Source organism: Melanerpes formicivorus, unplaced genomic scaffold (assembly GCF_026170545.1).
Source record: "Melanerpes formicivorus ecotype bairdi unplaced genomic scaffold, bMelFor1.0.p_v2 SCAF_4, whole genome shotgun sequence".
Lineage (NCBI taxonomy): Eukaryota > Metazoa > Chordata > Aves > Piciformes > Picidae > Melanerpes > Melanerpes formicivorus.
Window position 1 is genome coordinate 25,749,107 of NW_027142356.1, and position 72,089 is coordinate 25,821,195.

Below are 72,089 nucleotides of genomic sequence, written 5' to 3' on the forward strand. Positions count from 1 at the left end.
AAACAGTCCCTCCTCAGCCTTCCTGTAGGTCCCCTTCAGATACTGAAATGCAGCTCTAAGGTCTCCCTGGAGCACTCTCTTCTCCAGGCTGAACAGTCCAAACTCATTCAGCCTCTCTCTGCAGCAGAGGTGCTCCAGCCCTCTGATCATCATGGCCTCCTGTGAACTTGCTCCAACAGTTCCATGACCTTCTAGTGTTGGTGCCCCCAGAGCTGGACACAGCACTCCAGGTAAGATTTCACCAGAGCAGAGTGGCAGAATCACCTCTCTTGATCTGCTGGCTACAGTTAGAATCATAGAATGCTAGGGGTTGAGGGATCCTCCAGAGTTCATTAAGTTCAACCCCATTATTTTATGCAGCCAAGGATGCCCTTGGCCTTCTGACCTACAAGTGCTCCTTTCTAGGTCATGTACAGCTCTCATGCACCACTACCCCAAGTCCTTCTCTGCTGGGCTGCTCTCAATCTCATCATCCCCAGCCTTGATTGATATTGAGGGTTATCCTGACCTAGGTCCAGGACATTGCAATTTGACTCATAAGATTCAACTCAGGAATAGTCCTGAACTGCTACACCTACACATTTCTTAAACACCTCAAAGGATGATGACTCCACCACCTCCCTGGGCAGCCTGTTCCAGCCCCTGACCATTTTTGCAGAAAAGAAAGTTATCCTAATATCTAAACTAAACTTCCCCTGGCACAATTTCAGGCCATGTCCTCTTGTCCTGTCCTTAGTTACTTGGGAGAAGAGACCAACCCCTACCTCACTGCAACCTCCTTTCAGGGAATTGTAGATAGCAATGAGGTTTCCCCTCAGTCTCCTCCAGACTAAACACCCCCAGTTCCCTCAGCTGCTCCTCACCAGACCTGTTCTCCAGACCCTTCACCAGCTTTGTTGCCTTTCTCTGGACATACTCCAGTCCTTCAATGTACTTCTTGTAGTGAGGTGCCCAAAAGGTGTGGTCTCACCAGCAGCCAGTACTGGGGGACAATCTACTGCTGCTGGCCACACGCCTGCTGATCCAGGCCAGGATGCTGGTGGTCTTCCTGGCCAACTAAGCACACAGCTGGCTCTTTTTTATCAACCAACACCCCCAGCTCCTTTGTTGGGATAACAAATGCAAGCACACTTAGAAGATGGCAGCTGCCAGAAGGGGTTAATTAGCAAGCTCCTGAAAAAAGATGCCCATTTTAACTACAACTGATAAAAGCAAAATTCACAATTAAGGACAAGCAGGAGGTGCTTCTTTTCACAGCCAAGTAAAACTGTTGAGATCACTGTGCTGAACAGGGTGGATGAAACACTTCCTCAGACCTCCCTTAGGAAATGTCTTGAATAGAGACACCCCCTCAAACACTTCTATTTCTGGCCAATGTAGTCCAGGAACTTGGACAACCAGGAGAAATGATGAAGAGAGCAGCTCGTTAGTTTCTGAACCAAGAGCTAATATCAGTTCTCCAGGGGGCTGAACTTTCCTAGAAAGATCCCAAACAATTCAGAGCTTAATCGTTTGATGATCATTTCTCTAGACAGAACATGACTGCATTGGGAGATATTTGAAAGCTTTTGCTTTCATAACGTAGGAAAGCAACAAAATGAGAACAGCCTCATCATGTCAGGGTGCTCCTGTAAACAAAGGCTGATTTTTTTTCTGATTGCAGTTGCTGCCAAAAATCCTAAGAGGATATCTATTAGGAATAATAAATATTTTAAAAACAAACAATCAACAAACTTGAATGTCACAGGAGGAATTCTCAATTTGATACCAGGATCTGAAGATAATACAACTTGAATTATTTTCCTATCTGTGAAAGATTTTGCATGCACAGATAAAGATGCAGTGAAGGGGAAAAAAAATTAAAGTCTTATATCCAATATAGTGGAAATAGTCACAGAATCACAGAACTGATTCAGCTAGAATCCAGGATCATTGAGTCCAACCATCAGCCCAACACCACCGTGGCCACTAAACCATGTCCCCAGGTGCCATGTACATACTTTTCTTGAACACCTCCAGGGATGGTGACTCCACCACCTCCCTGGGGGAGAAGACTCACTAATCTCTAATGAGTGGCTAGAGAGCAGCAAGGCAGAAAGGGACCTGGGGGTACTGGTCAAAAGTAGGCTGAACATGAGCCAGCAGTGTGCCCAGGTGGCCAAGAAGGCCAATGGCATCCTGGTCTGGATCAGGAACAGTGTGGCCAGCAGGAGCAGAGAGATCATTCTGCCCCTGTACTCAACACTGGTTAGGCCACACCTTGAGTCCTGTGTCCAGTTCTGGGCTCCTCAGTTTAGGAAGGATGTTGACTTGCTGGAACGAGTCCAGAGAAGGGCAACAAAGTTGGTGAGGGGTTTGGAGCACAAGCCCTATGAGGAGAGGTTGAGGGAGCTGGGGTTGCTTAGCCTGGAGAAGAGGAGGCTCAGAAGAGGCCTTATTGCTGTCTACAACTACCTGAAGGGAGGTTGTAGCCAGGTGGGGGTTGGTCTCTTCTCCCAGGTAACCAGCACCAGAACAAGAAGAGAACACAGTCTCAAGCTGCACCAGGGGAGGTTTAGGCTGGATGTTAGGAAGAAGTTCTTCACAGAAAGAGTGATTGCCTATTGGAATGTGTTTGCCCAGGAAGGTGGTGGAGTCACCATCATTGAAGGTGTTTCGGAGGAGACTGGATGGGGTGCTTGTTGCCATGGTTTAGTTGATTAGATAGTGTTGGATGGTAAGTTAGATTCGATGATCTTGAAGGTCTCTTCCCATCTGGTTAATTTTATTCTATTATAACACCATTTGCCCAGTGAATCCAATCATCACTAAAGGGAGACTAGAAAATGATTGGAAGCAAGTCCTTAGTCCTGGCAGTAGAGAAAAGCACTGACCTCATCACCAAGTGCTACACAAAGGCCTCGTTCAAGTGCTACAAGCTTTTGCAAGTCCTCTTTTTGTCCTGTGCCACAAAGAACGGTTGGTAAATCCTGCCTTGTCAGCTTAACACATGGAGGAAAAAAACAATCCATCTAATGCTTGAGTAACCTGGGGTTTATAATGTTTGCAAGATTATGAGAGGATTTGTTGCTTGAGGGCGATTTGCATTACAAACATCTCTCCTCATATTACAAAAGCAGAATTGAAATCCTGAGCCAAGCAGCTGCCTTCCAGCATCTCAAGAGGTACAAGACATTTTTCCCCTCAGGTTTAGTCTTTCTGGTTCCATGTGTAAGACTTTCAGTAAGTTAAATACACATCATGCTGAAACCTTATCTTTTTTAATTACTGTTTGCAGATGTCTTTGAGAAGTTCCTGTTCCTGCATGCCCTTTGGTGACCATCAAATTACAACTCAGTTTGAATCACAGAATTGGTTCAATTGGGAAAGACCTTCAAGATCATTCATTCCAGCCATTACCTAACTCCACCAAGTCATAGTTTTCATTTGTTTTCTTTCTATCACAGAATATATCTGGTTGGAAGAGACCTCAAAGATCATCCAGTCCAGCCCTCAACCCAGCACTGCAGGGTGAACACTAAACTATGTCCCTAAGAGCCAAGTCCACATCCTGCTTAAACACCTCTAGGGATGGTGGCTCCACCATTGCCCTGGGCAGACCGGTCCGATGTTTGAGAAGACTTTCAATGAAGAAATATTTCCTAACATCCAGCCTGAACCTCCCCTGACACAGCTTATAAACATCAGCATGAGGAAGGGAACTATCCTTGATGGATTTTAATCCACGTTTGTCACTGTTTCATTGAGTGTCTGCTTCCTAGTGCTGGCAGTCTTTACCATAAGGGGTAAAATAATGTTCTTCAGCAAAATCCTTTTACCTTTTTATCCTGTAAGTGTTTACTCAGATGTTCACCCATCATGACAATACATGTGTATTCCTACTTCAGGATGTGGTTTAACTATTCAGGACATGGTGGTACTGAGTTGATGGTTGGCCTCAATGGTCTTAGAGATCTTTTCCAAGTGAAAAAATTCTGTGATTCAAGGGAAGGAATATCTGGGTGTGGTGGTTTAAGCCTTAACTTGGAGTTAAGAGCTCAGATGGGGGCAAGGCTGAAAGTCTTTGCCCTGCTCCCCCCTCCCAACAGGGAGGGAAAAAAAAAATGAAAGGAGCAAATCCACCAAACAATAATTTGGAGTTGGCTTGGAAGTAGAGAGGTAAAGAGCTTTCTTTAAACAAAATATATACATATATAACAATAACAGATAAGGTTCACCAGGGCAAGGAACAAGGATGGATGGGAGTGGGACAAAGAAGAATACAAAACCAGTCTCTCTCTGAAGAGGCATGGAGGCAGCAGGGAGAAGGATCAGGCCTAACCACGTGACAGAGGAGCAGGAAAGCAGCCACAGTAGCTCTCATCCAGGAAAGGCAAGAGCCAAAAGGAGGCCTAATGGCTGCAAAGTCTTGCTTTTTATACTCTAGCTGGGCAAAGAGGGGGGAGTGGAACAGACTCAGTTTCCCAGGGGAGAAAACACCCTGCAAAGAGGGCAAAGCACCGCAAGCCCTCCCCCCTGCTTGATTTCTTTTCAGAATGGGCATTAACCCAGCACACTGGGCAAACTCATTCCCAGTCACGGGATTTTGAGAAAGATCTCAAACAACTCCTTACTAATTCTCTCTGAAATAAATGAATGGTGGAGTTTGTGGGAACCCTGTCACCTGTCCCCAGTCTTTCCAGCTACTACTGAACTACAATTAAGGTATGCATGCTTCACATGTGCTGAAATCTCTTCACATCATCATGGTGATAAGTGAACTGGAGTGATCCCTGAAAGCTGTCAAGAGAAATTGAAATATTTCATAAGCCTGAAGGTAATGTTTAAACAAAGAATAAACTGAAGGGACCAAATAGAAGCCTGGATATTTGTGCAGCATTACCTGCAACAGAGCAAAAATAATTACCTCTAGAAAGAGTTTTGATGTGACATTAAACATGACCTTTGCAGCAACTGAAATTGAAATGAAATTATTTTTAAAAAGAAACAGACATCTAGAAAATGTTGAGTTAAATACTGCATCCATCAATGTTAGTCTTGCTAAGATTAAAAAACTCTCAGTGTCCCACAGCATATTGAGTTTAAGAAAAATAAATATATTCACTAAGGTACAAGTAAGACTCATAGAATTGATTAGCTTGGAAAAGCCCTCTAAGATCACCCAATCCTACCATCAAACCAACACCACCAGCACCATTAAACCATCCCAAACACCTCCAGGGATGGTGATTCCACCTCCTCCCTGGGCAGCCTGTGCCAATCCCTCACCACTCCTGCAGCAAAGAAATTGTTCCTAATCTCCATCCTAAACCTCGTCTGGCACAATTTCAGTCAGAAGTTAATTCCCTCCCATCAGTATTGCACCAGCTACTTGGTAACAAGTAATTCAAATAACTCATTTTTAAAGGCATGGCAATGCCAAATCTGCTAATAGAGTGAATATTTCAGATGGAGGTGGAAGTACACGAAATCACGATCAGACGGGGAGCTCTTAGGGAGAAAGCAGCAGCAGCTGCAGAAATGTCAGATCTCCTGTTTCCCCAGCTATCACCTGCCATTCCCACAACACAAATCCTTATGTTTCTCCAGCACCATCCTCTCACACCAGCATTCAGTACATCTCTGCTGAGCACTCAGATATGTAGGTGGAAGTTATTCCAAGTCCATGGAGTGGAACTTATTCGTAAAGAGAAATTGTTTGATTTCCAGAGGAGGGAGAAAAAATAATATAGATAGATAGATATTTTGTGGCTGTTCTTATTTCTGTCACATCAAACATGATGAAAGCAGAAACTGGGATTTCTTATGGGATGCTCCTAACAGCAAAGCACTGCTTTCTGTATTTCTACAACTACCTGAAGAGTGGTTGTAGCCAGGAGGGAGTTGGTCTCTTTTCTCAAGCAACCAGCACTGGAACAAGAGGACACAGTCTCAAGCTGCACCAGGGGAAGCTTAGGCTCAAAGTGAGGAGAAAGTTCTTCATAGAGTGTTAGCCATTGGAATGTGCTGCCCAGGGAGGTGGTGGAGTCACCATCCCTGGAGGTGGTCAAGAGGGGATTGGACGTGGCACTTGGTGCCATGGTTTAGTCATATGGTCTGTGGTGACAGGTTGGACTTGATGATCTTTGAGGTCTCTTCCAACCTTGGTGAGTCTGTGATTCTGTGATTTAATGCAGTTTTTGACCCAAGTCATAAAATTATCCCAATGAGCTCTATTTCATAGGTAAGGAAAAAGTGAGAAAAAGTTTGGGAGGATGTGTTCCAAATACCTGGAAATTAATTCAGATTGCACTGTTTCATTCTCTGAGCTGGTCATTGTGCAAAGGGCAAGTTATTTGGCAGAACCATAGCATGAATAAGAAGAACAGGGAAAAAAAAATCACTTATAGCTTCTTACCCTGAATTTTTAGCTTCTTTTAATTCAGAGGAATCAACTCTTACCCATTCCTGGAAGTTTCATAAAAATTTATTTGAATATCATGTAAATTATTAATTTCCTAAAGTCATATAACTTTGTTCCAACTACATAAAAGAGAACTGACACTCTATGACCAGGTGATGAATTTGCTCAGTTGTAAAGCCAGGAACAGAGGACAAGAACACTTGAAGGCTACGAAGAAGCGGGGGGGGAGGGGGGGAAGAAATGCTTAGAATAAGATTTGAAAGGGAAGAAACATTCAGTGAGTGGTTTATGACCTCAACTCTTACTTGAGCAAGGTAAGGGGGACTCCAAGAAAGCTGGACTTTTAGCAAGAGTTGTAGTGACAGGATGAGGGGCAATGGCTTTGAGCTGGAAGAGGGGAGATTGAGACTGGAGATTAGGAAGAAATTCTTTCCACTGAGGGTGGTTGCCCAGGGAGGTTGTGGATGCCCCCACCCTGGAGGTGTTCAAGGCCAGGTTGGATGAGGCCTTGAGCAACCTGGTCTAATGGAAGGCATCCCTGCCCATGGCAAAAGGGCTAGAACTTGATGACAGACTAGATTTTCCCTTCCAACCCAAACTATTCTATGATTATGTCATATATTGAGTTGTAGGATGCTCTAAAAATAGCCTTTTGTGGTGACATAGAGGGACTTCACATGTAGAAACTGCTTCTAATTTATCTGATGTTCCAGAAGAAAAGCATTTAGAAACATTTCTTATTTTGTTACAGAGACAGAAGAGCTATGACATGAGAAAGAACAATGATGAGATGTTTTTTCATTGTCCTCAAATCAGGATGTGAGATGCCAGAGGAAGAAATGTTTTCCAAGGGCATTTGGGACTGCTGTCTAAAAAGGTGATAGCCTATTGACTGACTAATCTAGATCTTTATTGAAAACAAGTCAAATTCTGATCTATACAGCCACTTCTTGACCTTTGCAAAACAAAAATCTAACTGCAGTGAAAGGCTCCAAAGCATATTTGCACTTTAAAGATAGCACTCAGCAGTTAGTGCTGCAGTTCCAGAGCAGTGCTTCAGCAACTCCATGCAATGAAATCAACTCCAGCAGATCTATAGACTGTCAAAAGAGTTGGAGCAATGCATCACAGCATGGAAATAACCTTCTGTAGATGCTTACAGGCATGGAACCAACCAGGTAATGTGTTTCTCCACGTAGGTATGATGGATATTTTGGGTACTTTAAAATCCAGTATGACCCCATGAGGAAGAGATCTCAAACCAAACTAGTTTCACAGAATCACACAGAATGCACTGGGTTGGAAGGGACCCTCAAAGGCCATCTCGTCCAAGCCCCCTGCAGTCAGCAAGTTTGACCTGGAATGTCTCCAGTGACAGGGCCTCAACCACATCCCTGGACAGCCTGTTGCAGTATTTCACCACCCTCATTGTAAAGAACTGCCTTCTAACATAGAGCTTGACAGGGTGCCGTGTCCAACGCAGGGCAATCCCCTGCTTCCCCTGGGAGATGATTCCAATGTCTGACTGTTCTGATGGAGAAACATTTTCTTTTGGAGTCCAATGGGAATCTCCCCAGCAGTAATTTGTCCCCATCACCCCTTGCCCTTTCCATGGGTCTCCTTGCAAAACAAGAAGTCTCCATCCTCCTGGCAGCCACCCTTTATGCACTGGTAGATGGTAATAAGGTCTTTGCTTTGCTGCAAATAGATCCAGAATAAAAGTCACATCTTCTGATTAATTTCTCCCTCAAATGATATCATTTGGTAGTAAAGGCATCTTTATTCAAGAACCTTTTAGTTTTCTTCTTCTATTGAACCTACTTGAATAAATCCCCTTTATCTAGATATGATTTCAAAAAGTGCAAATAAAACCTCTGTGAGCACAAACATAAAATACCATATCACAAAGAACTACTTCCCAAGGGACAGCTGCAAGCATAAAGAAATGCTGACATGTACTTCAATAGCTTCAGCTTTTTGGTGTTATTTGCTCCCCAGGGGAATCAGCTGGTTGCTGGGATTTCACATATCCTTCAGCAAAACCAGAGCTCCAAAGACAAGCTCAACAGGTCAGGAAGGTTAGGTAGTCCTGTCTCACTAGAGGCTAAATGTCACAAAGTAATGCAGAGACTGAAGTGAAACACACAGAGCAAGACTTTGAGGTGCAAGGAAGACTATTTGCTAATCATTATTTCATGCTTTATGTCACTAATTTTCTTCAGATTCTTCAGACTCTGGTATTTCCTGAGAAGAGAAGCTCTACTCAACATTACTATGCAGATAATTTCATAGGACAATTGATTATAAAAGGCAAAGATGTTAAGGAGAACTAAATGAAGGATTTATTCTGTTAAACTATGACCTTAGAGCTGCAATTCAGTATCTGAAGGGGACCTACAGAAAGGCTGGGGAGGGGCTGTTTAGAAGGGCCTGTGGTGATAGGACAAGGGGCAGTGGTTTGAAAATGGAGCAGGGTAGGTTTAGGCTCGATAGCAGGAAGAAGTTCTGCGCAACAGGGTTGGTGAAACACTGGGATGTTGCCCAGGGATATGGTTAAGGCTCCATCCCTGGAGGCATTCAGGATCAGACTTCCTATGTCCCCGGGCAGCCTGCTCTAGTTGGAGGCATCCCTGCTGCCTGCAGTGGGGCTGGACAAGATGCCCTTTGAGGGTCCCTTCCAACCCAAAGCAATCAGGGAGTCTGTGAGCATTAGAGAGTATCACGAAACAGAGAAGAGTCTTCACACCCAGAAGCACACCACTGCTTCATGACAGCACAACTGACTGTCAGGTGAGCCATTTCTAGATCTATGGACAAATGGATTTTACCAGACAGCTCTTTACTTTGGGCTTCCCTACAATCAAAGATCAGGAGTAGCAATGAGAAGACAATCCTCATAAGACATTGGATTGCTATCTAGTCTTGTTATCCAGCAAGTGTTCCAAGGAACAACAATGTGCCCATGTGGCCAAGAGGACAAATGGTATCCTGGGGTGCATCAAGAAAATTTTGTCCAACAAGTCTAGGGAGGCTCATCTCCCCCTTCACTCTGGCTTGCTGAAACCACACTTGCAATATTGTGTCAAATTTTGGGCTCCTCATTCAAGAGGGACAGGGATCTACTGGAGAGAGTGCAATGGAGAGCTATGAGGATGTCTGGGGGACTTGGACATCTCTGCCTTGAAGATAGACTAAGAGACCTGGGGCTGTTTAGATGGAAGAGGAGAAGGCTATAAATATCTGAAGGCTGGCTGTCAGGATGAAGGTACCAGGCTCTTCTTGGTGGTGCCCAGTGACAGAAGAAGGAAGAACAGGGACAAACTGGAGCACAGGAGGTTTCACCTCAACATGAGGAGACACTTTTTTATCGTGAGGGTCCTGGAGCCATGGAGCAGGCTGCCCAGAGAGGGTGTGGGATCGCTTTCTCTGGTGACTTTCAAGACTCATCTGGATGCATTTCTGTGTGATCTGCCCTAGGTGATCCTGCTCTGGCATGGGGGTTGGACTCAATGGTCTCCAGAGGTCCCTCCTAAACCCTAACATTTGGTGATTTTGTGATTTGAAACAAGGAGATTCATTCTCTGATGCTGAATGGAACTCTGAGTTTCAGTAAGGTTTTCTACTCCTCTGAGACTCAGCTTTCCAAGTAGCCACCAATTCTGGGTCTCTTGGTATGGTTGGAAATGACAAGGGTAATGGTAAAACTGCTCTACCATTTTACCTTTCCAGAGATGGCTTAGTTGTGTCAACCTTAGTCCCAACTCTGTGTGCAATCTCCAACATTGTCTCTCCTCTTACAATTAACCAAACCTTAACCCTGACTCAGAAAAGATGTATTTTTGTGTGGAAAATTTAGAGCTAAGACTCATCTGTCCTTTAGTAAATCTCGCTTCCATACCATTTAAATTATTCACACCTTACTTATTAATTTATTTTGTACAGTGGTCAAAACAAATTAAGAATTTAAACTGCAGAAACTCACAGACCAACTGTCATGAGCCAATGAAATATCCAAACTGTGCTGAGGTCATTGATTAACATGTTCCCCTCAGCAAACAGTAAATAAATGACAGCATGAACTCCCATTTGGCTCAGGAACTGAAGCCAGCATTGCTCATTTCGGTAGCTGCCAAAGAGCCATTGATTATGAGAGATCAAACTCTTTGCTAGCTCACTAATATCAAAGCAGGGAGATTAATCATGGACTGAAATCCAGATAAAGCTGTCACAGGACCCATCACTGCTTCTGATCCATGAAGGCCTGATTTACCTCTGGCAGCTCCCAGTGATGAGGCTGGCAGAACAGCTTGGACTGAGACAAATGTGTCCACTGTAGTTCTGTTAAAACCCCTCTCAGAATCTTACTGATTCCATAATACTTTTTAAAGCCTTTTTGGGAATCCAAAGTGCTTTTTAATTTTTATTTATCTGAATTCAGCAGTTATGAAAAGCAGCCAATTCAATGCAATACGATCAGATCAGGCCTGTAATTACATAGATATGGGGCTGCCGGGGTGACTTGACAAAAGTTCACAGATTGCATTAGGTTGGAAGGGACCCTCAGAGGTCATCTTGTCAGCTGCCCCTCAGTCAGTACTGACATGTCCAATTAGAGCAGGCTGCACAGGAGCCCATTGAGTCTGATCTTGATTGTCTCCAGGGGTAGGGCTCAACCACATCCCTGGGAAACCTGTTCCAGTATTCCAGTACTCTCATTGTGCAGAACATCCTCTTGATATCCAACCTAAATCTCTCCTGCTCTAGTTTCAAACCATTGCTCCTCATCCTATCACCACAGGCCCTTCTAAACAATCCTTCCCCAGACTTCCTCTAGGACCCCTTCAGATATTGAAATGCAGTTCTAAGGTCTCCCTGGAGCCTTTTCTTCTCCAGACTAAACAGCCCCAACTCTCCCAGCTGGTCCACATAGCAGAAGGGCTCCTCCGGACACACTGCAGCAGGTCCATGTCTCATGTTCGGGGTCCCATAGCTGGACAGAGCACAGCAAGTGAGGTCTCACCAGAGCAGAGTAGAGGAGCAGAATCACCTCTCTCCATCTGCTGGCCATGATGTGAATAAGCTGTTCTTACTCATTTTGTTTCCCGTGCTGAAACCCTTCAACATCTTAAAACTTTCCCAAGAGAGAACAAAAAAAGAGTGAAACAAAATGCTTTGCACCTTCAGAAATCATCTCCAGAAACTTCTGGCATACTAATTCAGCTGTATTCTCAGGAAGGATGAAGCTACTCGCTTCATTAAAGGCATTTTGCTTTGGGTACCAAAGGACCCCAAGAAGTCAAACAGATGTTACTGTTTTTAAAAGTATCATAACATTAATTTTAGGCTTATTTCCATTTCCCCCTTCTGTATGTCTCAGGAGAGATGTCAGAGTAAGCCAGAACACCTTGTGAAGAAAACATTAGAGGGATTCTTTTGGAAAAGAATTTCCTGTAGGTAATGATGCAATCAACTGGGTGAAAGTAGGGCAAGAGATTCTGTATTTCCTAAGTCCAAGAAGGGAACAAAACCTGAAGCAGACGATCAGAGAATCACAGAATTGTTTCACTTGGAAAAGACCTCCAAGATCATCAAGCCCAACCATCAACCCACTACTACCACGGTCATTGAACAGTGTCCCGAAGTGCCACATCCACACATTTCTTGAACACCTCCAGGGATGGTGACTCCTCCACTTCCCTGGGCAGCCTGTTCCAATCCCTGATCACTCTTGCAGAAAAGAATTTTTTCTTAATTTCCAACCTAAACATCCCCTGGCACAATTTCAGGCCATTTCCTCTCATCCTATCACCTGATACTTGGAAGAAGAGACCAACACCCACTTCACTCCATCCTCCTTTCAGGAAGTTGTAGAGCGCAAAGAGGTCTCCCCTCAGCCTCCTCTTATCCAGAATAAAGACCCCAGTTCCCTCAGCTGTTCCTCATCAGCCCTGTTCTCCAGACCCTTCACCAGCTTTGTTGCCCTTCTCTGGGCATACTCCAGTCCCTCAACGACCTTTTTGTAGTGAGGGGCCCAAAAGTGAACCCAAGATTTAAGGTATGTCCTCATCAGCACCCAGTACAGGGGAACAATCACTTCCCTACTCCTGCTAGCCACGCTATTCCTGATCCAGGCTAGGATGCTGTTGGATTTCTTGGGCCAACATCAAACATTGGTATGAAACTTCTGTTTTCGATTGAATGGTGTATTTTTGTAACATTCATTTCTATTAGATATCGTCATATAAACATTGAGCATTCAACACTATCACACTTTATTTTTTCCCTTTTCTTTTTAAGATCAGCTCAACCAATCACTGCAATGACACCAAAAAAATGAAGCTTTACCAAGGTCATCCTTTTATGCCCTTGATGACTTCTCAGAACTCCATCCAAATTCCCTTGTGCCTTTCACCGACAAGCCTTCAGAGCGCTCCAGGGAAATTATTCCTGTTGGTGTTTCTGTACAAAGCAGAGAACACAGCTCCTTGACAGCAGATTGACTCAGAATGCACATCTCATATGAGACAATCCTAACTCTCAGCAGGATTTGCAGAGAGAGACTATTGACTTGCTGTCCCTGTGTCTCAAACCAACAACCTGTAAATCATATGACAAAGCATATGAGGAGTTTATTTCTGAGGCCAGGAAAGGGAGATAAAGAATAAAGATGCCCCTAAAAAAGATTGAAACTCAAACCATTGATTTCCTGAGGTGAAATTAATAGAGGTTTTTTCTCATCCTTTACAGTTAAATAGTACTTTTCTTTTTTTGTTTGTTTGTTTGTTTGTGAAAAGTTTTCTGTGAGTTAAAAATCAAACCTAATACCAAGACATTCTTAAGGTAGCTTCTTAAACTCTTTAAACCCAAATCAAACTATATGGGGCAGTTTCATTTTGATTTTTAGTTGGGAGTCTTATTTTAATTCTCCTATTCTTCCCCCCCCCCATTTTTTTTTTTTTCCCCACAATTTGTCCATAATGAAAATTCTCAGATCTTGGGGTTCTTTATACTGTTTATCACTAACCTCTAATGAGTGGCTGGAGAGCAGCCAGGCAGAAAGGGACCTGAGGGTACTGGTCAATACTAGGCTGAACATGAGCCAGCAGTGTGCCCAGGTGGCCAAGAAAGTCAGTGGCATCCTGGCCTGCATCAGGAACAGTGTGGCCAGCAGGAGCAGGGAGGTCATTGTGCCCCTGTACACTGCACTGGTTAGGCCACACCTTGAGTACTGTGTCCAGTTCTGGCCCCTTCAGTTGCTGGAACATGTCCAGAGAAGGGCAACAAAGTTGGTGAGGGGTTTGGAGCACAAGCCCTATGAGGAGAGGTTGAGGGAGCTGGGGTTGCTTAGCCTGGAGAAGAGGAGGCTCAGGGGAGACCTTATTGCTGTCTACAATTCCCTGAAGGGAGGTTGTAGCCAGGTGGGGGTTGGTCTCTTCTCCCAGGCAACCAGCACCAGAACAAGAGGACCCAGTCTCAAGCTGCACCAGGGGAGGTTTAGGCTGGATGTTAGGAAGAAATTCTTCATAGAGAGGGTGATTGGCCATTGGAATGGGCTGTCCAGGAAGGTGGTGGAGTCACTATCACTGGAGGTGTTTCGGAGGAGACTGGATGAGGCACTTGGTGCCATGGTTTAGTTGATTAGATAGTGTTGGATGGTAAGTTAGATTCGATGATCTTGAAGGTCTCTTCCAACCTGGTCTATTCCATTCCATTCCATTCCATTCCATTCCATTCCATTCCATTCCATTCCATTCCATTCCATTCCATTCCATTCCATTCCATCCCATCCTATCCTATCCTATAATGAAGGCCACTATCGTCCTGCCCTGGATTAGGAATAGCGTGACTAGCAGAACCAGGGCAGTGATTGTGCTCCTGTACACTGCACTGCTGAGGGCACACTTTGAGTCCTGGGTTCAGTTTTGGCGCCCTCACTCTAAGAAAGAGCATACATTGAGTATTGCTTCCACCAACCAAACTCTGCTTGCTGTATCTTTTAACTTAATAAGTCTTGTGGTTTAATTATCATTACAGCTGAGTATCCACCAAAATCCATTGAATAATTTGAAACTTGACTGAAGGATTTGCTGACTAACACATTTTCTGAAGGAACACCTCATATATCCTGTTACAGAGATTAATAGGGAAGAATGAATTATTTACAACCCAAGCTGCAATGAAATGGACCTTAGGGTTGCTGCTCATTCATAGCATAAACACCATCACTGTCACCTCTCACAAAGAGGAACACAAAAAGTTTGACTCAGCCTTGCTGGGCACACTATGAAAAAATAATCATGTCTTTTGAAAGCAGCTTCTAAGGACAACACAAATCAGCTCTTCACCTTAACAGAATGCAGTTGTGAGGGAATTTCTGATGCACCACTGTGTATTTAATCACTATCATTCACTGACTCCATTTTCCTTTTCTGATAACCATCCATTAAAAACATTTAGCATCAAATGTCATGGAAGGGAAGCCATCCAGGTGGACTTGGACAGGCTGGAGAGGTGGGGCCAAGTCAACCTCATGAAATTCAACAATGCCAAATGCAAGGTCCTGTAGCTGAGTTAGAGCAATCCCAAGCAAAATTCCAGGCTGGGCAAGAGTGGCTCAAGAGGAGTCTGGAGGAGAAGGACTGGGGGGTGTCAGTTAGTGACAAACTCACCATGAACCAGCAATGATCCCTGGCAGCCCAGGAGGCAGCTCTGTGCTGGGCTGCATCCAGAGCAGTGAGAGCAGCAGGACAGGGAGGGGATTTTGCTCCCCTACTCCACTGCAATGTGCCCCTGGAATCTTCCCTTCTCCAGGCTGAGCAACCCCAGCTCCTTCAGCCTATCATCATAGCAGAGATGCTCCTTTTCCCTGATTCTATGCTACTTCTATGATCAGAATAATTCTGTGATTCTGTGACACTTTACACCTTCTTTAATGGGCAGCATAGGAATATTTTCAGTGAATTTAAAATGTCTTCTTTGCTGTTTTATGGTGCCTTTGATTATTACAGGTCTGTCAGGTCAGGAGATTATGCTTCCCACTGGCCACAGCTTTGTTTTCAGGTCAATAACACACCCAGCTAGATCAAAGAGTCCTACTTGCAGTACTCTGATAGGAGTCTTTATGATGAATTGCAGCATCTTTACTATTTGTGCTTTGGGTTGACCTTGGCACAGCTACATTGTCCTTGTTATTACAAGCGAAAGGTAGCCCAAGTCATGAAAGCCACACTGCCCATCTTAGGAGGGAGAGGATGTTTCCAGGCTGCAGAATTAATCTTCTGATCTTTGACCTCACATCTGATTCAATCCCAGAGAAAAAGAATGACTGCCATTTAAAAAGCACTTAAATGCTTTTCACCTCGCCCTGTGAAGGATATGATCCACACCACGTCAGACACTTGCCAAAACTGAAATGAGCACCTCAGACATCAGAGCTGTGAGTAGCCACCACTAAATGCTGCCATTTCAGGCACTTACACAGAAATAGCATCCTAAGTTTAACTTACTTTAGAGACTGTACCTAAAAAATATCATTCTGTACTGACGATGGAACTCAGGTTTCTGGTCAATATGCCTGAAGGTTGCCCAAATGCCCTGCACGTCAGGAAAGTGCCCCGAAGTAAGGTAGGAGAGACTGGCAGAGCAGACTGGGATATTTTCCCTTAAAAATAGAGATGAATAAAATTGAACACCACAAATATACCTGAAAATACCAATACCTGAAGAGCACACATCTGAATAGCTCAAAAAGAGACCAAAAGACCCTGTAATGAAAGCCAAGTCTGAAAAATGCAGACAACAAAGGAGGTTTATTTTTTTCTTTCTCACAGCATGTCACTAGAAGATGAAATTTTGCCTTAGGATGTCTATGAAGGCAAGAACTTAGCAAAGCAGGATGTTTCTATGGATAGCAAATCCAGATATACTGTTATAGTTACAATTTTTAGGGAGGGTGCAGCACCTCAGCACTTTGAATGACAGAATGGGTTGGATTGGAAGGGACTTCAAAGATCATCTAGTTCCAACACCCCCAGCCATGGGCAGGGACACCTTCCACTAGAGCAGGTTGCTCAAGGCTTCACCCAGGGGACATCCACAACCTCCCTGGGCAACCTGTTCCAGTGGCTCATCACCCTCCCTCTAAAGAATTTCTTCCTAATCTCCAGTCCCAATCTGCCCTCTTCCAGCTCAAAGCCATTGCCACTCATTCTGTCACTGCATGCCCTTGTAGGAAGTCCATCCCCAGCTTTCTTTTAGCCCCTTCAGGTACTGGAAGGCTGCTTTAAAGTCTCCCTGGAGCCTTTTCTTCTCCAGGCTGAACAGCCCCAACTCTACCAGCCTGTCCCCATAGCAGAGGTGCTCCAGCCCTCTGATCATCTTCATAGTTTCCTCTGGACCTTCTCCAGCAGCTCCATGTCTTTTTTGTGCTGGGGGCAGCAGAACTGGACACAGTGCTGCTGGCAGGCTCTCAGCAGAGGAGAGTAGAGGGGCAGAATCCCCTCCCTGTCCTGCTGCTCTCACTGCTTTGGATGCAGCCCAGCACAGAGCCGCCTCCTGGGCTGCCAGTGACCATTGCTGGCTCATGGTGAGTTTGTCATCAGCTGACACGCCCAAGACCTTCTCCTCCAGATTGCTCTCAAGCCATTCCTCACCTACTCTGGATTTATGCTTGGGATTCACCTGACTCAGGTATAGGACCTTGCACTTAGCCTTGTTGAACTTCATGAGGTTATCTTGGGCCCAGCTCTCCAGCTTTCCAAGTCCCTCTAGAGGGATTCCTTCCTTCTGACATGTCAATCACACCACACAGCTTGCAGACTTGCTGCGGGTGCCTCAGTGCCACTGTCCATGTTGCTGACAAAGACATTAAGAAGCACTGGTCCCAGTGCAGACCACAGAGGGATGCCTCTTGTCAGTGGTGTCCATTTGAACACTGAGTTGTTGACCACAACTCTCTGAGTGAGATCAATGCTACAGTGCAGAACAATGCATGCAGCTTCTGGATGTCCAGAACTCTGCAGCCACTCAGGGAAACTGACTCAAGTTGCACAATTGGCAAAATTTGCATCCCTGCATACCTATTGCAATGCCCCAAAGGATGCACCCAGATGCAAACTGCTGAAGATCACAGCCTTGGAACACAGGACAGGACAGTTTATAGAAACTTCTCACTCATGTAAAAAGAAAAAAAGAATCCAAACATTTTTTTCCTTAAAATACTTTTTTGCTTCTGTATAACCTCCATACTCTACTCCACCTGAATGCAAGTTTACCTTGGGCTGCAGCAAGAGGAGTGTGGACAGTAGGGCAAGAGAGGGGCTTCTGCCCCTTTCCTCTGCTTCGCTGAGACCCCACCTCCAAGACTGCATCCAGTTCTGGTGTCCCCAGAATAAGGACACAGAGCTGTTGGAGTGAGTCTGGAGGAGGATCACAAAGATGATCCAATAGCTGGAGCACCTTTGCTATGAGGATAGGCTGAGGGAGAAGGGGTTGTTCAGCCTGGAGAAGGGAAGACTCCAGGGAGACCTTAGAGTTGCTTTCCAATATCTGAAGGGATCCTACAGGAAGGCTGCAGAAGGACTTTTCATCAGCATGTCTCAAGACAAGACAAGGGGGAACGGTTTGAAGCTGAGGGAGGGCAGGGCCACACTGGATCCGAGGAAGAAGTTCTTCAGTGTGAGAGTGGTGAGACTCTGGAATAGGCTTTCCAGAGAGGTTGTAGATGTCCCCTCCTGGTGGGTGTTCAAGGCCTGGTTGGACGAAGCCTTGAACAACCAAGTCTTGTTGAGAGACATCCCAGCCCATGGGGGGAGGTTTGGAGTAGATATCTCTGAGGTCCCTTCCAACTTCAGTCACCCTATGGTTTTGTGATTCTTTCACTTTCTTTATTATGTATAGAACAGAATAAACCAGGATGGAAGAGACCTTCAAGAACTTATCGACTCCAACCCATCATCCAACACCATCTAATCAACTAAACCATGGCACCAAGCACCCCATCCAGTCTCCTCCTAAACAACTCCAGTGATGGTGACTCCATCACCTCCCTGGGCAGCCCATTCCAAAGGCCAATCACTCTCTCTATGAAGAATTTCTTCCTAACATCCAGCCTAAACCTCCCTTAGTGCAGCTTGAGACTGTGTCCTCTTGTTCTGGTGCTGGTTGCCTGGGAGAAGAGACCAACCTGTGCCTTCTATCTACCCTTAAGGTAATTGTAGAGAGCAATAAGGTCTCCTCTGAGCCTCCTCTTCTCCAGGCTAAGCAACCCCAGCTCCCTCAGCCTCTCCTCATAGGGCTTGTGCTCCAAACCCCTCCCCAGCGTTGTTGCCCTCCTCTGGACTTGTTCCAGCAATTTGTCTCTAAATTCAAGGCTACATCCTCTAGAGAGTTTTGCTTTTAAAAGCATATAGTGCTGAAGTTGCCTTCAACAGGCAGAGACTAGGTGAAAAAAAAAATCTATCCTCCAAAATTATAATTTTTTTTTTTTTTTGATTTTGCAACTGAGTAGCTGAACCCAGAAGCTCCTAAAACCAACTCATTCAACAACAAAGTAGTTTTTCAAATATAATCCTGGTGTCAGTGACTGAAGAGGCAGAAATACAGCCATATCCCCCTGAGCTAAGCGCAGGCTGCTGTCAGGAAGGGCTGCCCAGACCTCCCTTCCGACCTCATTTAGATTTGCATTCATTTGTCCACAACATAAAATGTGACAAATCGATTTCAATCAGATCTGTCCTTAAGGCCACTAGAGAGATGCCCAAACCTGACAAAGAATGCAAGAGAGGAAAGAAGAGGACAGTTAATGAAAGACCACCTTGCTCAGAAAGAGCCTACGCTTCTGTAGAACAGCCTGAGCAGAGAAATGGCAGCCCCAGTTTGTTACGTCACCTCCTTTTTCTGTCACTGTGTTTTGGGGTTTACTTCAAACAGATGTGGAAAAATAATATGTCAGAGCTCTTCATGTTGTGCACCACAAAGGTGGATTTTGCCCAGAAGTGATCCAGGGTGTGACTGGCTTCCATGCAGCAGCAGCATGACAAAGATAACAGGTTTTAGAATCACAGAATTGTTTCAGTTGGAAAAGACCTCTAAGATCATCAAGTCCAATCACCAACCCAACACCACCATGGCCATTGAACCATATCCCAATGTGCCATGCCCACTTGTTTCTGGAACACCTCCAGCAATGGTGACTCCACCACCTCCCTGGGCAGCCTGTTCCAATCCCTGACCACTCTTGCAGCAAAGAAATTTTTCCTCATCTCCAACCTAAACCTCCCCTGGAACAATTTCAGGCCATTTCCTCTCATTCTATTACCTGATACTAGGCAGAAGAGGCCAACCTTCACTTTACTCCAACCTCCTTCCAGGGAGTTGTAGAGAGCAATGAGGTCTCCCCTCAGCCTCCTCTTCTCCAGACTCTTCACCAACCTCGTTTCCCTTATCCAAACCTGCTCCAGAACCTCAACTTCTTTTTTGTAGTAGGTGCCCCAAAACTGAACACAGTACTCAAGGTTTTGCTTCAGCAGTGCCCAGCACAGGGGTACAATCACTTCCCTGGTCCTTCTGGTCATGCCATTGCTGAGCCAGGCCAGGATACTGGTGGTCTTCTTGGCCAGCCGATCACATTACTGGCTCATGTTCAACCAGTTCTCAACCAGGTCGCTTCCTGCTGCTCAGCTTTCCAGCCATGCTGTCCCAAGCCTGGAGTGTTCATGGGGTTGTTGTAATCCAAGTGCAGGACCCAGTACTTGGCTTTGTTATACCTCACACAACTGACCTCAAGCCATTGCTCCAGACTGTCCAGATGCCTTTGTAGAGCCTTCCTACCCTCCAGCAGATCAACACTCCACCCAGTGTAGTGTCATCTCCAAATTGAGAAGAGAAGAGAAGAGAAGAGAAGAGAAGAGAAGAGAAGAGAAGAGAAGAGAAGAGAAGAGAAGAGAAGAGAAGAGAAGAGAAGAGAAGAGAAGAGAAGAGAAGAGAAGAGAAGAGAAGAGAAGAGAAGAGAAGAGAAGAGAAGAGAAGAGAAGAGAAGAGAAGAGAAGAGGAGAAGAGACGAGGTTGGAAGAGACCTTCAAGATCATTGTGTCCAACCCATCATCCAACACCATCTAACCAACTAAACCATGGCACCAAGCAGCCCATCAAGTCTCCTCCTAAACACTTCCACTGATGGTGACTCCACCACCTCCCTGAGCAGCCCATTCCACTGGGCAATCACTCTCTCTATGAAGAGTTTCTTTACTAAGGGTGCAGCAAATTCTCTCATCCAGGTCACTGATAAAGATATCCTTAGTAGAGTGTTGCTTACATCTGTAAGGATTGTAGAGCAATGACCACTGACTCTTCAGTCACTGCCAATAGTTAAGTGCCTTTCATGTTGCTTCTTAGAAGCAATTTTCTAATTCTGCTGGGTAATGGAAATGAGAACAGTGGGTAGTTCCTGACATTTAATTTCATTCTAAGGAAATGGAGACTCTCAATGGCTGTTAAACTCCTACCCATACTGTTACACACAATAAGAGCAAGCAACTAGCACCAGAAGGGCACACAATCAACTGCAGCAGCAGACAAAACTGTAGGATGATGGTACAGCCAGCACCAGTGAGCCCTCTAAGCACACAGACAAAAGTTCCAAAGCAGCAGCCACTGACCTGCATCTGAAAAGCTAAAAGTTAGCTGAAATACAGCAATTAGTACAACAGCCACTGCAGAGCTACAGATTTCTTCCCGTGCATGTGATCAACAATAGCAAAGCTTTCCAGACAGCCCTGCACAGGCCAGACTCTTCCTCAACCCGGGTGTCAAACCTGCAGTTTATCAGTCCCGGTTAACAACAGTCCCCAGCTTCCACATTGCATCTCAGTGATATTTGACACTGTTCATGGAAGAATGGTTTCCAGCTGAAGAGAACACACAGACAGGAGCTAGCTTTGGAGCACTGGCCACCACTGACCGAGACAATACTGCTGAAATCACCAGGTCACCTTCCAGCACATGAAGGGGGTCTGCAAAAAGGCTGGGAAAAAACTTTTTCCCGGGGCTTGTAGTGACAGGACAAGGTTTGAGCTGGAAGAGGAGAGATTGAGACTGGAGATTAGAAAGAAATTCTTTCCAGTGAGGGTGGTGAGACACTGGAACAGGTTTCCCAGGAAGGTTGTGGGTGCCTTCTGCAGGAGGTGTTCAAGGCCAGATTGGATGAGACCTTGAGCAACCTCGTCTAGGAGAAGGTGTCCCTGCCCATGCAGGAGGGTTGGAACTGGATGATCTTTCAGGTCCCTTCTAACCCAAGCCATCCTATGGTTCTGTGACGTATGAGAATATTTTTTTTTGTCTACCTACAGTGCATTTGTGGCAATGGCACTTAAAACATTTCAATACATTATTCATTGGACTCTAGAAGCAGAGGCTCTGAAGTGACTCTCTTCTGTACTCCACAGAACAATTTGTAATGGAGCAAGGCTCAGACCATGTCTGTCATGCTGTGTGTTGTTTTATTTAAGCATGGCACTGTCCCAGCCCTTCATAAATTGCTGATGCCTTGAAACCTCCAGCCCGTCTGTTCCCGCAGGGCAGGGAGAGGGAAGGTGTTCACCGATTCAGAGGCCTTTCAGCTTCTCCAGAACACACCTTGTACATTTGCCTGCTGCCCTCATCATATGAACCAGCTGTTATTTGAGGAGGAAAATGTGGATTTGAGAAGGGAGCATGGGGCTGGGGCAATGCTTCTGAACTTCAGCAGGGTAGATTTAGGTTGGACATAAGGAAGAAGTTCTTTACAATAAGAGTGGTGAAATAATGGAAGAAGTTGCCCAGGGATGTGTGGGAGGACCTTTGCATGAAGCCATCAAAGATTAAATTTGATGTGGCCTGCACAGCCTGATCTAGTTGAAGGTTTCAAATGTGTGTGTGTGTATATACATATATATATATAAAGGTGCCAAAACAGTCAAGAAGGTTGTCTAAAAATGGTAAAAAATAAACTGAGGGGAGACCTCATTGCTCTCTGCAATTCCCTGAAAGGAGGCTGCAGTGAGGTGGAGGTTGGTTTCTTCTTCATAGCCTCAGGTGATGGAAGGAGAGGAAATGGCCCTGAAATCATGCCAGGGGAGGATTAGGTTGGAAATTAAGAACAATTTCTTTGCTGCAAGAGTGGTCAGGGTTTGGAACAGGCTGCCCAGGGAGGTGGTGGGGTTACCATCCCTGGAGGTGTTCCACAAATATGTGGACATGGCATTTGGGGACATAGTTTAGTGGCCATGGTGGGGTTGGGTTGATGGTTGGACTGGATGATGCTAGAGGGCTTTTCCAACCAAAACAATTCTATGATTTTATGACTCAATTAATGAAAAATAATTAGTTAAAAATCCCAGACTCCACTTCACAGACCTCCCCCAATTAAGCATAAGCAGTTGCTACCTTTGGGACCTTTTATTAGCGTGGAGAGCTATGCCCATCCTGAAAACAGGGCGGGGAGGGCTTGTGAGTTTTTTCCCCCCTTGGGGAACTGACAGCAGGGGTCTAGAAAGGAGGACATTGCAACCATTGCTCTCTTCCTTCAGCTTCGTGGGGATGAAAGAGAGTTGCTGGTGGCTTGCTGCTCCCCTGCCACGTGGTCCTCCCTGCTGCTTCCACACTTTGCAAAGGACTGGTTCTGTATCTCATATTTTTTTCCCTTTTCCTTTTCCCATCCATCCTTGTTCCTTACCCTTGTGAACCTTGCCTGTCATTGTTACATAAATACATATATATTGTTTAAAGGAAATTCTCTGCCTGTCTGCTTCCAAGCCAAACCCAAATTATTTCTTGGTGGATTTGCTCCCTTCCCTTTTATTTTTTCTCTCTCTATTGGGGAAGAGGAGGAGGGGGAAACAGGGAAGGGATTCTCAGCCTTGCCCCCATCTGAGCTTTTAAGCCCCAGGTAGGGCTCACACCACCACAATTAACCACAAGGTTTTCCTGTCCTCTTCATTAGAGAGCCTCATGAGCTCACAGACCAGCATCAATGATAGCAGATAAAAAGATCTAGAAGAAGGCCATGCATTTAGCACCAGCAGGTTAGCTCTGATGAAGGCTCAAGCAACTATCAGAAAACAAACTATACAAAAGTCAGAAAAGGACAAAAATTTGTCTCCTTATGTTTTTTTTTAAACTTTCCAACACTTCACTGTTGTTTTGTTTGTTTGTTTGTTTTTCAGAATGAGAAGGAAGAGTAATTAAAGGCAATTTAACAGTGTCAACAGAGGAAGAGAAAAAAACTCAAAGTTCACAGAACCATGGAATCACAGAATCAGTTCAATTGGAAAAGACATTTCAGATCTTTCAGTCTAACCATTCTCTAACTTTACCAGACCTAGTAAACCAGATCCCTCAGTACCACATCCCTGTGGCTTCTAAACACCTCCATGGACGAGGATTCAACCACCTCCCTGGGCAGACTCTTTCAGCCTTTGAAGAATCCTTTCAGTCAAGAGATTTTTTTATCTCATACCCAACCTAAAGCTCCCCTGGGGCATCTTGAGGCTGCTTCCTCTCATCCTACCGCTTCTTCACAGCAGGAAGGAAAAGGCTCCAAACAGACAGTTTAGGGAAGAAACCATCTGTCAATATAGATTGAGCCTCAATCCTCAAAGGGAGCTGTAGCCAAAGATACTGTAAAGATCAGGTCATTTAGGGGAAAATACTACATTCAGTAAGTTAGACTCCTGTGTAAAGCTGTACATGGGGCTAATGAGGGATCACTTCAGTGCAAAGAATGATTTAACTTCTTCAGGCACTCAATCATCATACGTAGCATGGTCAATCACTCTGAAGAAAAGAAGAATGTTTAACATCACACAGCAGTGAAGCCCACAGCTTCCCTCCACAGGGTTTAACGCACAGTGCTTTGTCTGATGTGTTAGGATGAGAGGAAGCAGCTTCAAGCAGCACCAGGGGAGGTTTAGGTTGGATGTTTGAAGAAACTTCTTCCATCAAAGTCTGGCACAGCCTGCTCAGGGAGTTGGTTGAATCCTCATCCCTGGAGTTGTTTCAAAGAGGCAGAGATATGGTGCTGAGGGACGTGGGTTTGCCCCAGACCTGACAGAGTTAGAGAATGGTTGGACTCAATGATCTTAAAGAGCTTTTCCAACCAAAAGCATTCTGTGATCCTTACTAAGAAGGAGGGATCTGGCTCCAGACTGATTTGTGACTCATTCCATGATTTTTGACTCATTGCATGATTTGTGCCTGACACATGATTTGTGCCTCTGTCAAACAGCAGCAGCAGAGTGACAAAAGAGAAAAAAATAAAACCAACCCTGTATCAAGAGATGAAAATACTGTAAGAGAAGGAAATACTCATAAATCAGTGACTTACAGAGGCATGATCTAGCTTGAGTGTAGAGCAGGCAGTTTGCATTAAAAAGACATGAATGTAAACTACAGGGCAAAAAACCACTGAAAACAATCAATAATGCTGCATTTTAATCCAAACAGTCATCACAACAGCGCCACAGCAATCTGTCATATTTACCCAGGCCCTGTATGTAATAATCCCCCTGATCTCTATATAATTGCCAGCTTCACCTCTGAATTACCAACAGCTCTCATAGCTTATTGCTTCAGACTTCCTTAATAAGTGCCTGCAATCAATAATCCTGCCACTAAGCAAGCAGCAGCCAGCCAAAGCCTGACTGCAAGTGTGTCAGAGGGGACCATTACAGAGATGTGAGTGACAAGGTGACCATGTTAATGGGACAGGCATGTAAGAAAGACATAGAACCAGAGAATGGTAGGGGTTGTAAGTGACCTCCAGAGATCATCCTTTCCAACCTTCCTGCCAGAGCAGGATCACTTAGGGCAGATCACACAGGAACACATCCAGATGGGTTTTGAATGCCTCCAGTGAAGGACACTCCACAACCATTCTGGGCAGCCTTCTCCAGCACCCTCACAATGAAGAAGTTTCTCCTCATGTTGAGGTGGAACTTCCTGTGTACCAGCTTCTGTTCATTGCCCCTTGTCCTATCACAGGAGACCATAGAAGAGAGCCTGACACCTTCTTCTTGACAGCCACTCTCAAGATATCTGTAGAAATAGGCATTGATATTTATAAACATATTTATAAGATACATAAAAATAAGATTTATAAGACACTTGTAAAGATAAATAAACATTAACAAGATCTCCTATCAGTCTTCTCCAGACTAAACAGCCCCAGGTCTCTCAGCCTTTCTTCATCAGACAGATGTTCCAGTCCCTTCATCATACATAATTTAAAATAAACACAGTGATATGCTTTTATTTCAAATATCTTAGGAAACCAAGATGAAAAATCAATAATATGTTTTTTAAATATAATATGATATGATATAATATAATAAATATAATATAATATAATATAATATAATATAATATAATATAATATAATATAATATAATATAATATAATATAATATAATATAATATAATATAATATAATACGATATAATATAATATGATATAATATAATATAAATGTAGTCATTTAAGTGAAGGAGTGGAACATTTTCCTTGTGGGGAAAGGCTGAGGGAGCTGGGTCTCTTTAGCTTGGGCCAGAGGAGCCTGAAGGGAGACCTCATTCATGTTTACAAAGATGTGAAAAGCAGTGTTGGGAGGATGGAGAGCCAGGCTCTGCTCAGTGATGCCCAATGATAGCACAAGGAACGAGTGCAAGCTGGAGCAGAGGAGGTTCCACGGGAACATAAAGAGAAACTTTCACTGTGAGGGATGATGGAGCCCTGGAGCAGACTGCCCAGAGAGGTTGTGGAGTCTCCTTCACTGGAGATTTTCAAAACCCAGCTGGATATGTTCTTATGTGATCTGCCCTGGGTGACCCTGCTCTGGCATGGGGGTTGGACTGGACAATCTTACAAGGTCACTTCCAACCCCTACCATTCTGTGATTCAGTGCCTGTCAACAAAGCAAAATATTAATAGTCAATATAATAATGATAAAACTGTTTATATTTTAATAATACTTTCCAAATTAGTTTCTGTCTTGTATTCTTGTTGACCAAACTCTGTCTTTATGTTGGGCTGGTTTGGTTTATTTTCTTCTCTGAGGCTTCACTCCTCAAAGACCTTCTCATTTGATTGAGTTTTGCCATGCGTTATGTTCATCAGTGACTGATAAGTGAGCTCTCCCTATAACGGATATGCTGAGACTGACTACCCAAAATTCTACAAAGTACCCAGGCTTCTAAATTAGCTCCACAAGCTCACTGCTGGCATTTGGACACTTGCATCACCACCGCCATCCAGTGTAAAGAGCTTCCAGCAAGACTGCTGGTGAACCACAGGATGAAATGATGATGATGGGAAGTTGATGATTAAACAGCATACCCTTAAGAGACCCCTTCTGCCACTTTTAATTATCTTCTGTTTGCCTTAGAGCTTTATACTATTACCCATCACAGCAGCATTATCTAAGCACTACAGTCCCTCAGAATGCCAGGTTGGAAGGAACCCCAGGGATCATCTGGTCCAACCAGTAGTACCAGCAAATTCTTCAGCACATTACCTGGCCCATCTGGTGCTTCTTTATCGATGGCAAAAAACTGCATGAGAGATGACTTTGCATTTGCTTCTGACAATGAGGTACAGGACCATCCAAATTTTATTGAAATAATTTCATGTATTCTGTGAATTGCTTGAGGATGGAAGTGTCACACAGTCCATGAACAAAAGGAATGGGCCTACAAATAGGTGCTGTTAGCAAACTAAAAGGGTAGGATCCTGCTTTGAAGAGTGCGTCAGAAGGAGAGGGCTGTGTGCTTGTAGCTAGGGCAGAGTAGGCTCAAAGACCACTGCTTTTCAGACCTTACACCTCATCTCCCACTTCCCACATTTGCACCACATAGGCTGATATTTGCACAAATCCAGACTGAGTGAGGAGTGGCTCAAGCACAATCTCAAGGAGAAGGACTTGGAGATGTCAGTTGGTGACAAATTCACCGTGAGCCAGCAATGGTCACTGGCAGCCCAGGAGGTAGCTCTGTGCTGGGCTGCATCCAAAGCAGTGAGAGCAGAAGGACAGGGAGGGGATTCTGCCCCTCTGCTGAGAGCTCACCTGCAGTGCTTCATCCAGTTTTGGTGCTCTCAGCACAAGGAGGATATGGAGCTGCTGGAGAGGGTTCAGGGGATGTGATGAAGATGATCAGAGGGCTGGAGCACCTCTGCTATGGGAACAGGCTGGCAGAGTTGGGGCTGTTCAGCCAGGAGAAGAAAAGGCTGCAGGGAGACCTTAGAATAACCTTCCAGTACCTGAAGGGGGCCTATGAGAAATCTGAGGATGGACTTTTTACAATGGCTTGCAGTGACAGGATGAGGGGCAATGGCTTTGAGCTGGAAGAAGGAAGATTTAGACAGGAGATTAGGAAGAAATTCTTTAGAGGGAGGATGGTGAGCCACTGGAACAGGTTGCCCAGGGATGTTCTGGATGTGTCCTCCCTGGAGATGTTCAAGCCCATGTTGGACTAGGCCTTGAGAAACTTGGTCTAGAAGAAGGTGTCCCTGTCCGTGGCAGGGGAGCTGGAACTAGATGATCTTTAAGGATCCTTCTAATCTAAACCATTCCACGAATCTATGCACTGTGTATGCAACATTTTCACTGCTTGAATGTCTTCACATGGCCAGGCAAGAGTTGGGTTGGGTTTTTTTTCTGGATATAAACATGCAAGCACATAGTAGATGTGCTCCATGGCTTGAACCAGAGATTTTGAATAGATTTGAACAGAATATAAGAAAAGAAATAATAAAAATGCTAACTGGTTAACAATCCATAGTCACCAATTCATCAATTAACAAGAAAGTAATTAATTACTAACTTTGAAACGACCTCAGCTACTTTCCAAACAAACTGACAGCTCTACAGCTGATTTATGAAAATCAGGGTGATTAGTTATTGTGAACAAATTTCAGTTTACCTCCCCCCCACTGCTCTTTAATTTCAAGAAAGGTGGTGAATCTTTTTGTGTGTCTGCTGGACAACCTTCAGCTCTGCATTAGCTAATTAATTCAAAGGAGGGAGATCTTTCTCATACAATCATCAGTATAACTAATATTATTTATATCCACCCATAAATAACACAGGGAAAAGATCTTTGTTCCTTGTTTTCATTTTAACCCTGTGTTAGTCCTTAGAGGATGAAGAAAGTAATGATAATAGGTGGCATCACTAGCAACAAGAGCAGCTGTGCAGTAGGCATGCAGCTAACCATAGAATCATAGAATTTTTTCAGTTGGAAGAGACCTCCAAGGTCATTAACTCCAACCATAAAATCATAGAATTGTTAGGATTGGAAGGGACCTCAAGTATCATCTAGTTCCAACCCCCCCGGCATGAGCAGGGACTTCTCACACTAGATCAGGTTGCCGAGAGCCACATACAGCCTGGTCTTAAAAACCTCCAGGGATGAGGCTTCCACCACCTCCCTGGGCAAGCTGTTCCAGTGTCTCACCACTCTCATGATGAAGAACTTCTTCCTAACAACCAATCTGAATCTACCCATTTCTTTTTGTTTTCCATTCCCCCTAACACCCTAGAAAGTCCCTCTCCAGATTTCCTGTAGGCCCCCTTCAGACACTGAAAGGCCACAATTAGGTCTCCTCAGAGCCTTCTCTTCTCAGACTGAACAGCCCCAACTCTCTCAGTCTGTCCTCGTAGGAGAGGTGCTCCAACCCTCTGATCATCCTCGTGGCCCTTCTCTGGACACATTCCAGCACCTCCAGATCCTTCCTGTAATAGGGGCTCCAGAACTGGATACAGTACTCCAGGTGGGGTCTCACCAGGTTGGAGTGGAGGGGGAGAATCACCTCCCTCACCCTGCTGGCTATGCTTCTCTTGATGCAGCCCAGGATCTGATTGGCTTTCTGGGCTGCAAGTGCACACTGGTGGCTCATATTGAGCTTCTTATCCACCAACACCCCCAGCAACCTAACACCACCATGGTCATTAAACCACATCCCAAAGTGCCCAAGTCCACAGATTTCTTGAACACCTCCAGTGATGATGGCTCCACCACCTCCCTGGGCAGCCTGTCCCAATCCCTGACTACTCCTACAGCAAAGAAATTCTTCCTAATCTCCAGCCTAACTCTCTCCCAGCACAATTTCAGGCCATTTTATCTTTCCATGGTGTGAGACGCTGTGTTGTCAAGGAGTAGAAAAAATAATGATGAAGACTTGGAAATAAAAGAGGAATTATTAAAGAAAACCATGGAAAGGGAAACACGTGCTGATTTATGGAAGGACACATTTTCTTCAGACTGCAGTAACCACTTTTCCTACTTTAGAAGAGCTCTTCATGAATGTCATATAATCAAAGAATGGTAGGGGTTGGAAGGGATCTCCAGAGATCATCCAGTCCAACGCCCCTGCCAGAGCAGGATCACCTAGGGCAGGCCACACAGGAATGCATCCAGACAGATCATAGATGTCTCCAGAGAAGGAGGCTTCACAACTTCTCTGGGCATCTTGTTCCATGCAAGATCCTCCTTCTTTGCACACCTTTTCACCCATAGAAGAGTCAAGAGAAGTTGCAGATGATTACTTCACAGTACAGTGCAAATTTAAAGCAAACAATTACTATTTTGAAGTCACAGAAAAAACAAGGTTATCTTGTCCCTAGTATCAGGTGACAGAGCAAAAGGAAATGATCTGAAATAGTACCAAGGGAGGGTTGGGTTGGAAACCAGGAAAGATTTCTTTGCTGCACGAATGGTCAGGCATTGGAACAGGCTGCCCAGGGTGGTGGTGGCGTCACCATGCCTGGAGGTATTTGAGAAACGTGTGGTCATGGCACTCTGGGACATGTTTAAAGGCCATGGTTTTGTTAGGTGGATGGTTGGACTCAATGAACTTGAAGGTCTTTTCCAACTGAAACAATTCTATGATTCTATAAGTGATTTACCCTCATTGTGTTTGTTCCTTCTCTCCTTGCCTTGCTCTGCTGTCTTTTGCATATCTTCCCTCCAAGTTGTGTCATGTGTCTATTTATTTTTGTTTCCATCTTTAACCTTCCCCCACATTGACAGTTCACGTGTGGATTTCTACCACAGAGTAAGCAAAACGTTCTTCTCTATGAACACCATGCTTGAAAACAAACATGCAAGAAAAGTTGCACTGTGAACACGTCCCAGAATTTTCCTCCCTAGACCTACAGAATTATTATTGCCTATCAAGCACAAGTTTCACAGGTGCATCTGCAGGAGCCTACCTGCAACAGGCTCCATGGAAATAAAACATCAAATTAATTGCCTTCAAGCTGCAGTACTGTTGACAGCCTTCTTGTCTTTCAGCATGTGTGAAACATGCTTGTTATTTTTTCAGCTGGAAACACTGGGTGTTAGAAGCTTATCAGCTTGCATAGTACAGCTGTAGAGGAAGCTCATTTCCAAAGATCAGCAGCAGAGGCTTCCAAACACACTCCAGTCAGGACTTCATTCACCTTGGTGAGATGCTGCTCCCCTCAAGTGGACTCAGCATTCAGTGAAGTCTTTAGGCACAGCTGATTACTGGCACAAACTGCAGAGCATTAAAGATTTCTGTCTCTCTACTCGTTTTCTAGTCAACAAATGTGCTTAACTATCCTCTTTGATTAGCTATGTAGATATCAAGCATTAAGGACTAGATCCATCTATGAGTGCAAAGAAAGTATTTCAGGGCAATTCTTGAGATGCTGGCAGTGCCTACGTCAGAACACAGGGAGTTTATATATCCCTACCTCTTTCTTCTTTCTACTGTTGTCCTGAGATTAGGACTGGGAGTTAATTTTCTTCACAGTAGCTTGTACGGGGCTGTGTTTTGCTGCAAAGGGAGTTGGTAACACAGGGGTGTTTTATCTGTTTGTGAGCAATGCTTACACAGCACCAAGGCTTTTCTGCTTCTCACATTGCCATGCCAGCAAGTAGGCTGGGGGTGCATGAGAAATTAGGAAGGGACACATCTGGGACAGCTGACTCCACATGAGCAGGGGAGGAAGGGAGGACATTCAGATGTAGGTGTTTATTGCAAGTAACCATTGCACGTGTTGGAGCTCTGATGTCCTGGAAATGGCTGAACACCTGTCTGACAATAAGAAGCAATGAATGAACTCCTTGTTTTGCTTTGCTTTCATGCACAACTTTTGCTTTCCCTGCTAAAATGTCTTTATCTCAACCTATGAGTTTCCATACTTTAACCCTTCCAATCCTCTCCTCTGTTCTACTGCAGGGTGGGAGGAGAGTGAGTGAGCAGCTGCATGGCGCTCATCAACCTACTGGGGTTAAACCATGACCAAAAGCAATCATGTAAATCTTTTTCAATTAGGTATTGATGTAATTCCAATAAATAACATCCTGCTCTTGCCCATGGACTGTAATTTTCCTGATTTCATAGGGCTTGCTTAATTAAATTAGCAACATCATTTGCCTTTGTTGGATACAGCCCATTCCAAGCTCCTGCCAACAGGAAAAAAATAGCAGCAAGTTGAACCTCTCACAGTAGGGATAGCAAAGATGAATTATTTTGATTTCACCTTGACCCAGTGTGAGAAAGACTCCCCAGCAAGACTACTGGTACAGCCAAGGTTTAGAGGTGAGAAAACACCAGCAGTTGCAAACTCTGTCAGAAAGGCACTTAGCACGTTCTGTGCAAAGCTGGCCATGCACTTCTTTCACCTGCACCCTGCAATAGTATTTCCTGAAACCAATGGACAGGCTCCTTCCTGTGTTCTGAAATCTGTTCTACACTATATTCACATAAAACTGTGAAAATGTCCCTAAAAGTCGCTGCAACTGTGTGAGTCTCTTTGCCCTACAACTTATACAATTGCCTGTTGTGCAATAAGGAAACCAGGCCCATAATTGTTCTATCACAGCTTCACAGATTGCACTGGGGTGAAGGGACCCTCAAAGGTAATTTTGTCCAATTCATCTGCAGTCAGCAGGACATCTCCAACTGGAGCAGGCTGCCCAGGGCCACATCAAGTCTGATCTTGAAAGGCTGCAGGTATGTGGCCTCAACCACATCACTGCACAATCTTTTTCAGTATTTCACCAGTTTCATTGCGAAGAACTTCTTCCTAGTGTTCAACCTAAATCTCCCCTGCTCCAGTTTCAAACCATTGCCCCTCATTGCTCTTCTAAACAGTCCCTCCCCAGCCTTCCTGTAGGTCCCCTTCAGATATTGAAAAACAGCTCTAAGTTCTCCCTGGAGCTCTCTCTACTCCAGGCTGAACAGCCTCAACTCTCTAAGCTTGTCCTCATAGCAGAGGTTCTCCAGCCCCCTGGTTATCTTTGCATCCTATTCTGGACCCACTCTATCAGGTCCATGTCTCCTATGTTGGGGTTCCCATAGGTGGACACAGCACTGAAAGTGAGGTCTCAACAGAGCAGAGGTACAGAATCACCTCTCTCCATCTGTTGCCCACACTGCTTTTGATGCAGCCCAGGCTGCCACTGGCTGCAAGTGCCCATTGCTGGCATACGTCCAGCATCTCACTCACCAGCATCCCCAAGTCTTTCCCTGCAGGGCTGGCCTCAATCTCATCATCCCCCAGCCTGAATTGACATCGAAGGCTGGCCCCACCTAGGTGCAGGACCTTAACACTTTGCCTTGTTGAACCTCATGAGATTCTCCTCAGCCCACCTCTCCAGCCTGTCCAGGTCCCTCTGGATGGCACCCATCCCATCTTACATTCTTATCAACCAATCCACTCACCTTGATATCATCTGCAACTTGCTGAAGGTGCCTCAATCTCATTGTCTATAGCATTGATGAAGATATTGAACAGCACTGGTCCAAACAGAGACCCTTGAGGGACACCACTTGTCAGCCACCTCCATTGAGCTGTTGAACACTACTCTTTGGATGTCATCATCCAACCAATTCCACTGCACAGCTCACCCATCAAATCCACATCTCCCCATCTTAGAGTAGCTTAATATCTATTGAATGTCATCACAGTACCTTACCATATGGTCTTCTTGTGATATACATTCTCCTTGAAACAAAGGCTTCAAGGAAGCTGTAATGTGTCCCCCAGCAAGGCCAACACCGACAAGGATCTGCCCCAACCCCACAAAGTCCAAGACTCATTGATGCTTTGAGGCATTAATAGGTGTGTTAGCACACCCCAGGGGAGCTTAGCTATGGCCAGCTTCTCTTCTGCTGCAGAATTGTCGCAGCTCGGATCACAGGAAAGTTTCATTGTCATCTCTAGCAGCCAGTAGAAAGCCAGTTAAACACTAATGATTAATGGAGAGAGTCTAGTGGAGAGCCACTAAGATGATGAGGGAGAGAGGACTGGAACAGATACCTTAGAAGGAAAGGCTGAGAGACTTGGGGCTGTTTAACCTGGAGAAGAGCAGACTGAGAGGGAATCTTTTCACTGCTAAAGGGTAGGTGTCAGGAGGATGGAGCCAGACTCTTCTCAGTGGTGCTCAGTGATAGGACAAGAGGCAATGAAGACAAACTGGAACACAGGAAGTTCCACATAAACATAAGGGGGGGGGAGGGGGAAATCTTCATTTTAAGGGTGGTAGAGCACTGGGACAGGCTGCACAGACAGGTTGTGGAGTCTTCATCTCTGGAGGATTTCCAAACCTGCCTTGATGTGTTCCTGTGTGATTTACTCTAGTAGAGCCTGCTCTAGCAGGAGTGTTGGACTAGGTGATCTCCAGAGTATTCTTCCAAGCATTCTGTGGTCCTGTTGCCTTGATTTTGTGCTCACTTTCTCTTGCTGTGAAATACACACTTGATCTGAGTGTAGAATGAGAGTTGAATTTCAAAGCCTTTGACAGGCACTTTCCTGTCTTTGCTTCAGAATTGCCTATTCCTTGTGAAAATGATTCCCTTCCTCACTGTTTTTACAGCCCTCTTGCCCACTGAACCTGAGCACTCTGTGAGCTGTGATGTATTTACCCTCACAGCACCCCTGAGGGCAGCACAACCCAATTATCCCCAGTTCACTGATGGAAAGCTGTAGTATGAAATAGATTGAAGCTGTCCACAGAAGAATCAGGGGCTTTTCATTCTACTTAGTGTAAGCAGATCACCTTGCTTCTGGTCTTCCATTTGTCTTGAACCCCAACTAGGAGCTGATGATCACAGCCAGCTGACAAATCTCCACTCAAAGAAATCACCAAGAAACCCCAAATCTTAATAATGTTTTGGTTAATTAATTATTGGGTGTTTCTTCTAGTTACACAGGTGTGAATACATTGTCACAATCATAGAATGTTAGGGGTTGGAAGAGACCTTGAGAGATCACCTAGTCCAACCACCCTGCCAGAGCAGGATCACCCAGGGCAGGTCACACAGGGCACATCCAGGTCGGTTTTGAATGTCTCCAGAGAAGGAGATTCCACAACCTCTCTGGGCAGTCTGCTCCAGGGTGCCAGCATCCCTTACAGGGAAAGTTTCTCTTTATGGTCCCATGAAGCCTCCTCTGCTCCAGCTTGCACCCCTTGCCCCTTGTCACATTAGTGGTCATCACTGAGCAGCGCCTGGCTTCATCCTCCCAACACTGCCTTTCACATCTTTATAAACATGAATGAGGTCACCCCTCAGGCTCCTCTGCTCCGAGCTAAGAGACTCAGCTCCCCCAGCCTTTCCTCACAAGGGAGATGTTCTACTCCCTTCAGCATCTTTGTAGCTCTGCACTGCACTCTTTCAAGCAGTTCTCTGAGGTCCTTTTTGGCCTGAGGGGTCCAGAACTGGACACAATATTCCAGATGTGTCCTCACCAGGGCAGAATAGAAAGGGAGGAGAACCTTTCCTGACCTATTAACCACACCACTTCTAATCCACCCCAAGATGACACAAGGCCTTGGCCCTTTGCCACAAGGGCACATTTTTGGCTCATGGGCATCCTTCTGTCTACGAGGACTGCCAGGTTCCTTTCCCCTGTGCTTCTCTCCAACAAATGAGCTCCCGGTCTATAGTGGTTCATCTCCATGATACCTACTGCCATAGGTAAAAGTCAAGTATCTCCCCATCTTTCAGTCTATTCAACACTATAAGCAACACAACAGAATTTATAGGCATGTTTTGATGCAATACATGCAAGATTTGTCATGCATTTCAGGGCTAGATCTCCTCTCCTCACCTTTCCAGAAGACCAAAGAACACAGGCACTGTAGCCTGTAATGAGAAACTAGAATCTTTAAAGTTCTTTTCTCTGGAATTTCACTGGGGATGGTGATTTAAAATATTTTGTGGGCTGGTTTTAGACTTCAAAAGGACATGCAGTCCAATTATGGTACTCACAAGACAAGAACTGCTGGAGCAGCTCAAGAGAAGGCCATAAATATGGTCAGAGAGCTGGAGAACCTCCCCTATGGGGACAGGATGATGAAGTTGGGACTGTTCAGCCCAGGGAAGAGAAGGCTCCAGAGTGACTTTAAAGTGGCCTTTCAGTACCTGAAGGGGGCTACAGGACAGCTGGGGAGCGACTTTTTCTCAGTTCCTCTAGTGATAGGAAGAGGACAAATGACTCTGAGCAGGAAGAAGGGAGATTGAGACTGGAGATTAGGAAAAAATCTTTCCTGTGAGGGTGGTGAGACACTAGAACAGGTTGTCTAGTGGATGGCCTCTCCCTGGAGGTGTTCAAGGCCAGCTTGAATGGGGCCTCACCTTCTAGTGGAAGGTGTCCCTGCCCATAGTCGTGGCAAGAGGTGCCTTCTAACACAGCCCATTCTGCAAATCTACAAACTTCCTCTGGACAGGAAGGTTTTTATTGTGTGCTCTGAACTTTGTAGTCTTCTTCCACTAACTACATCACTTCCTATACTTATGGGACAATTTCTATTGTTTTCTATGTTCTAAGATTGATTTGATGGCTTAAATTTCCTTTGCCTATGAATTTCCAAAGCTGTTTGTTCTACATACTACAAGGTAATAGCAATTATATATATTGCATAATAAAAAGCAAGGGGAAAAGAGAAAACTGTCTTTCCTATAAAGATTTTCAGTGATTAAGCTGTTGAGATTTCACTGTCTGCAGAAGGAAAAGAGTACCTTGGGGAGAAAGCAATGCACAAGAGGTAGAATATACCTGAGAGCATTGGATGATATTAAGCAGTGTTTCTGGAGTTGTTCCATGCCTGACAAATCCTTACTCAGCTGTTGTAGATATTTTGCTTTGTAGAGAGTGTAAATTTACCTGGGGGGAAAAAAGAGTAAAAGGGAAGCTTCTGTATTGCTTGGAGACATTGATTCAAGATTGGCACCTCTTTGGACAAGCTCTAGGTGATTCTAGTGAGTGCAGCAACACCCTTTTTAGAGCCATCCCAAGTCTCAGTGAAGGGTCGGGCAGTTGTGTAGTGCTTAGTTTCCAGCTGAGCTTAAACTGCCTTTGGGCTTTATGAGACATTTGGATTCATTCAGGAAAGATTTCCAAATTTCTGCCTACATCTACAAGGACCAGGAACAACAGACCATAATGAGCCTCAGAGGATCACTGAATCTAAGCCCCTACACTTCCTGCAGCATCTCCTTCCTGAAATTATGACAGTGTATCATCCAAGAATTAGGTCAATGCCCCTGCTCTCCACAATAAGGCTGGTTTACACCCATAGAATTTGTTTTAGAGCAATGTAATGATTCCCTAATTATTACCTCAGACAGTTACCTGTCTCCAGGAAACTGGTCTTCAAGCAAAAGCATCAAGTATTGTGAGACTATCATTAGCATTGCTCAGCATTCAGTCAGACTGCTGGAACATTCATAAACCATGCATTATGCAGCTTTAGCCCACAGCCACTTGGGCCAAGTACTGCAACAAATCATAGCAGCAGTTAATAAACTGTAAATATATCGAAGTATAGCTACCTGTCAGCAGATACACAGGTTTAAGTTGGAAGGGACCTGAAAGATCATCTAGTTCAAACCCTCCTGCCATGGGCAGGGGCACCTTCCACTACACCAGGTTGCTCAAGGCCTCATCCAAGTTGGCCTTGAACACGTCCATGCAGAAGGCATCCACAATCTCCCTGGGCAACCTCTTTCAGTGTCTCACCACCCTCACTGGAAAGAATTTTTTCCTAATCTCCAGTCTAACTGCATGGATCAATATTTGCTGCCTTTCTTGGCATCAAGCTAGTAGCAAGTGCTGGAGTTAACTTTACCCACGCACATTTCAGACTCACTCTAATATTATTCTTGTTTTCAGGTCAGTGATCAAATGTGGTAGAACAAATATGAAAGACAGGATATCCAAGTCTTCAAACAACCCTCCTACTCTGTAACTAAAAATTGGCAGCTTTGTCCCAGTCCTGCTGCGAACTTCCTTCCCCACAGTAGTTTTTGCTCTGTGGACATTAATAGAGCTCCATTTGCTACTTCAATAGCCATAGGAATGGCCTTTCCCTCTTTCTCCCATTCAACTCCAAACTTGCTTTTCTGTCACTTCTGTATGTGTGACAGTGACAGCTCCTGTTGCTCTTTCCATTCTAAGCACAGTGAGAAACAGTATAATGCATGTACTCGTCTCCCAGCATGACAGACACACTTGTTTGCTTCAGAAGAGGCATAGATGTGATTAGTTAGGACCTTGCCCAAGGCCTTCATATTTTGTGTCAATGAGAGAAAGAAGGAACCTGTGAGTGCCTATGTATAGCCAAGTGCAGAGCTGACCTCCCCTTTTTTAAGCTTCAATACCACAGAACCAAAAAATTTGAAACTAAATACTGACCTTTGGTGTATCTGTCCTTACATACATGAGCCCCTACTGCTATTTCTGTGCCAGCAGATACTAATTTTCTCTCAAATGTCATTAAATGCTAATAAATGTATTTGTAGTCATTAAACTTGATGCTAATTTAGATCTCAGTATCAGTAACAACCCAAGATGATGTAGGAGGAACATACAAAGAAGCAAATCCAGAAGTTAATGTGAAACAACCCTAGAAAACATGTAATAAAAAAAGAATACTGAAGATGAATATGCACACTGTCAGCTCACAGCATACAGGAGAACATCTGCAAGGCAGCCCCAAGTTTCCAAATATTTTCTGAGTGAAGTAAGATGAAGGACAGAGATCAGCAGAATGACAGTGGCTGGGGAGGGGCCTTGAGCACAAGCCCTATGAGGAGAGGCTGAGGGAGCTGGGGTTGCTTAGCCTGAAGAAGAGGAGGCTCAGAGGAGACCTTATTGCTGTCTTCAACTACCTGAAGGGAGGTTGTAGCCAGGTGGGGGTTGGTCTCTTCTCTCAGGCAATCAGCACCAGAACAAGAGCACATAGTCTCAAGCTGCACCAGGGGAAGTTTAAGCTCGAGGTGAGGAGAAAGTTCTTCACAGAGAGAGTTGTTGGCCATTGGAATGTGCTGCCCAGGGAGGTGGTGGAGTCCCCATCCCTGGAGGTGTTCAAGAGGGGATTGGACATGGCAGTTGGTGCCATGGTTTAGTAGTCATGAAGTGTTGGGTGACAGGTTGGACTTGATGACCTTTGAGGCCTTTTCCAACTTTATTGATTTTACGATTCTAAGATCCCACAGAAGCAAGGTGCATACACATTCTCCCTTCCATGGGGGGTTCTCCAGTTCAGAGTCAAACCTGAATCATGCTGCGGCCCCTTGCTGAGTCTTGCCTGTTCCCTCAGCTTCTTGGATCTTTAATTTTGCCAAGCTGAGAAGAAACAAATCACCCTTGTAATCTCATCTGTTCTGTAAAGCTGAATGGAAAATAACCAACAGGTTAAAAATTTCTAGTGGGTAGACATGGGGACAAACACATGTCTAGGCAGAGCATGTGATTGTAGAAGCATTGCTCAGTTAGATAACCAGATGGAAGGTTCCAATATAGTCCGATGCAATAGGAAAACTAAGATAACCCAGCCCTCCAATCATGATTTATTTCAAGGAGAAAACCAAATCACTTTGGCTAGAGAATAGAATAGAACAGAACAGAACAGAATAGAATAGACCAGGTTAGAAGAGACCTTCAAGATCATCGCATCCAACCTATCATCCAAGAGCCTTCAAGGGAAGCTGCAGCGCCCAAGTAACCCAGCACAGAGCCAACGTTGCAAATGCTGAGTGTGGAAGATGACACTGGAACGCTGAAGACCCTGAACGTGGTGAGACACTGGAACAGGTTGCCCAGGGAGGTTGTGGATGCCTCCTCCCTGGAAGTGTTCAAGGCCAGGCTGGATTAGGCCTTGAGCAACCTGGTCCCCCACTGCAGGGCAGTTGGAACAAGATGATCTTTAAGGTCTTCTCCAACCCAAACCATTCATGAATTCTATGAAATACAAAAACACTCTCAGGTTTTTCCTTCACTCATTAGAGATATCTACCAACTTTCAAGCTAAGCTTTCAGCATCCATAAAGAAAGTATAGTTTGCTAATTCAAATCAAGGAGTAGAATCACTTTTAAACCGTGCTTTTGCATTAATTGAATCCCAGTTTTCATACAAATTCAGTTTGATGCTGATCATGAATTAAAAGGTAATTATCTAATAAACACAAAATGTGTTTCTTAACATAATAGGGAAATGTAAAAACTAATGATAGTGAATAAATGTATATACAAAATGCTAACCAAAAAAATGTGTTTACTTGCAGCACATCCCCCTCTTTAGGAAGGAGAAATTCCAAAACTCCAATAAACACTACAGTTAGTGGCAGACAATAACGGCTTGTAGGAGGAGAGTGAATGGATTAAAGCTTGAGGAGGGTAGGTAGACTGGAGATTAGAAGGTGTACAAGGTGAGATTGGATGAGGCCTTGAGCAATCTGGTCTAGTTGAAGGTGTTCTTATCCATGATGGGGGACTTGGAAAAAGATGACCTTTAAGGTCTCTTCCAACCCCATCCATTCTGTGATTCTTCTAAACAGTATCACTGCATCCAGTAAGGTCTCTATAACACATTGACTGATACAATGGTTATAGAATCATCATCTGAACTCACTTTGGGTACCTGAAGACATTTCATGGGTTAAAGTACTTTTATTTCATGTGTATTACCTGTACCCATCTATCTATCCACCTCACAGGTAATAAACCAGTCATATTGTGATTGATGAACAGACAGCTAAATCTCCAAGTTCAGTTTGTTGTGTAGCCCTTGTTTTATGGGAAAGCTGGCAAAGCTCCTGCTGCTGCTTTCAAGGAGATCTTATAACAAGAAGCATGAGGTAGGGAGCAACTTTGCTTCACTCACTGGAACTAAGTTTTCCATTTGGAAGGATTTCAAATGGTGGGGTTCAGAAACGACCTGTAGACATAGAATCATCATGTAGTCCAACTCAGTGCTAAAGCAGGGGCACCCACAGTGGGTTGCCAGATCTCTCTTTACTCTGCAATAAGTGAGAATGAAAGTCTTGGTTTCTCAGTCACCAATTCCCAAAGCTCAAATGCCCCTAGTCCCAAAGTCAAAACAATTTCCCACAGACTTATTAGCAATATTAACATGATGATGACTGAAATGACGATGATTTATCTGAGAGGTCAGAACACAGCATTCTGGTTCATTATGGAGTTTACACTTTGGCAGATAATAAAAACAAAAAAGTAGAAGAAATGCACACATCAAGTCTACAAATCACATTACCCTGATGAGATTTTAAAGGCTGATCAGTAAAATAAAAATCCATTAGGTCTAATTGCAACTCAAAATACAGAAGACATAAGAGTTCATACTTCAGAGAGTGTACTTCAAACCCAAGGACACCTCAACCACAAGAGCCTCCTCAAAAAAAAATTAGTATCTGCAGTGTCAGCCACATTCCTGTCTTAGAGAAGTCTGGTGGAAGTAGCTTAGAAAGCTGGTTTTGATTTGGGTTCCACAACAATGACTGATCAGTCTTTTCAGTCCTCTACTAGCCCAGACCTGCCAACCATCTGCAGCTGTAGTCCTTAGCTCCATTCCTCAAATGCAGGCTTGAGAGGCCCTGGAGTTAGGTCTGAGGGGGACCCAGTCCTGCTCGCTCCATTGTCTCTCCTTTCTGGAAATCAAATACCCTGTGAAAATAGTCCATGCACAGCACTCCCATAGTCTCCTTTTTCTCCTTCGTTACTTTTTAGAGTAGCGAGTCCAGAAAGAGGGAGAGGATGATTCTGAAATGGTTCAAGACCTTTGAGATCACAGACTTACAGAATCATTAAGAATAGAATAGAATAGAATAGAATAGAATAGAATAGAATAGAATAGAATAGAATAGAATAGAATAGAATAGAATAGAATAGAATAGAATAGAATAGAATAGAATAGAATAGAATAGAATAGAATAGAATAGAATAGAATAGAATAGACCAGACCAGACCAGACCAGACCAGACCAGACCAGACCAGGTTGGAAGAGACCTTCAAGATCATCGCATCCATCCTATCATCCAACACTATCTAATCAACTAAACCATGCAGCCAAGCACCCTATCAAGTCTCCTCCTAAACACCTCCCTGGGCAGCCCATTCCAATGGGCAATCACTCTCTCTGTGTAGAATTTCTTCCTAACCTCCAGCCTAAACCTCCCCAGGTGCAGCTTGAGACTGTGTCCTCTTGTCCTGGTTGCCTGGGAGAAGAGGTTACAGAAGACTTCTGAGCTCATCCAGTCCAACCTTCTACCTAACACCTCCATGGCCAAGAGATCACCGAGTCCAACCATTATCTAATTCTCCCAAAGGTGATGGTAAACCGTGTCCTTCAGCACCACATCTCTGCCTCTCTGAAACACATCCAGGGACTAGAATTCAATCAACTCCTGAGGCAGCCTGGTCCAGTCTTTGAGGATCCTTTCAGTCAAGAAATTTCTTCAAATGCTTCAACTGAAACCTCTACTGGTGCAATTTTAAGACATTTCCTCTCCTCCTTTCCACAGCCACAAAGATGCTGAAGGGAGTGGAACATCTTGCTGCTGGGGAAAGGCTGAGGGAGCTTAGAGAAGCGTTTCACATGTTTATAAACATGTGAAGGGCAGTGTCAGAAGGATGGAGCCAGGATCTGCTCAGTGATATCCAATGATAGGACAAGGGACAATGGGTGTGTTAGGGGGGTCACACAAGATATCTCATCCCCCCTGCCCCAACCTTACCTCGTCTGTCCCCTTACCAGGAGATAAGAAAGGGAGGAAAAAAAGGTTAAGAGAGAGTTTTAGTTGATTTATGGCAATGTTTTACTCCCTTGCTACACAAGAATCAGATTACACCAGTATGTATGGAGAGAACAGAGGGAAAAGGGAAAAAGGAATACCCATCCATATCCTGCAACAGGCACAACGCAGCTGCCTGAAAAGAGAACCAGAAGAATGAGAGAGCAACTAGTGCTCCACCTCCTGGGGCTGTAACACAGCCATAATTCATGATTGAATAGTGGGGGATATATACACTGTGTGGTTGAAACAACTACAGGGTGCAAGCTGGAGCTTGCATGGAGGTTCCATGTGAACACAAGGAGAAATGTTTTAATGTTGAGGGTTGCAGAGTCCTGGAGAAGGCTGCCCAAAGAGGTTGGGGAGTCTCATTCTCTGGCCACTTTCAAAAGCTGCCTGGATACATTCCTGTGTGACCTGCCTTAGGTGATTCTGCTCGGGCAGGGGGTTTGGACTGGATGATCTCCAAAGGTCCCTTTTGACCCCTACCATTCTGTGATCCCGTGATTTAAAATTCATCACATCTCTTGCTCACTATGATTGTCAACTGCTGTAAGTAGATGAATTAATTATTTCATTTCATTTATAATTTAATCTGCCCCTTTTTGCCTTCTTTTTGATCCCCTTTCAGCTAGGATTCTGTTTTGCTGTGGCACACTTCAGCTTGTTTGAAGATGAGAATGAGGCCATAAGCAATGCTGAAAGCTCCACAGACTTGCAGGTCCCTTTTTTGCAACGCCACCATCTATATTAAATGACAATATGAGCATCAGTGTCTCCAATTAAATGAAAACACCTCAAAAGAACACGCATTCTGCAAGCTAATATCAGATTTTGCATGTAAATCCCTGTCTTTTTCTTGCCTTAAGGATCTGTTTGCAAATTTCAAAGAAAACATTCTGCTTCTCCCAAAGGTACTTAAAAGCCTATAAAAAATCCCTTCAAGGGATTTAGCCAGAACACTCATGTCTTAACGACTTTCTCTATCTGAAAGGTTCTGGGAGGTCTGAGTGGTTGATCTGTAAACTTCCAAACAAGCAGAAATTCAAAGACTCTGCTTGAAAAACTGTAGGAAGCACGGCTTTTGTTCTCTCCAAATTTATGTAACAGAGCAGAAAATTATAAGATGCAAACACAGAACTGTTTTGCTTGGAAAAGACCTTTAGGATCATCAAGTCCGACCATCAACCCAACATCACCATGGCCATTAAACTACTGTCCCCAAGTGCCATGCCCACATGTTTCTTGAACGCCTCTAGGGATGATGACTGCACCAGCTCCCTGGGCAGCCTGTTCCAATCCCTGACTACTCTTGCAGCAAAGAGATTTTTCCAAATATCCAACCTAAACCTCTCCTGATGCACCTTGAGGCCATTACCTCTTGGCCTGTTGTTGGTTACTCAAGAGTAATGTGCTGCTGCTTCTTGTAGAAGGGGTAAAGGGCACAAACCTGAACATCAGAAGTTCCATTTGAACTTCTTTAATTCAAGGCTGATGGAGCACTGGGACAGGCTGCCAGGAGAGGTGATGGAGTCTCAAATGCTGGAGACATTTCAAACTCACCTGGATGTATTCCTGTGTTATCTCTTCTAGGTGTATCTCTGTTGGTAAGGGGCTGGCCTCAATGATCTCCATTGAGGGGTTCCTTCCAACCCCATACATTGTGTGATACTGTAAAGCCTTTATGTGTTTTTTTTTTCTTCCTAGCAACAAATCATTGTTCAGCTGTAATTTTATCTTCCCATAAATCCTCTAAAATTACATTTACAGGTCCACATTTTGAAGGGTTACCTGAGAGTTCAGTTGCTACTATATTCATCCTATGAAAAAAACTCTTTCACAACCTTCCTTACCAGCTTCAGATCTGTGCACTCTGCTCAGAATTTCCATAGTACAAATTCATTAGGGACTGCATAATTGCATACAGAAGATTGTCCTTTAGGGTCTGTTCATCTCCTCTGATCGTGACACTGCATTATTTGCAGGGATAAGAAGTGTCACGGCCATTTTCCTGACTGACTGTGTGCAACTGGAACAAAATAAATGCCTTCCTTTAGTGGAATGAATACCTGGCTTTGTTCATGATGGAAGTTTTTATCGTGAATACCTCCATTTAATTTTAAGCATGCTCTTCATAGCAGACAACACGCAAGCCACAGAATCACAAAATCATGGTAGGGGTTGGAAAGGAACTCCAGACATCATCCAGTTCAACCCCCCTGCCAAAGCAGTATCACCCATGGAAAGTCACACAGGAACTCATCCAGATGGGTCCTGAAAGTCTCCAGAGAAGAAGACACCACAACAACTCCGGGTAGCATGTTCCAAGGCTCTGCCACCGTCACCATAAAGAAGTTTCTCCTCATGCTGAAGTGGAACTTCCTGTGTTCCAGTTTGTATCCATTGCCCCTTGTTAGAACATCATTGAAAAGAGCCTGGCCCCTTCTTCTTGACAGCCACCCTTCAGACATTTATAGAAATTCATAAGATCCCCTCTCAGCCTTCTCTTCTCCAGGCTAAACAGCCCCAGGTCTCTCAGCCTTCTCTCATCAGACATATGTTCTAGCCTCTTCATCATCCTCATATCCTCTATGGGATAGTCTCAAGTAGTTCCCTGTTGCTCTCGAACAGGGGAGCCCAGAACTGGACACAATAATCCAGTTCTGGCCTCAGCAGGGCAGAGTACAGGGGGAAAAGGATCTACCTCGACCTGATGTCCACATTCTTTGTGGAGCTCAGGATATCATTGGCCTTTTTGACCACAAGGATACATTGCCGTCCCATGGATAACTTCTTGTCCACCAGGACTCCAAGGCCCTTCTCTATGTAGTTGCTTTCCAGCAGGTCACAGATGGGAAAGAGCTGGTTAGTATTGCTTTCAACTGACAGAGTCTTTTAAATTCTTTCCAGGTACAAAGAAAGTTCACAAAGTTCAGAAAGTCCACAAAATTCTTTCCAGGCACAAAGTGCAAGGAAAGTAGACCCAATACACCCAAAATATACTCATAACTTTTATTATGTGCAGTTGGAGACCCAGGCAGCATTTCTAAACAACATTTTATATCCTTCAGGGGAACCAGAGGAAATATTTATCTCAACACATCTTGTTTGCTGCAGCATTGTCCTTTTAAGCCTACCTTCTTCCCTCCTCTTGAGGCTTGTTTCCTCTCAGATGTTCATATGAGCTTAGAAAAAGAAGCTAAAAGCAAAGGAGCTTCTTCTGTTGCACTAGACCAGGCACTTATTATAATTATGGAATGCTCTAGGAGTGCACAAAATCTCAGGGAGAGTTCCCCTGCCATCAACCCAGTAAGCACGCTGATTGATGTCTGTCTGCTCCATGCAGAGGACAGCTCCCAACCAGCAGCATTTCCCTACAAACTTAAGGCAGCTGTTTAAAGGCCAAGACTTCCCGGGTGGGGCACTAAACATCCTCAGACGAGGAAGTGTAGCAGTGCAACATGTAGCAATATTACCCACAACAAGAACAGGCAACATGAGCTTTCATTCTGTGTAGTCTCTGATACACTGTGAGAAGCGAGCACTTATCGATTAGAATCATAGGGGCTGGAAGGGTCCCCCAGAGATCACCCAGTCCAACCTGCCCATCACTCTGACCTGCTGGGGTCAGAGTGGCTGGAGAGCGGCCAGGCAGAGAGGGACCTGGGGGTGCTGGTTGATGGTAGGCTGAACATGAGCCTGCAGTGTGCCCAGGCAGCCAGGAGGGCCAATGGCATCCTGGCCTGCATCAGGAACAGTGTGGCCAGCAGGAGCAGGGAGGTCATTCTGCCCCTGTACACTGCACTGGTTAGGCCACACCTCGAGTACTGTGTCCAGTTCTGAGCTCCTCAGTTTAGGAAGGATGTTGACTTGCTGGAGCGTGTCCAGAGAAGGGCAGCAAAGCTGGGGAGGGGTTTGGAACACAAGCCCTAAGAGGAGAGACTGAGGGAGCTGGGGTTGCTTAGCCTGGAGAAGAGGAGACTCAGGGATGACCTTCTTGCTCTCTACAATTACCTTAGGGGGGGTTGTAGACAGGCAGAGGTTGGTCTCTTCTCCCAGGCAACCAGTACCAGAACAAGAGAACACAGTCTCAGGCTGTGCCAGGGGAGGTTTAGGCTGGAGGTCAGGAGGAAGTTTTACACAGAGAGAGTGATTGCCCATTGGAATGGGCTGCCTGAGGAGGTGGTGGAGTCACCATCGCTAGAGGTGTTCAGGAGGAGACTTGACAGGGTGCTTGGTTGCATGGTTTAGTTGATTAGGTGGTGTTGGATGATAGGTTGGACGTGATGATCTTGAAGGTCTCTTCCAACCTGGTTTATTCTATCCCATTCTAAAGAAGGATCACCTAGGACAGGTCATTCAGGAATGCACTCAGATGGGTTAGAGCTATGGTAGAACATGCAATTTATCTAATTTATCTACAGGTGTAAAAATCATCTAACAGGAAACCTAATGTTTTGCATAAGAACATTGGGTGCATTCTTTTTTTTTTTTTTTTACTTGTTTAACTTTTTTTTTTCATTTTTAACATGACAGTGGAACATGCAAACTCCCTGTTCTTCAGTCTCTTGTAATCACAACCACAAGTTTTTAAGTTTGCCAGCAACAGCTAAGAACTTAAATTCTAGCATGGCTCAGGTTGGAAGGGACTTCAGAGACCACCTAATCCAAACCTCCTGCTATGGGCAGGGACATCTTTTAGCCCATGGCCTCATCCAATCCAGCCTTAAACACCCCTATGGAGGAAGCATCCATAGCTCTAGGAAATCTATTCCTGAGTCCCACCAGCCTTGTACTGTAGAACTTCTTCCTAAGATCCAGTCTAACCCTGCTCTTCCTTGGCTTCAAACCATTCCCCCTTGTCCTGTTTCTAGACATCCTCACAAAAGTTCCTCTGTAGCCTTCCTGTAGGATCTCTTCAGGTATTGGCAGGCAGCTCTAAGGCCTCCCCAGAGTCTTCTCTTCTCCAGGCTGAACAACCCCAGCTCCCTCAGCCTATCCTCATAGCAGATGTGCTCCACGCCTTAGATTATTCTTACGGCCTTCCAACAGCTCTGCGTCCTTCTTATGCTGGAGACACCAGAACTGGATGCAGCATTGGAGGTGGGGTCTCAGCAAAGCAAAGGGGCAGAATATTGCCCTTGGTCTCTTGCCCTGCTGGCCATACTCCTCTTGCTGCAGCCCAGCCCACGGCTTCCTTCTGGACTTCATCAGGGCACTGCTGGCTCACGGTGAGCTTCTCAGCAACCAACACCCCCAAGTCTTTTTCTTCAAGGCTGCTCTCAGCCCACTCTGCATCCAGCCTGAATTTGTGCCTGGAGCTGGCTCAAGCCAGATGCAGGACCTTGCCCTTTGTCTTGTTATACTTCATGCAGTTGACACTAGCCCACTTCTCAAGCCTGTCTAGACCCTTCTGGATGTATCCCTTCCCTCAGGTGAGTCCAGCACACCACACAGCTTGATGTCACCAGCAAACCTGCTGCGAGCACACTCAATGCCACTGCCCACATCACTGACAATGAAGGAGACACTCTCCAATTTGCCACAGCAACTTGTTCAACAGAAAGTTAGAATTCAAAAATGCAGAAAACCATACCTCTCTGTCTGGGTGAGTCCTTCCTCTCTTTTCCTGTGTGTGCTGGTTTGCTGGCCCAGAATTCCAGTCCAATCATCAGCTGCAGACCATCATCAGCTGCAGACCGTCATCAGCTGCAGACCGTCATCAGCTGCAGACCATCATCAGCTGAGTCTGTCACCACAGCTGACCTGTTTGCTACAGGTGTAGCCTATGAGCATCACACTCACTATAATGGGGGAAGTTTGCTTAGGAGAGGGTGTGGTATGTTGGTTATTCTGTAATCAGCCCTTTGAGAATAAATAAATTCAGTTGCTGAGGGAAAGCAGCTCCAAAATCTGGAGTTACTGAACAGTTTCTATTCCCTCAAACTAGAGCAAGCGATGCTTTGAGGAGAAAAACAAGAGAATTTCAATAGGGTATAAATTTTGAAACACTTCATCTTCACAAAGCATCAAGATCAGCTTAACAAAGATTTTCTTTTTCAATTGTCTATGTTATTTTGGGGTTGTTTTTTTTTGCACACTGTAGTACAAAATCCAAAACATACAAACACGATACCAGAAGACTGAAATAAACAAAGAAACCCAGAAAGAAGCCAGATAGTTTAATTCAACTTCAGAGTGAAATGATTGTAACTAAAAAAAATGAAGCTGAGGCAGAGTCAAATGTTGCACCAGCTAAAAGCTTTAGCACAAAACTTGCAGGTGGCTTGAGCTGCAGTGTTTTTCAGAAACAGTTCTAAAGAACTGGGGTCAATCCCAGGCACAAATTCAGAGTGGGCAGGGAATGGAAGGAGAGCAGTTCTGAGGAGAAGGATTTAGAGAGGCTGGGTAATCAGAAGCTCAACAACATGAGCTGGCAATGTATGTTTGCAGGCCACAAACCAATGGTGTCCTGGGCTGCATTCCCAGCAGTGTGGGCAGCAGGTGGAGAGAGGGGATTATGCTTCTCTGCTCTACTGAGACCTCACTGGGCCCAGCTGTGGAACCTCAATCACAAAAAGAACATGGAAATGACCATGAGCCAGCAATGTGCTCTTGTGGCCAGGAAGGCAAATGCAATTCTGGGGTGGATTAGGAAGGGTGTGACCAGTAGGTCAAGAGAGGTTCTCCTACCCCTCTACTCTGCAATAGTGAGACTGCATCTGGAATATTGTGTCCAGTTCTTGGCCCCTCAGTTCAAGAAAGACAGTGAGATGGTTGAGAGTCCAGCACAGAGCCACGAGGATGATTAAGGGAATGGAACATCTTTTGTACCAGGAGAGACTGAGGGAGATGAGGATCTTGAGACTGAGAGGTGACCTCATCAATGTTTTTAAATATGTAAAGAGTGAGTCCCAAGAGGATGAAGCCAGGCTCTTCCCAGTGGTGCCCAGTGACAGGACAAGGGGCAATGGGTGGAAGTTGAGGCATAGGAAGTTTCATGTAAATATGAGGAAAAAAATCTTCACTGTGAGGGTGACAGAGAACTGGAACAGGCTGCCTGGGAAGGTTGTAGAGTCTCCCTCTCTGGAGATATTCAAAACTCCCCTGGATGCATTCCGGTATAATCTGGTGTAGGTGATCCTCTTCTGGCAGGGGGGGTGGGCTGCATGATCTTTCAAGGTCCCTTCCAGCCCCTGAAATTCTGTGATTCTGTGAAATGTTAGAGCAGGGTCAGAAGAGGCCACAAAGATGATTGGAGGGCTGGAGAACCTCCCCTGTGAAGATGGGGTGAGAGAGTTGGGGCTGCTCAGACTAGAGAAGAGAAGGATCTAACCAGACCATTTTAGGGGAGTCTATATGGACCGTCCTTAGCAGCCTCCCAGGATTTGAAGTAGAGCTACAGCAGAGCTGGGGAGGGACTTTTTAGAAAAGCATGGAGTGATAGGATGAGGGCCGATGGCTGGATTTAGATTACACATTAGGAAGAAATTCTTCTCCATGAGAGTGGCAAGGCAGTGGAAAAGATTGCACAGGGAAGCTGTGGAGGTTCCAGCCTTGGAAGTGTTTAAGGCTAGGTTGGTGGGGTGTTGAGCTGCCTGGTCTAGTGGAAGGTGTCCCTGCCCATGGCGATGGGGTTGGAACTGGATGATCTTCAATGTCTCTTCCAACCCAGCTCATTCCATGATCTAGTGAAATGTATGCTCTCTAGTGCAATGAGTACTCTTGGATACATTTTTCTCTTTGCACATTAATCCCTAGCATTGAAACTGGAAGAAAAATCCTTCCTTCCTTTGTCTTGCCAACTAAGATTTGAATTTCCTGAGTGCAGTGATTTCTGTGCATTTCCAGGCCTCCCTGCAGAGACCTCTGAATTCAGATGGGGGCTCTGGATGCTGCTGAGGCCCCACGGTGGGTGGCAGGAACAGAAAAGCCAAGTGCAGGATCCACAGCAGATGTTATTCATGGTGAATTAAAAGCTCTTAAGATCTCCTCACTAGGAAAAAAAAATAGAAATTCCACCCTGTCTCTGCTTAGCTTGCATGATATTCCCTGAAGTACCTGATAGCATCTGCCACTCAAAAATAATTCACAGTCTGAGGAGAGAAGGTGCATGCAGCAAGTCAGGTTGGTTGTTTCTGATGTTGCTAAAATGAAAGAAAAAAGGTAAACCCACCAAGACAGAGCAGCAATTGCTTCACCAGACAAGTCTTCTTCTCTAGAGACTTTGACACACTGGAGCATGTCCAGAGAGGGGCAACAAGGCTGGTGAAGGGTATGAACAGGTCTGGTAAAGAGCAGCTGAGAGACCTGGGGATGTTTAATCTGGAGAAGAGGAGTCTGAGGAGAGACTTCATTGAACTCTGCAGCTCCCTGAAAGAGGCTACAGTGAGGTTCAGGTCAGAAGGGACCTGAAAGATCATCCAGTTCCAAGCCCCCTGCCATGGGCAGGGACACCTTCCACTAGACCAGGTTTCTCAAGCCCTCATCCAACCTGGCTTTGAACACCCCCAGGGAAGAGGCATCTGCAATCTCCCAGGGAAACCTGTTCCAGTGTCTCACCACCCTCACTGGAAAGAATTTCTTCCTAATCTCCAGTCTCAATCTCCCCTCTTCCAGCTCAAAAACATTGCCACTCATCCCGTCATTTGTCAAGAGTCCCTCCCCAGCTCTTCTGTAGCCCCCTTCAGGCACTGGAAGGCTGCTCTAAGGTCTCCCTGGAGCCTTCTCTTCTCCAGGCTGAACAGCCCCAATTCCAGGGAGATTTTAGAGCAGCCTTGGCTTTGCTGCAGGTGTTTGCCAAGAAAAATACTTCCCATCAAAACCTTCTGTCTCATGAAATGCCACTTAAATTAAACCCTAACCACCATATAAGAAATTGATCTGATAACTACAGTTGAGGAGATTCCTCTCAAATGGTTTTCCTATGTAACATGAAGCATCACAAAAATGCATTTTTATGGCCATTTAAATAACTTCCTACACTTTTAATGAAGTTGCTGATTAAAACAGGAAAACAAAACCCAGCTTCTCATTTACAGAGTCTCAGGTAATAACGCCGCAGTACTCCGAGTGTAAAGCAGACCTCTAAGAGAATTAATTCTGTTTAATAAATATCTTCCCATCAAATGACTAATCTCTTGATTATTTTAATTAAAAGTTGCCAAATGTACATTATATCCACTACAAGAGTGTAATAAATTATTTATGCACTTAGCTGGCTTGCAGGCTTGACAAATTGCTTGGTCAGAGTGACTAAACTAATCTATCACTTTTTTCAGTCTGAAGAGGGTAAAGTGTCAAAGAACTCTAATAAATTTACCAACCACGTCCATTGTGCAGAATGAAATGAAACAAATTAAATTAAAATTTCAGTTGCACACATGACTAAGCAGGAGAATGTTCTCAGGGTACCAGAGGTTAACAATAAATTGCAAGGAATCTAATCACTTATTGTTTCTTGCTTCTGGAAAATGTCTGTGTTTTGAACACATTTCCAATGCAAGATCAGGGCACAATCACAGAATGGGTTTGGTTGGAAGGGACCTTTAAAGATCATCTAGTCCAGTCCCCTTCAGCTAGACCAGAGCACTGCTCAGAGCACTGTCACACAATCACAAAAATCACAGAATACTAAGGGTTGCAAGAGAACTCAAAGCCCCAGTTTGGTTTGGTTGGATGGGACCTTTAAAGATCATCTAGTCCAGTCCCCTTCAGCTAGATCAGGTTGCTCAGAACACTGTCACACAATCACAAAATCACAGAACTGTTGCAAGAGACCTCAAAGCCCCAGTTTGGTTTGGTTGGAAGGGACCTTTAAAGGACTTGGGGGTGCTGGTGGATGAGAAGCTCAGCATGAGCTCTCAGTGTGCACTTGCAGCCCAGAAAGCCAATCTGATCCTGGGCTGCATCAGGAGAAGTGTGGCCAGCAGGTCAAGGGAGGTGATCCTCCCCCTCTACTCAGCCCTGGTGAGACCCCACCTGGAGTACTGTGTCCAGTTCTGGAGCCCCTATTACAAGAGGGATGTGGAGGTGCTGGAACGTGTCCAGAGAAGGGCCACAAGGATGATCAGAGGGCTGGAGCACCTCTCCTATGAGGACAGACTGAAGGAGTTGGGGCTGTTCAGTCTGCAGAAGAGAAGGCTCCGAGGTGACCTCATTGTGGCCTTCCAGTATCTGAAGGGGGCCTACAGGAAGGCTGGGGAAGGACTTCTCAGGATCTCAGTGATAGGACTAGGGGGAATGGAATGAAGCTGGAGGTGGGGAGATTCAGGCTGGATGTAAGGAGGAGGTTTTTCACCATGAGAGTGGTGAAACCCTGGAATGGGTTGTCCAGGGGGGTGGTCGAGGCCCCATCCCTGGAGGTGTTTAAGCCCAGGCTGGATGAGGCTCTGTCCAGCCTGATCTAGTGTGGGGTGTCCCTGCCCATGGCAGGGGGGTTGGAACTAGATGATCCTTGTGGTCCCTTCCAACCCTGACTGATACTATGATACTATGATGTCTTTTGCTGCTTGTGTTTTGTGTGGAGCATGTGAGCAGAGGTTTATAAATCCTTTGCTATTCATTGTGTTGAAAGAACTTCTTCCTTGTTAAATGTCTTACTAAATCTGTCTTCCCTATGAAATCAAATTAAAAGAACTTCTTCCTTATTAAATCTCTTCTGTCTGTTAGGTGTCAATATTGGATTCTGGGATGAATGTTCCATTTGCTTTCAGCTATCTGGGACAAGTCTTCTCTGTTATTATTTTGGGTTAATATATTTTTCTAGCCTAATAATTTTTGTGTATCCAGGTGCCTGCTTCTGATGATTTTCTATTTTAATCATATGTGGTAGTTTTAAAAACAGTGTTCTGTTGTGTTTGACAAAGGCAAGTGGCAAATATGAACAGATGTAGTCCCAAATTGAAAGTGGTGAAGCCCTGGAATGGGTTGTCCAGGGAGGTGGTTGGGGTGCCATCCCTGGAGGTGTTTAAGCCCAGGCTGGATGAGGCTCTGGCCAGCCTGCTCTAGTGTGGGGTGTCCCAGCCCATGGCAGGGGGGTTGGAACTAGATGATCCTTGTGGTCCCTTCCAACCCTGACTGATACTATGATACTATGATCATCTAGTCCAGTCCCCTTCAGCTATACCAGATTGCTCAGAACACTGTCACACAATCACAAAATCACAGAATTGTTGCAAGAGACCTCAAAGCCCATTGAGGGCAAAGCAGGATCACCTTGGGCAAGTCACACAGGAACATGTCCAGCTGGGTTTTGAAGATCTCCAAAGCAAGAGACTTCTCTGGGCAGCCGGCTCCAGGGCTCCAGCACCATCATGGTAAAGAAGTTATTGTTCATGTTGAGCTGCAATTTCCTGCAACTGAGCTCAAGTCCACTGTCCCTTGTCCTATCACTGGATATCACTGAAAAGAGCCTGGCTCCATCCTCCTGAAAGCCACCTTTCAGATATTTGCAGACACTGATAAGGTCCCTTCTCAGCCTTCTCTCCAGAATAAGCAGCCCCAAGTATCTCAACCTTTCCTCATAAGAGAGATGCTCCAGTCCCTTAACCATCCTCACAGCCTCCCTGAAACTCTCTTGAAGTGGGGAGCCCAGAACTGGACACAATATTCTAGATGTGGTCTAACTAAGGCTGAGTACAGAGTAGGAGAATCCCCCTCTATCTGCTGGACATACTCTTCTTAATACACCTGTGAAACCTAGTGTAGAATGTTTCCAGAGATGGGGCTTCTGCCACCCTTCTGGGCAACCTGAGCCAGTGTTTTGCCATGAAAATATGTTCCTTTTTGCCCATGATGTGCACTAAAAGGGACCTGTCATGATTTTACTCCCAGTAACTCATGCCAAGCCAAACCAGAACTGCTTAAGCCATGACTGATGTTAAACTTTTGACCAACCACCTGACTAAATGGCACCACAATTCTTAGACCAAAGTTTCTCCCAGCTACAGGGTGAAATTTCATCTGATATGCAAATTAAAACACATTTCTCATGGGGGACACACACAAAAAAAGGCAAAAGTCAAGGCAGACGCTACCAATTTCCCAGCAGGCAGCCCATCCATACAGAAAGCTGGCAGCTGATGTTTCATATCCTTCTTCTGCCTGGTGGGATTTGAATTCAGAACTCTGAAGTCCCCAGTGAATGACATTGCTGTTATTGCTTTCAAAAGTGTAGAGGAGGCCTCTGATGAGCCTTCTATAGCCTACAGAACACTCAATAATTCATCAGCTCCTTATATCTAGTACACAAGATGCTCACTAGGGAGATCCTGTATCCCCTTCTCCATTGAAGTCACAAATTAATGTTGGGAAAAAAAATTCAGATCAGAGTGACCTACCTCACAATGCTGCACAGAGAAGCCTTCAGAGATTCTACCTGCCAGAAAATGAGTGCAGAATCACAGAACTGTTTTGGTTGGGGAAGACCTTTCAGATCATGGAGCCAAACCACTAACCAGGCACTGTCGGGTCTCCATTAAATCATGTCCCTCAGCACTGCTTCTCCATAATTTTGAAACCCCCTTCTAGGGTTGGGTACTCCACCACTGCCCTGGGCAGCCTTGAGACATGTTCTGACAATCCTAAGGAGAGAAATTGCTCCTCATGTCCAACCTAAAGATTGCCTGGGGCAACTTGAGGCTGTTTCCTCTTGCCCCGTCTCATGTTCCTTAGTTGTTTAGATTAGTACATTTCAAACTACAGAACAGCAAATATCCTCTTTTCTCTCCACCATATCCTAAGAATGGAGGACTGATCAAGACTGGATTGGATAAGGCTTTGTGCAACCTGGTCTAGTGAGAGGTGTCCCTGCCCATGGCATGAAGGTTGGAACTGGAAGATCTTTATAGTCTCTTCCAACCCAAACCATTCTATGATTCTATGACTAGCACTGAGATGCTGCAGCTCCTACATGGTGTTTTCCAGCTTCCCTCTTTTTAGCTTTTTGTCAGGGATTACTGGACAATAGACACCCTGCTACAGATGCAGTTTAGCCTCTTGTTGTGTGCACACCTCAACATCAGCTTAGCTCTCTAGGCTTCTCTATTTATCTATTTTTTAGACCAGTACTTTTCCTCTCACAACTAACACAGGAGAGACTTTTATTAAGCATTGCCTTTATGCTTCTTTAAACCTTCAACCCACAAGAAGAGCCTTAATACTTAGCAGTTCTCACCTATCCCCAATGATTTTTCCCCATCATTTCCCTCCAAAGCTTGATGATGGGAAGAACAGCTTGATCACCATGGTCAGAGCTCTGCAACATTCCTTCTACCACAATTTCTTCATTTATTTCCTAGATACAGGCTTCTAGAGTACCTACCTGGATGTACCCCGTTATCTTAGTCTCCCATACTCATATTCATAGAATTGTTTTGGTTGGAAAAGACCTCTGAGACTGAGTTAACTATCAACCTAAGGCCACCATGGCCATCAACCATGTCCCAAAGCGTCATGTCCACATGTTTCTTGAATGCCTGACCACTCTTGCAGGAAAGACATTTTTCTTCATCTCCAGCCTAAACCTCCCCTGGCACAATTTTAGGCCATTGCCTCTTCTTCTACTGCCTGATACTAGGGAGAGGAGACCACCCCCCACCTCACTGCAACCTCTTTTCAGGGAGTTGTAAAGAGCAATGAGGTTTCCACTCAGCCTCCTCTTCTCCAGACTGAACATCCCCAGTTCCCTCAGCTGCTCCTCATCAGACCTGTTCTCCAGACCCTTTACCAGCTTTGTTGCCCTTCTCTGGACCTGCTCCAACACCTCAGTGTCTTTCCTGTAGTGAGTGAGGGTGGTTCCTGTGCTCAGCCAGCTCTCTGTAATCCTTACTGGTCAAAATTACTCTTCCCGATCCACTTCCCTCCTCAGCTCCCTTCTGCCACCTACTTCTTTTCACCCTTTTTTTTTTTTCTTTTCTCTTTACTTCTCCCTGTCCATTGCTTCTCAGAATTTCTTGATATTTTTCTGACCAAAAAAAGTCCCATCTAAGCCCTTAACTTCCCTGTGCTGTTAAAACAAATTTATCTGCAGAGATTTGGATGACTTTGAAGGGAATAAAAGCATTTAACTAGGGAGAACAGCTTGCTGGTGGCAACTTTTCTTGACCGTTGTTTCTAAGGGGATGAAGAAAGGACCAAACACAGTGATTTTATCCTACAGAAATATTGCAAGCATTTTAATATGCATCCCTAGAGAAAAGTACTGTGTCCAGTTCTGGGCCCCTTAGTTTAGGAAAGATGCTCAGACTCTTGAACATGTCCAGAGAAGGGCAACAAAGCTGGGGAGGGGTTTGGAGCACAAGTCCCACGAGGAGAGGCTGAGGGAGCTGGGGTGGTTTAGCCTGGAGAAGAGGAGGCTCAGGGGAGACCTTATTGCTCTCTACAGCTACCTGAAGGGAGATTGTAGACAGGTGGGGTTTGGTCTCTTCTCCCAGGCAACCAGCACCAGAACAAGAGGACACAATCTCAAGCTGTGCCAGGGAATGTTTAGGCTGGATGTTAGGAAGAAGTTCTTCACAGAAAGAGTGATTGGCCTTTGGAATGGGCTGCCCAGGGAGGCGGTGGGGTCACTGTCCCTGGAGGTATTTAAGGACATGGCACTTTGGGACATGGTTTAATGGCCATGGTTTGGCTGGATAATCTTAGAGGTCTCTCCCAATAGAAACAGTTCTATAATGCTATGATTCTATACCCTTGTCAGTCAGCACATTATGTCAATCAAAGCTCAACTTGGCATTTGGCTCTCAGAGATGACTAGAAGACATCCAAGTAGCACTGCAATCTGTGGTTTGCTCTGCTTACTCAGAGATGTGTAGGAATGTGAAAAGCTGCAGAAGGACCAACTGTATCTGTTTCTTCCCCCACAGCAGTAAATATTTTCATATGTGTTCTTCTAACAAGAAAACTGGAAACAGACACAGCTGCTGCTCAGCATCTATTTCCCACACACTCAGACAGCATCTCACACCACCGCTTTCATACTCTTGCCAGCACTGTCTGACATGTTTACTGCACTCTACCCTTAGAACCAGGCAGATGAGGGATTTAGAGGACAGGTATATTCAAAATGGATTCTCTGCTCTCTTAATTTGGCAAACAGCAGGATCCTGCATTCTGCTTCCTTCATTAAATGAAATCATTGCATGAGGATCCATGTAAGTAAAGAAAAAGAAAAATAAAAGAAGAAAAAAAGAAGGAAAGGGAAAGAAAAAGAAAAAGGGAAGAAAAGGAAAAAGGAAAACTAAAAAAAAAAAAAAAAAAAGAAGAAAGAAAGAAGAAAAAAAATAAAGTCAAAGAGAAGAAGAGTAAAGGAAAAATAAAGTAACATAATTCCTTTGACATCTTTAATTCCCCAGCTGAGACTGTCCTTCAGCTTCTTGGCTAAGCAACACTGGGAATCATGGAATAGAACTATAAAATTGTTCCAGCTGGAAGATCCTTCTAAGATCATTGAGTCCAACCATCAACTTAACACCACCATGGCCATTAAACCATGCCACCAAGTGCCACGTCCACATGTGTCTTGAACACCTCCAGCAATGGTGACTGCACCAGCTCCCTGGGCAGCCTGTTCCATTGCCTGACCACTCTTGCAGCAAAGAAAGTTTTCGTAATCTCCAGTCTAAACCACCCCTGGCACAATTTCAGGCTATTTCCTCTCCTTCCATCACCTGATACCAGGGAGAAGAGACCAGCCTCCACCTTACTCCAGCCTCTTTCAGGGAGTAGCAGAGAGCAATGAGGTCTCTCCTCAGCCTCTTCTTCTCCAGACTGAACACCCCCAGTTCCCTCAGCTGCTCCTCACAAGACCTGTTCTTCAGACCCTTCACCAGCTTTGTTGCCCTTCTCTGGACACCAGCACCTCAATGTCTTACTCCAATGTCAGAATCTCAGTTTGTTGCTCAGGCTTTGGATGGAACTGTGACAATTTCACTTCATCTCAGTGGTCTGTCCTATGGTGTAAGCGCAGTATTAACTACTGAAGGCAACATGAACTTTGGACACTCCTGCCAGCCTGGGCAGATGTTTTACCCCAGTCTGCTGCAGAGCAAGGACCATGTTTTTCTTACAGATGACCTGTCTTGATTTGTGCAGGATATAAGAGATAGAAGGCTCTTTATCTCTTCGTGTTTAAGGCACAGGTACCTTTAAGAAGACCACAAAGTCCTCTAAAAAGATAGAGTCCTAAGGGAGGGACCTGTCCATCCCAGGACATTTGAACACTGTTATTCTATTGCAATTTCTTCTCTCACACTACTTAAGGCAGTGCCTAGTTGGTATTGTTCTTTTCTCTCTCTCAGGAAAGGAGAGCTGTCATGCCTCTATCTCATGGTTTATGTGGGGGTACAGCTCTGGCTGGCAAGGGGAATTCTGTGCTGCGTCACAAGGCGTTGCCATCCTGAGGAGCTGGGGCCTGCTCTGGGGCTCACTGAGGCTAGTGGGGGTGGAAGATTCTGGATGGTTTAAGCCTGGTAGACTCAGTCTAATTTGTGAATGTATTAGTTCTACCTGAATGCCTTCAGTATGTATATTTGTAAACAGAATTTCCATTGAAACTTCCAATCTAGTTGTGTAGCCTTTTTTGTTTCTACTCCCCAGAAAAGGGGTATGTATATTGTTCTGTCCTCTGGTCTGGAGTGTCACAGAATCACAGAATCAACCAAGTTGGAAGAGATCTCAGAGATCATCAAGTCCAACTTATTACCTAATACCTAACACCTCATGATGACTAAACCATGGCTCCAAGTGCCACATCCAATCCTTTTTTGAACACCTCCAGGGATGGTGACTCCACCACCTCCCTGGGCAGCCCATTCCAATGGCCAATTACTCTTTCTGTGAAGAACTTTCTCCCCACCTTCAGTCTAAACTTCCCCTGGTGCAGCTTGAGACTGTGTCCTCTTGTTCTGGTGCTGGTTGCCTGGGAGAAGAGACCAACCCCTACTTGGCTACAATCACCTTTCAGGTAGTTGTAGAGGGCAATGAGGTCTCCCCTGAGCCTCCTCTTCTCCAGGCTAAACAACCCCAGCTCCCTCAGCCTTTCCTCATAGGGCTTGTGCTCAAGCTTTCTCACCAGCCTTGTTGCCCTTCTCTGGACACCCTTCTAACCCCTAACATTCTCTAATTCTGTGATTTTCTTTAGGCCTGTCTCCACTCTACATTCCCCAAATAACCTTGAGAAATAACCTGCGTCTCATTTACGTTGGTGTAAATCAAGGGACACAATATTCAAACAGGTGAAGTCAGGACCTGGCCTTTGGCATGGTGTAAAATGTTCCATCTTTCTCTTGAGATGTACAAGTTGTTGCAGAGACTGTCCTTCAGAGCGTGACCTGAACTTCTTCCTTGAGAAATGCTTATGCAACATATCACTTAAACACTAAATTACAGCTACAGCTAAATTGTGCACAGAGCTGTTAATTTGGCTGACTGTCTAGCTGACATCAATAAATCTAGCTGACATTATAAGACCCTGATGATAGTCCTTGTTGATGGGTTGCAACAGAGAGGTTCACAGGCTTCCATTAGCAGTAAGTCAGTTAAGTGAAAATAAAGTATACTTGGCAATGCTTTATTAGCTTATTTCAATAAGCATAGAAATATGCAAATGCATAGATACAGAAGAACTTAAATGTATAAATAAATGACATTTAGAAACTATTTTGGTTTTATGCATTTCATGTATAACAAGGGACCTCAAAGCCTTTGGGCAGCAGAGCAGTGGAAATGTTGTCTCTACAATTACAGCAAGAAAGCTGGAGAGGGACCTTTGACAAGAGCTTGTAGTGACAGGATGAGGGGCAATGGCTTTGAGCTGGAAGAGGGGAGATTGAGACTGGAGATTAGGAAGAAATTCTTTCCAGTAAGGGTGGTGATACACTAGAAGAGGTTGCCCAGGGAGGTTGTGAATGCTCCTTCCCTGGAGGTGTTCAGGGTGAGGTTGGATATGACCTTGAGCAACCTGGTCCAGTGCAAGGTACCTCTGCCCAAGGCAGAGGGGTGGGAACAAGATAACAGGATGTTAGGGGCTAGAAGGAACCTACAGAGACCTTCAGGTGTCTTCCAACCTGATGCATTCTGTGATTCTATGATTAATGACTAACAGAAATCAAAGTCTTACTGTTACTTCAGCCATGGATGGATTCACCAGTAAATCCATTTTCCCCAAGCAGTTAGATGTTTTCACATCCTATTTTTTCCCCAGAATGAGACATTTCCTTGCATGACTTGCAGGTGGCAGTTCTGTTTTCATAAGGCTGCTTTCACCTCCAGTTGTTTGGTTAAATGCAAAGGAATGGCATTGGAACTGATGAAACACAGCTAACTCTGTTCATTAGATACATATAGGCATGATGGTCTGCCAATCCCTCCCAAAATTCCATAAGACAAAGTAAGTAGGGCTGCTTGGTTTAAGGTGTTTAAGAGAACAGAATCATAGAATCACAGAATGCCTCAGGTTGGAAGGCACTCTCAAAGGTCATCTGAACAGGGATATCTCCAACTAGATCAGGTTCCCCAGGGTCTGATCAAGTTTGACCTTGAACGTCTCCAGGGATGAGGCCTTAGCAAAATTTCTGGGCAAGCTGTTCCAGTATTTCACCATTCCCTGAGTTCAGAACTCCTTCCTAATATCCAGACTAAATCTCCCCTGCTCCAGTTTCAAACCATTGCTTCTTGTCCTATCCCTACGGGCCCTTCTAAACAGTCCCTCCCCAGCCTTCCTGTAGGTCCCCTTCAGATATTGAAATGCAGCTCTAAGGTCTCTGTGGAGCCTTTTTTTCTCCAGGCTGAACAGTCCCAACCCACCACCCTGTAGAATAATTACTTATTCCTGTATGTTTCAAGCTACATAACATTTCACCTGCACAGCTTGAGTTGTAAGCAGAAGTAGCTACACTCACTGTTTGAAAACATGAAGTAAAGGAAGAGTGGGAGGTGGGCTGATGCACAAGAACATATCTAGGAAACCCTCATAGTAGCAGGATGTGGCTGAAAGATTAGCAGATGGCATCTCAAGTACATGTTGACCAGACCAGTGGTTTGTTGCATCCAAAATCAAAATCTGACAGTGATCTTTATTTGTCAGGGAGAGCTGGAAAAGCAGCAGCTGTTGTATTTGTTCTCACAGCCCAATAGCATCAAATTAGATTACAATGAAAGTGTAGGCTACAGCCTTGTAAAGACTTCAATGTGTTTTACTTTATTAAGTTCTTGCAGTTCCAAGCACAAATGTAGGCTGGGCAAGGAGTGGCTCAAGAGCAGTCAGAAGGAGAAGGACTTGGGGGTGTCAGTTGATGACAAACCCACCACGAGCCAGCAATGGTCCCTGGCAGGCCAGAAGGCAGCTGTGTGCTGGGCTGCATCCAAAGTGAGAGCAGCAGGACAGGGAGGGGATTCTGCCCCTCTGCTCTGCTGACACCCCACCTGCAGCACTGCATCCAGTTCTAGTGCCTTCAGCACAAGGAGGATATGAAACCGCTGGAAAGGGTCCAGTGGAGGGCATGAAGATGATCAGAGGGATGGAGAACCTCCCCTATGGGGAAAGGCTGAGAGAGTTGGGGCTGTTCAGCCTGGAGAAGAGAAGGCTCCAGGGAGAGCTTGTAGAGGGCTTACAATATCTCAGGGAGGCCTACAGGAAAGCTGGGGAGAGGGTTTTTACAAGGGCTTGAAGTGGTAATGCAAAGGGGAATGGCTTTGAGCTGAAAGAGGAGAAATTTAGACTGGAGATTAAGAAGCAATTCTCTCTGGTGAGGGTGGTGAGACACTGGAACAGGTTGGCCAGGGTGGTTGTGAATGCCCCCTCCCTGTGGGTTTTCAAAGTCAGGTTGAATGAGGCTTTGAGCAACCTGGTCTAGTGGGAGGTGTCCCTGCAGTGGTGTGGTCTATAAGATCCCTTCTGACCTAAACCATTCTGTGGATCTATGAATTTGAGGTGGGTTTCACTTACAGATCATCCTCATAAAGAACAAGCATTTCTCTTACTAACCTTTTACAGATACTGAAAATATGGAGTTTGTCTTATCATTGACTTTGATAGATGAGCTATACAGTAACAAAAATCTGCAACAGAAATCCACATCAATTCCACACAAGCTACTCATTTTCACTTCAGCACATGCTTAATATTTGATCTTCTATGTGCAATAAATGACTTTTATTGCATGCAGTAATTAATTTCTTACTCCCTGATATTTATGTATGAAATTAAATATTTCATACATTCATTAATTTTATAATTTTAGAAGCTGGCCACTCTGAGGTGCACTAATCAACTTTTCCATTTGGTGTGAAAGGTAATTCTTTAAAGGGCTGTAATAATTTTCTCTGCATAATCAGTCAAAAAACGTGTTCTGAATCCTGATCTCTTTAAATATAGACCCATTTTTATCAACTTGACCAATACTGTCTTGCATTTTCATTGGAATGGATTAGTCCCCTTCAACATCCTTCCCTCACTTCCACCTCCACCTGGATTAATCAGACCTTAAAATGGCTTTGTCCAAGTAATTTTCTTGTTTTCATAATGCATTCATCCCAAAGTGCACCTGGTCATCAATACTGCAGACATGGCTTGGAGCAGCAGCAGTGGGTGTCTTTTTGTCAAGAGAAGAACAGGTTTTCATCAAGACAGGAAGCATCCAGTCAGGTCATCAGTGAAATGCTTCTTACTCTCTTACTGCATTGTGATCTCCAGTGAAAAAAAGTCACGGAATGATAGAATATTTTCAGCTGGAAAAGTCCTGAAAGGTTATCCAGTCCAGTCATCAACTTAAGATCAACATGGCCATTAAACCATGTCCCCAAGTACCATGCCCACACTTTGTTTGAATGCCTCCAGGAATGGTGACTCCATCACCACCCTGGGCAGCCTCTTCCAATGCCTGACCACTCCTGCAGCAAAGAAATTTTTCCTCATCTCCAAGCAAAACCTTCCCTGGCACCATTTCAGACCACTGCCTCTTCTTCTATCACCTGATGCTAGGGAGAAGAGACCACCCCCCACCTCACTGCAACCTTCTTTCAGGGAGTTGTAGAGAGCAATGAGGTTTCCCCTCAGACTCCTTTTCTCCAGACTAAACACACCAGTTCCCTCAGCTGCTCTTCACCAGACCTGTTCTCCAGACCCTTCCCCACATTTGTTGCTCTTCTTGTAGTGAGGGGTCCAAAACTGAACCCAGGATTTGAAGTGCCTTTGGTGTGACTTACATCCTATCATTTTATCCACCTTCAAACTCGTAGGATGGGTGAGCAGATTCTCCATCTCTACTCTGGTAAGACCCCACCTGGAGTACTGTGTCCAGTTCTGGTGTCCCCATCAAAAGAATGGCATGGAACTGTTGAAGCAGGTCCAGAGGAGACCATGGAGATTGTCAGAGTGCAGGAGAATCCCCACTTTGGGAACAGGTTGAAAGAGTTGGGGTGTTCAGCCTGGAGAGGAGAAGGCTCCAGGGAGACCTTAGAGCAACCTTCCAGTGTCTGAAGGGGGCTACAGGAGAGCTGGGTAGGGACTTGTGACAAAGGTTTGGAGATACAAAACGAGGGGCAATTGGTTTGAGATGGAAGAGGGGAGACTGAGACTGGAGTGAGGGTAGTGAGACACTGGAACTGGTTGCCCAGGAGGTCAGGGATGCCTCCTTTTTGGAGGTCTTGAAGGCCAGGTTGAATGAGGCCTTGAGCAACCTGGTCTAGTGGAAGGTGTCCTTGCCCATGGCAGGGGACTTGGAACTGGATGATCTCTAAGATCCCTTCCAAAGCCAACACAATCTATGATTCCATGAAATAATAGCCTCTCAGCTCTTAAAGTGGTTACTGCTAATGTTTTCAAAGCCAATGCTATGAAAACCAAAAAGGATCTCATTATTTATGTCTGGACACCTCAGCCCAACCTAACTGAGTAAATGAGGTAAGATTCATAGGTCAAAAAAAGTGAAAGGGGAGTTTCTGAACATCTAACACAACCTAGCAGTCCTGCCTGTGGCATAGCTAATTATATTACCTCCTCAATCACACTGCTTCATATCTGTCACAGAGAAACATGTCAGAGAGGAGAGACTGCTCACTCAAAGAAATTAAAAGTGATTGTCATAGTGGAACACTAATCCAGATAACCCACAGCCTGCTTGCCAGAAGGATAAAGAAAAAAAATAATGCCATAGCTATGTCACTCACTTTCAACACTACCTCTAGTTTAAAAAGCAACCTAATCTAGTTGGAGGTGTTCCTGCTCACTGCAGGGGGGTTGGACAAGATACCCTTCAAGGATCCGTTCCAACCTGGTGTGTTCTGTGATTCTATTCTCCATGTGAATTGCTCAGCCAGTTCTCAATTCTGTTGCAAATGCTGTGCAACCTTCTGAAGTGATTGAAGTTTCTCCCATAAATGTAGGCAAACAACAGGGAATTAACCAGGCATTATATTCCCATTGCAAAGTTTGACTTGCTGAGCTGAGTATTTCATACCATTTAATACGGAAAACACGGACCAGGTGTTCTACTCCACAAGTCAAAAATATGCCACATTGAGCTGAAATACAAAAGCAAGGAAAGCTCTTGGAATCACAGAATCATAGAATTGTTTCTGTTGGAAGAAACCTCTGAGGTCGTCGAGTCCGACTATCAACCTAACACCACTGTGGCCATTAAACTATGTCCCAGTGTCATGTCCACATGTTTCTTCAACACTTCCAGGGACAGTGACTCCACCTCCACCCTGGGCAGCCTGTTCCAATCAGAGGAGACCTTATTGCTGTCTACCACTACCTGAAGGGAGGTTGTAGCCAGGTGGGGGTTGGTCTCTTCTCCCAGGCAACTAACACCAGAACATGAGGACACATTCTCAAGCCGTGCCAGGGGAAGTTAAGGCTGGAGGTGAGGAGAAAGTTCCTCACAGAAAGAGTAATTGGCCACTGGAATGTACTGCCCAGGGAGGTGGTGGAGTCACCACCACTGGAGGTGTTTAGGTAGACACTGGATGAGGCACTTGGTGCCATGGTTTAGTTGATTAGATGGTGTTGGATGATAGGTTGGACTCGATGATCTCAAAGGTCTTTTCCAACCTGCTTAATCCTAATCCTAATCCTAATCCTAATCCTAATCCTAATCCTAATCCTAATCCCTGAACACTTCTGTAGCAAAGAGATTTTTCAAATATTGTTTTTTTTTTTTTCCATCCCTTCCATGGATATATAGAATTCTTTCAATTGCAAAAGCCCTCTAAGATCATTGATTCAAACCATCAACCTAAGACCAACATGGCCATTAAACCATGTACCAAAGTGCCATGTCCACATGCTTTTTGAACACCTGTAGGGATGGTGACTTCGACACCTCCCTGGGTAGCTTTGCTGCAATTCTAAAGTTCATCTTTGTTCTGACATCAGTCAGCTATGTGATTCATGACAGCACTTCCCTTTGCTTGCAGGACTTTGATTTCCACACATATGGGCTGCCCATGGAGGTGGTGGAGTCACCATCCCTGGAGGTGTTCAAGAGGGGATTGGACGTGGCACTTGTTGCCATGGTGTAGTCATGAGGTCTCTGGTGACAGGTTGGACTTGATGATCTTTGAGGTCTCTTCCAACCTTGGTCATTCTGTGATTCTGTGATATGGAAATCCATAGAGAAATTGGGGCAAGTTTCAGTAAGTCTATGGACCAAGCAAAACTCAATAAGCCTGGACTGTTTCAGCTCTTCTGATGTAAATCACACTCCAGCCTGGCAAGCACACGAGCCAAAAGAAGATACTTATCATAATGGCAAAAATTATCTAAATTAGCCATGTCAGGATGTTTACAGCCATTGGCATGTCTAAATTAATTGTCCTGCATCCTGCCTGGACACTGGCACTTACCCATCCAAACAAAAAATATTTTAAACTGCTGGTGTCAAAGTTAGGCATTAAATGAATTAGTTGCTGAGTTTAGTGGAGTCTGACTGGTAATAAACAGGGTCTCTGGACAGTATTTATAAATTAAATGTACCCAACAATGACAGTGAGAAGTTTGAGAATTGCTTTGTTCTAGAAGACTTGATGAGAAAAACACAGTAACAACTCAGATATAGCTAAGATAAAGTCTACTGATCTCTCACCTGGAGTACTCTGTCTGCTTCTGGTGCCTCCAACACAAGAAGGACATGGACTTGCTAGAGCAGGTCCAAAGGTGAGCCACAAAGCTGATGAGAGGGCTAGAGAACCTGTCCTACAAATACAGGCTGAAGGAGGTGGGGGTGCTCAGCCTGGAGAAGAGAAGGCTCCAGGGAGACCTTAGAGCTGCAGGAAGGATGGGGAAGGACTGTTTAGAAGGGCCTGTGGTGAAAGTATGAGAGGCAATGGTTTGAAACTGGAGCAGAGTGGGTTTAGGTTGGGCATGAGGAGGAAGTTCTGCACAATACTTGTGACATACTGCAACAGGTTGACCAGGTGGAGGTGTAATAACTGCTAGTGTACAAGATTCTTGTTGTGCTTCCTTCATGCACACTTCTTCTTCCCCACTTAATTATCTTTTTCTTACCCCCTACCAGTTGTCTCCTGTCAGCACTACTGGCTGGCTGTATCAACTATGTATCTATTACAGCACAGCTATGAATCCAGATGGTTCTCAAACTCATGACTTAAAGAACGGATATTTGACAGAACTCAGACAAAAAGTGTGACTGAGAAGACTTCTTGAAGTTAGCAGTAGTGACTGGTAAGTGCCAGTGTCCAGAGAGAAGCAACAAGCTGGTGAATGGTCTAGAGATCAGGTCTAGTGAGGAGCAGCTGAGGGAACTGGGGATGTTTAGTCTGGGGAAAAGAAGGCTGAGGGGAGACTTCAGTGCTCTCTACAACTCCCTGAAAGGAGGTTGTGGTGAGGTGGGGGTTGGTGTCTTCTCCCTAGTATCAGATGATAGAAGGAGACAAAATGACCTGAAACGGTGCCAGGGAAGGTTTAGGTTGAAGATCAGGAAAAATTTCTTTGCTGCCCAAGGAGTCATCACCCCTAGAGGAGTTCAAGAAAAATGTGGACAGGACACTTTTGGACATGGCTTAATGGCCATGGTGGTCTTAGGTTGACAGTTGGACTCAGACTTAGAGGTCTTTTCCAGTCAAAAACATTCTATGAAAAGCCTAGAACAGTGACAGTAACACACTTGGCAATTTTGCTGTGTTTATCTGTCTTCCTCTGAACCTTGTCTTATTCCATCAAGGACTTAATGATAGGCACTGTAACTTTTCCAGGCCTTCTCAATCATTTCTTCCCTTCTTCCAAAAACTGCAGTTAGGAGGCTTTAAAAGTGATCTAAATATTTTCCTTCTATAAAAAGCCTCTAAGTCTAAATGGAAAAAGAATAAGGAACGTTATAACCCTCCAGGAATCTTGCTTAGCATTTGGCTTTCCTTGTGTCTTAATATTATTTTTTGCCCAAGTTTTCACTATAAATTAAAAAATGTTTTAGTGGTAGCTGACAGCTCACAGCCAAAGAACAATTCTCTCCTCCTGCTCTGTGCCTTTACTCACATTATCACAGAACTTGTAATTCTTTCTACCTTCCACTCAACACAGCAGGGACCAGATGTCTTAAAGAGCAAAGCTCCTGTGAAGTGAGCCAAAATGAAGCCAAAAAACAGTAGCATCAGCTGCTCCTATTATTCATTATCAAAGAATCAGAGAATTAGTAAGGTTGGAAAAGACCTCCAAGATCATTGAGTTCAGGCTTCTACCCAACGCCTCCATGAGCACTAGACCATGTCCTGAAGGGCCACATCTACTTGTTTTTCGATCACCTCTTGGGATGGTGACTCCACCACCTCCCTGGGCAGCTTATTCTAATGCCTGACCACTCTTGCAGAAAATAATTTTTTGCTAATATCCCACCTAAACCTCCCCTGGAACAGCTTGAGGCCATTTCCTCATCCTGTTGTTAGCTACTTAAGAAAAGATGCCAACAGCAGTGTCCCCACAACCTCCTTTCAGGCACTTGTAGAGAGCAATGTGGTCTCCCCTCAGCCTCCTCTTCTCCAGACAAAACAATCCTAGCTCTCTCAGCCTCTCCTCACAAGGCATGCTCTCCAAACTTCTCACCAGCTTCATTGCCCCTCTCTGGACACACTCCAACACGTCAATGTCCTTCCTCTAATGAGGGGCCCAAAACTGGGTATAGTACTTAAGGTGCAACCTCAGCAGCGCTGACTACAGGGGCACCATCACTTCTGTATGCAGTGGCATAATCACCTCCTTCAAGTATCAAGAGGTCAGATGCTGAGACCTTCTGAGGGTCTAACAGAAAGAATTTAAGATTAGGTATATTGTGGTAAGCATTTTCCATAAAAGCATCTTGCCAGAGTCAATCTGACCCTTCTTACTGGCTGCAAAAAGCAGTTTGACCTCACTGCCATCTTCTGAAGAGCCAAAAGACATGACCGAGCAATTAATTAAGTTGCAAAATAGAGAAACTTAAGAGTTTCACACAGAGGGACTCAAATTTCTCAACTTTGAGGTATTTCCATGTTATAAATTTTAGACTGCCACCACCAGCTATGCCACCTGGGGCTCTTCAGCATGGAGAAGAGAAGACTCCCGGGAGACCTTAGAGTGGCCTTCCAGGGGGCTATAGGAGAGCTGGGGAAAGACTTTTGACAAGGGCTTGCAGTGACAGGATGAGGGGCAATGGTTTTGAGCTGGAAGAGGGTAAATTGCTACTGGAGATTAAGAGGAAATTCTTTCCAGTGAGGGTGGTGAGGCACTGGAACAGTTTGCCCAGGGAAGTTGCGGATGTCCCTTTCCTGGAGGTGTTCATGATCAGATTGGATATGGCCTTGAGTAACCTGGTCTAGAGGAAGGTGTCCTTGCCCATGGCAGGGGGGTTGGAACTGGATGATCTTTAAGGATCCTTCTAATACTATGGATGTGGACTCACCGGAGCAGAGTAGAGGGGGACAAGAACCTCCCTTGAACTTCTGGCCACACTCTTCTGAGTGCACCCCGGGAGACCATTTGCCAGAAGGGCACATTGCTGTTCCATGTATAACTTCTTGTCCACCAGGACTCCAAGGTCCTCTATGGAGCTGCTTTCCAGCAGATCAATGGAGGGTATCTGAAGTGGGAAGATGAGATATTCAAAGCTGTTACAGCTCTCTCTGTTCATATTCAGGCCTGACTGGCTTAAGACTGTCACTGCACAACAGGCACTTTTCTCATGTGACACATTTGCCTAGCCTGGCTGCAGAGCAGGTGTCATCAGGAGATACACAAGCAAAGAGAAAAGCTAAATAGCATGCAGCACACAGTGACAGTCACACAGAGAGGACAGAATGCAGCTTTCCCCTGCACCTTTGTGGCTTCTGGCCATTCAATTAATCCTCTTCTTCAGCAACAGAAGAAACTGTCCGTACTTCTCTGCTTCCTTTCCATTGCCCCCTCATCTCATGTCTTTGTCTTCCTCAGGCTTGCAGCCATGGCTCAGAATCCTAATGAAGGTCAGGAAGACTCTTCCCTGAGTGGACAGATTTAATTAATTAGGTTGGCTGCTCCACAACTCCCTTTTATTTGCTGGGCACTGAGTATATCACGTTATCTGCAGGTATTCCCTCATTACTGGGAGCTATTAAGTGCTAAATTGATGATCCAGCTTGAAGGATTTCTTCCTCGTACTAGTTTGAAATCAAATTAGCAATCCAAATAGGTGAGGTGGAGGAAGTTAGACCAAACAGCGCCCATTTCTTAGAGAGGTTCTTGGTGTTTCTCAGGACTGAGAAAGGCCAGGGCTCAGTAATTACATTGATTACTGGTTACAATAATTTTAATTACACAGATCTATTAAAAACCCTTTAAAGATTAATTCTGAAATGACACTTGCATTTCTGCTTGCTCTCTTTTAAAGAGACAAATCCAAACTCTCTTGCCATCAACTGACCATAAACCAGATTGTCCTGCTGACCACAGAACTGGTTTGAGTTACAAGAAAGCAAATACTTTGCTTCCACTAGAAGTGTTTGACAGACCTTCTGTATAGCTAATGAGGGGCTATATGGGGGGGAAAAAAACCAACCAACCAAAACCCTACAACAACACTAAAAGAAAGGACTATCTGGGCAAAGAGGAACCTAATGAGATTCAACAAGAATAAGTGTGGAGTCTTGCACCCAGGGAGGAGCAATCATGTGCCAGTGCAAGTTTGGGGTTGACCTGCTGGAAAGCAGTTCCATGTGGAAGGACCTTAAAGTCCTGGTAAATAAGACACAGGACACCAATGTACCCTTGTGGCCAAGGAGGCCTATTGGTGTCCTGGGGTGCATTAAGAAGAGCATGGCCAGCAGGTTAAGGGAGGTTCTCCTCCTCCTCTACTCTGCCCTGCTGAGACCACATCTGGAGTATTGTATCCAGTTCTGGGCTCTCCAGTTCAAGAGGGACAGGGATATACTAGAGAGTGTCCAAGTGAGGCTGCAAGGGTGCTGAAGAGACTGGAACATGTGTCTGATGAGGAATGGCTGAGAGACCTGGGGCTGTTTAGTTTGGAGAAGGGAAGGCTGAGAGGAGATCTTATGAACATTTATAAATATCTGAAGGGTAGGTGTCAAGAAGAAGGGGCCAGGCTCTTTTTGCATGTGTCCTGTGACAGGACAAGGGGCAATGGATACAAACTGTAACAGAGAAAGTTCTACCTCAACATGAGGAGAAACTTCTTTCCTATGGGGGTGCTGGATTCCCACAGCAGGCTGCCCAGAGAAGTTGTGGATTGTCCTTCTCTCGATACTTTCGAGAGGTGTCAGATACGTTCCTGGCCTGCACTACATGGCTCAGCTTTGTCATGGGAGTTGGCTGGCAGGGATATATATCCTGTGGGAACAAAGGAAGTCTCTGAGCATCATACTTGGGGCACAGACTCCTTTTAATTATAAAAGTCCTCTTTCTAAACTTTTCAGATGTCCTTCACATCAATTTTTGTTTTCTTTTTTTTTCTTTTCCTTAAGTGTCTTTTCCATTGCATAACATAGCAATTCTTCCCACATTCACCTATGATTCATCACAGAGGAGAACTTTTTTTCTAACAATCAGTGCTAGGGCTTGACAATGCAGCAATTTTAACAAAACCCATCTCTCTCTTACAAAAATCTCACTTTCTCAGCAATGTCTTGATGACATACAGCAATTCAAGAAGAAAAAAAAGACTGCCTTGTTTTGTGAACTTCTGAGAATCCAGATGATGATTTGGCAAGCTCAAAGGCATTTCCAATAAAGGGGCTGTCAGACACACACAAACAAAATGCAAAATACAACTTCTGCACAATGGGAATAAAGTACTTGAATATATTGGGGTTGCCAGAGGAGCTCAGCTGGCTTTGTTCTGCAGGTGGAAGGACATTTTGTCTGGTTTTCCCTCAATTTGCTAAAGATGTTAAACTCTTGTTCCACATGCTCACCTGGGCATACAGGTATCTGATTCAAACTAAAGTGTTGGCATTCTTCTGCCTCAGTTATGCTTCCAGAGCATAACCACAGAAATACTTGGATGGAAATATATTTAATTGTGACTTCAGTTACTGTCTCGGTTTCTTCTTTGTTCACCAAGTGGCAAACATGGTGTTGCTTGAAATCATAGGATCACAGGATGC